We start from the raw sequence: 60,948 nt of genomic DNA on the forward strand, positions 1-60,948 counted from the left end.
AAGATTTTAATTGGAAGTAAAATCACCCACAACAATCCTAATCAAATTTGTGGCCTCTCAAATAATACTTTCAAAGCATCCGTGGTATTATAATCTGATTTAATTATTTATGCCTTGTTTAACCAGAGTTTTTCAGTTGCTATTATAAAAATGAATATGTGACTCTGGATCAGGTTAATGAAACAAATGTAAGCAAATTAAAGTAACAGTTCTATGGAGTTATGTATTTAAGTACCATGCCTTGTATTTTATCACATCATGGTAAAATATATTGATATGTTCTTGTTAGAGCTCTTCAAAATATCAAACCTACATGGTTATTGCAATTGGCTGTAAAGTAAGTACAATGAGAAATAATATTTGTATTTTTATTTGCTATTTGTAGTATTGAACCGTTGTTTTATCACTGATTTTAGTTTTATTGTCTAAATTGGTTTGCTATTTTACTAAATGTTGTTATGAACAATAATTTATTTCATTTAACGATAAAAATACACAGACAGTGAAGCAATGTGAAACTATCAGACAGATATTACTCACGTTCTTTGTTTAAAGGTTATTTTTGACGATGGAAGGATTGTGAAGGAAACAGGATTTTTTCGGACATTTGCCATCGTTCAGTGAAACAAGAAAACAGTAACACTACGTTTCGAGATCTGCAATCTGATCTCTTCTTCAGGTAAAGAACTAACCTAATACATAATTACAAACTAAGTTAAAATAAACAAATCTTACTAAAGCGTTGTGGCACGCCTAAGTCAGGAATCACAACCTACATGTTGTTATCAACTTCACTAACACTAAAGACATGCACTTAATACAAAACTATACAAAACACTAATCATTAAAACTAAACTACGGAATACAGGTCACAATGCGTCTTCACTCGTCTACTAACCACCTACGACTGACCAGAGGGACTAGCCAATGGCAATCGTGACGGCTGGCTAAAACAAGATGGCGGAAATACAAGGGAAGGGGAACAGGAATGGGCCCTTTCGTTATTATTGGTTCATGCGAGATGAACTTCTTAAAACCATATTGTGACTCCGCATTGGTTTATTACAAATATCCGATCCGTTTGATACTTTTGGTTTTCTCTTTAGTTCATTTTTTAGAATTGGCAACCAAAGCGGCCTAATCTCGACTGATGGTTGACTGATTGGTTGGTCTGCCAATTTAATGTATGTTGCCTCAATTAATTTCCTTTTGAAGAAATGTGGTTCCCGATGTATTATGTGGGCTTCATCCCAATTCATATGATGGTCTTCGGACCAACAATGGTGTGCAATTTTTGACTTTTCTGTGAAACAATTTCTCGTGTTTTCTTTGTGTTCTTTTATCCTTACGTTTAGTGGTCTTTTTGTCTCGCCTATGTATTCCCTATTGCAGCTACATTTTATACTGTAAACACAGTTTTTGGAATCCTGTGTGCCATTTTTTGGTTTTGTTTTTACGAGACTTTGTCTAAGAGTGTTGTGTGTTTTAAACGCGGTTCTAATGTTGTACTTTCTACCTACTCTTCTAATTTTCTCCGATAATCCCGGCACATAAGGGATTGACATAAACGCAAATTTATCACAATTCTGTTTTTCTGACTCAGGAATGATTCTTCTGGTTCGTTTGCACTTATTAATTACTAATTGAGGGTATCCATTGCTTCTGAGATCCGATTCAATTTTCTTAAATTCTTCTTTTAGTCCATCTTTATCTGAGCACAAGCTCTTTGCTCTATCAAACAACGAGTAGGCTACTCCTTCTTTGACAGATTTTTGATGGTTGGATTGATAATTTAAATATTTTCCTGTGTGTGTTATCTTTCGAAAAACAGTTGTCTTAAGGACATCCCTATCTCTTAATACACACACATCCAAAAAGGGAAGCTTGTTTTGGACTTCCACTTCCATTGTGAGGCGGATGGAAGGAGAAATACTATTAATGTGATTCAAAAAATTATTTAATTCAATGTCTCCATGAGAAAAAATAACAAAGGTATCATCCACATACCTCCACCAAATCTTCGGTTTGAACTGAGCTGAAGCCAAAGCTTTTCGCTCGAATTCCTCCATAAAGATATTGGCGAAAATAGGAGACAGTGGAGAACCCATTGACATCCCCCCAATTCTTTATGTTTTCTTAAGGTGTTTGCTACTTTGCGTTCAAATGAATCAGTCGGGTCTTTATTTAAAACTGTATATTTGCCAGTATTTAAAGTTTCCGCAATCTTTTCTTTATACGCTACTGAGTCAAGTACCACAGTAGCGTTGCCTTTGTCGGCAGGTAAGATTTTGACCGTGTCGTCTTTCCCAAGGTCTTTAGTGTTAGTGAAGTTGATAACAACATGTAGGTTGTGATTCCTGACTTAGGCGTGCCACAACGCTTTAGTAAGATTTGTTTATTTTAACTTAGTTTGTAATTATGTATTAGGTTAGTTCTTTACCTGAAGAAGAGATCAGATTGCAGATCTCGAAACGTAGTGTTACTGTTTTCTTGTTTCACTGAACGATGGCAAATGTCCGAAAAAATCCTGTTTCCTTCATTACTCACGTCTTGCTCTGTGTATTTTATTCCATATGTTCACTGTATTCATTATTTTGCGTCACTGTCTGTATATTCTTACTCAAAGACTTTGGTGACAATTCATTAAATTACATATAATAAAGCATAGAAATGTATATGATTTATTAATATAATAGTGTATGTAAAGTATTCATAAACATAAATACTCTTTATTTCATTTTGAAAACTGTACTTGTCTTAATACCACAGTTACGTCTAAAATTATTCTAATACATTAATATTGTAAGAGATAGAACTATTCTCAGCATGAAATTATATAAGATATTGTGTTGTTTTACAGATTAGTAAAATAAGACATAGCCATAGTTTTTATAGATTGTACAAAATATATCTCATATGTCAGTTTAATTTTCAATGATTTCTTTGATGCTGATCTATATGTTAGCGATCTGTATACACCTTGTCCATCAGGTCCATACACCTGAGTGTAGTCTGTTTATAAACTTAAAACACTGTCTGTCCAACAAGAGTCTATTAATTATCATTATTTGGAGGAGTTAAGGTGTTATGAGTATGAAAGTTTCTCAAGAATACTAGTCAAACTAGGTATCGTAGTACATGTATTTAATTTTAACTTGTCAAAATTTGATCAAAGAAAAAAGTGTAACTGATTCTCTTTAACAAACCAATTAAAACAGTCAAAACAATAAAAAAAAATGTATTAGTGAGGTCTACAGCTTAGAGTATGTTTAAATTGTAATTTATTTAGGTTATGATGTAGTTTTGAATGTTTGTATGTTAAAGGGTTATTTTCTGCTAAAAATTTGTTCTGCTAATAGTTTTAAAATGGTGGATTTTAAACATTTTAAAGCAAAATTTCATTAAAACTGTCAAGAAGAGAAATAATTGTCAATGCACATTGAAGATAGCTTCTAAAAAGACAAAACTTGGTATACATTATTTATTATGACTGTATGATAAATAATGGAATAAATACATGTATACATCTCTTGTTCAATCTCAATCTGTATACTTATTGACTGAAGTTGAAACGAACAAACCGAAATGTTAGAGGAACTTCTTTGTTTATTTTCACATCTTAAACCATATCCTCAAATATTTCCTCAAATTTTTAATATCTTATATACATATAGGGTGTTTGCAAAGTACCTGGTAAGCTTTTAAGATTTGCTTATCGGATAAAAAATTCAAAAATTATCTGGTGACTGTTGAAATGCCTTATGTAAAGCACCATAATTTATTAATGGTTTGATCCAGAATGTTTAACTATAGCATGCCTTTTTATGGACCTAATGTTGGACAATATGTAAACAAAATGTTTGCTTTTAGTTGTTTTTACATTTTAATAAAGATTTCTATAACTATTAGATATTTATTATTAACAGCATAAAATATTATTGCCAATAATGTTCTAATTGATATTATCTAGTCTACTGTTCCTATTGTGTAGTGTTCTAAAAAGTGATCAACTAATCACTAATATTATTTAATTTTAGAATTACATTTTATTTACAATTTTATGGCTTTTGTTATTTGTTAATTTGTAATTATTGAAAACGTTTTATAATGATTATCTATAAAATAAAGTTTATTGTTCATGAGTTTGAATGTATTATATATTTCTTTCCCACGTCATTATGGTTTTAATGACTCCTGAAGGGTCCAGTTGTTTTCTGGAAATTAATTAGCCATCATTTATAAAGCTAAAAATATTGATTAATTTTGTATGTTCTTTATATCAATCAATCAATATTCTTTATTACATATTCTTGGAGAATAGTACATCTTTAAAATACAAAAACAAGTGCAAACGTAATTTGAGAGTCCATGTTGCTAGATGGGTTGATCCTTCCAGGAACTCCCTCTCTTTGTAGTATGGGTGATTCAGCAGTCATTTTGTGAGAGCTGTCCTGAAGGTCTTGATAGGTTTCTTCTTTAGGTGGTCTGGTAGGTGGTTGTAGAAGAGGGCCCCTTTGTAGGTTGGTTTTTTTTCCGACAGGGTGAGGTGGTGTATCGAAAGGGCAGTCGGCAGCGTTCCTTGTGTTGTGTTCATGCAGGTCTTGATGTCTGGTCTTCTGACTGAGGACGGCATGTGTGAATACTTCTCAGATGTAGAGGGATATTACTGTAAGGATTTTCAGCTCTCTGCTTCCCTACAGCTGTCTTGGAATCCGAGGTTTGCAAGAAATCTCACCGCTCTTTTCTGGTGAATGAGGACTCTTTGAAGGTTATTGTTAAATGATCCTCCCCATACTGCAATACCGTACCTGAGGTGCGATTCAAACAATGCGTAGTATGCCGTTTTTTGCTGTCTTGAGGTTGCTTGCTTGTAGTATTCTTCTTATAACATAAGTGCCAGAGCAGAGCTTCTTGCAGAGCTGGTTGGTGTGCTGCTTCCAGGAGAGTTTTGAGTCCATTGTTTTGTCAAGGTATTTAGTCTCAGTTAGTGTGTCAATTATGTCAATAAGGATATTTATATTCTGTTTTTTGTTCTAAAATTTAATTGGACTGTTTTGGTTTTGTTAAGGGCCAATTGATTGTTTCCACAATATTCCTTGGCTTTGTTTATGGTTGTGTTCGCTTGAATGAGCAGTGTCTCTGCTGACTTATTTGCCAATGTGATGACTGTGTAATACATGATAGTCTGGCAATGGTCACCTAGTAGGAATGGTAGATCATTTGTCAGCAGGAGGAAGAGTACAGGACCAAGTACCGATCCTTGAGGAACGCCTCTTGCTATTTTGGCTGTCTCTGAGAGTATTTTGTTCAGTATGTTATTATTAGTATAGCTTAGCCCAACGATTTGTTGTCTGTCATTGAGGTAGCTGGGGAACCATTTCGCCTCCATTCTGTCAATGCCCAGACCGTGTAGTTTCTTAAGTAGGCGGCTGTGACTAAGGCAGTCAAACGCCTTACTAAAGTCAAGAAAGAAGCTGGTGACTAGGCATCCGTCTTCAAGTTGGTTAATTACGTGTTCTGTAAGTTAAATCAGTGCCGTTGTGGTTGACTTTCTTTTTCGGAAGCCGTGCTGTTGGGAAGTAAGAAGGTGATATTGCTCTAGCTGGGATAGGAGTCTGTTGAGGACAATTTTTTCAAAAACTTTTGAAAACGTTGGTATGAGAGAAATCGGTCTGAAACTACTTGTGTCTGTTATTGGGCCTTTTTTATGTTTTGGGTAGACTTTAGAAAGCTTGAGCAGAGATGGAAAAATTCCTTGGCTTAGTGATTTGTTAATTATACTTTCCAATGGCTTACTCAGTTCTTTTTTACAGAATTTTACAAGTTTAGCTGATATTTCATCAAAGCCTGATGATGTTTTTGGTTTCAACGTATCTATTGCCTTTTCTATCTCTTCTTGTGTAGCATGTTCAAAGTGAAACTTAGCATTTGCAGTTGAGAGGGGTATTTCCTGGTCGCTTGTGTCTGGGTTAATGCCATTGTCTTGAAGAGTTTTTTCAGCAATAGTAACAAAAAAGTTATTGAAGTGATTTGCTATTTTTGTAGGATCTTCCATAGTTCCATTGTTTGTCACAAGCTGCCTGATTGGTGATCAGTTTCATGTTTTGATCTTCTCTCTTTGTTTATGACTTTCCAGAGTGCTTTTGACTTATTGACAGCTCTGCTTATGAAGTAAGATGTTTTCTCTTTTCTTAGGCTTTTTAGCTTTAGGTCGTAGTCCTTCTTTCTAGCTCGTGTTTCAGCTTTAGCTTCTGGTCGACCTGAGCAGAGTTCTTTTTCTAGTGCCTGTGTATACAGATTTTGTAGTCTAGTACATTCGTCATCCCAGCATGGGTTTTGTTTGTCAAGCTTTTTCCTGGTAGTCTAACAGGGCAAGTTTCATTCAGGGTTGTTTGCACAGTTCTATGAAATTGTTCATAAGACGTTTTTGCATTCTCTGCCAAGTACACACTTTCCCAGTTTTGTTTTTTTTGAAGTTTGATTTTAAATTGATTCATTGAGTTGGTGTTAACAATTCTTCTTTTTTCATTTAAGGGCACCTTTTAATTTCAATCTGGCTATTTGTGCTGTGTGGTCTGATAGTCCTGATAAAACCACTGAAGTTTCTATGTGTTGGTTTTCCATGTTCGTATATATCCAGTCTATTGATCTTTGTGTCTGGGGTGTGATTCTAATGGGAGGTAGAGTCAATCTGGTTAGGTTGAAGGAAGTCAGTAGTTCTTCAAGTTTTGTGTTTTCGCTGTCAGCTTCGTCCAAGTTGTTTACGTTAATATCTCCCATTATCACTATTTGTTTTCTTGTACACAGAGTGTCCTTTAGTTAGTCTGACATGATGTCCATTGCCTGGTCTAGCAGTTTCTGCCACTGTCTCTTTTTTGAGTTTTACTTCGAAGAGAGCAGTTTCACAGATTAGCTCATATTTTTCACTGCTTAGTTTTGGGAGTTTTATATGTCTTTCCATGCCTTGTTTGGCAAATCCTGCTACTCCTCCTTTTTTATGTGTTTTCCTTGTGAAACCTTCCACCAGAGAGTAGCCTTCTATGCATGTGTTTTCCAACTCTTCCTGTGTGAGACCATGTTCTGTTACTATGATGAGATCCGGTTGTGATTCATTAAAGAAGTGTGCTAACTTATGGGTCTTTTTTGGCAGTCAGTTTATGTTTTGGTGGGCAAGAGTAAGTTTGACATTTAATTTTTACTTGTATTTTCCTGTTCTCCTTTAAAAAATATTTGTTATTTTTACTTCCTCCTGAAGTGCATTTTATCTTTGTCAGTGGGGAAGTGTTCCCTGATGATTTTTGAGCTTCTTTAATCCGTTTGATGAATTTTTCGTAGAAGTCTAAATAGCTATCTCCGGGGTTAAGTTTGGTTGCAGTTATTGGAGGAGACAGAGTAACTTTGAATTTGTTAGTTCTGTGGTTGGTGTCTGCGTGTTCAGCATTGGTGCTCTGTTGTGGGACTTGTTCGCGCTGAGCTTCAGGTTCTTTCTGCTGTGTTCTTAAGTGTGGCTGGTTTACAGTGTTACAATCATCCCCAAATTTTTGGGCTTGTAGGGATATGCTAAAATAGTTTTTCTTAATTCTGTCTGGTGTCGGGGCTAGTTTTTCCTGGTCATTAGCCGGGTTTTATTTAGAGTCGATATTGTGGTTGTGTTCAAGTTACAGGGGACATACTCTCGTTTGTTCAAATACGTGAGTTGATCATGAAGATTTTTAATAGAGCCGACCATTTGTTCTTGTCTCACTCTCATTTCTGCTAGTTCCTTCAGAATGAGTTTACTGGTTTTATTACTATTTAACATTATTAGGTTATTCTCCGTGATCTGTGTTCCGGTAGTTGTGAGGTCCTTAGTGAGTGTGTCAGTATTTAGATTGTTTTTTATTTTCTTTAGCTGCTCTATTTCATTTAGTAGGTTCTTAATTTTAGCTGTGTCTTTGGCAGTAGCTTCCTCTCGGTCTTGGTCCTATTCCTCGAATATTCTTTCCAATTCGTGTCTCATCTGTTTTTCTTTCACTAATTTGCTTTCCATGTCATGGACTTTGTCTACAAGCACATCATACTTTTTAAGGAACATCATCTTCTCACTTGCTAGCTCTTCCAGTTGTAGTTGGTAGTTGTAGTTGCAGGTTCTTGAAGCTGCAATAATAATTTTGAGTTTTGAGTGCTGAGTTCTACAGTTTACTGTTTTAATTCTCTATTTTCCAGTAGAAGCGCATTTCCAACCTTTGCCGCAAGAGATAATGAGGTTTCAAGGTCGCAATCTCCTGTACTTTGTTCGCTCACAATTTTGTCTTTAATTTCTTCTATGTTTGGGGTTTTGCTCACTTCAGATATGTATTTTTGAGAACAATTTTTACAGATCCATGAATTGATCTCTTCTTTACCAAGTTTTTTCAGTTGTTTTTCCGTCATGTTAATACAGCTTGCATGGTACTGTACCACAAGTTGCATTCTCCAGTACAAAGTATCCCTGAGTATTTAACTCCTATACTACATGTGCCACAGGGGTATTTTGGAGTTTTGGAGCTTGTTAGTGTCATTTTAATAATAATACTGGTATTAGGTGTTAATTACAAAAGTTATATCTATGCACTATAGTCTAGGAGTTAAGAACCAATTTATGTTTTATCAGGACACAGCTTAGTTTTTTATGAAATCTATGGAGGAATTTTCTATAATAAATGAATTAATCATCAGTTCAGTTAATTTTGGTTGTTGACAGATGGGACCAACATTAGAGGGTAGCCAAATGGTTAAAAAAATTACCATATGATACTTTTTTCACAGTTCGAATTTTTAACTGGGCACATTTAAAAACATCCATCAGAAACATAAATAACTATATAAATAGTTGAATTATATAAATAGTTGAACTATATAAATAGTTGAACTATATAAATAGTCAATAATTATTATTATTTAGGTTTATGAAATAGTAAATATTAAGTACAAAGTAGTTCACATACTACCTAGTAGTGTGTATGTCTTGTGTAGCAGTAGTGTTCATAGTAGTTTACATTTATTTTTGTTATTGGTCAAGCTAAAAAAAGTATGACCTGTGAAAATTTATCATTTAAATATCAAATTAGTGTTGCTGATGGATAATTTTTTCTATAAAATGGTATATTGGCTTTCCTCTCCTGGAGTGGAATAATTCCTAGTAATGGATAGAAACTTACATGTCACTCATGTTGTCAACAGATTATCATCTGGTACATATACACTAAGGCAAATTTGTAGTGTACATGATCTAGGAAGTTATAAAATATTATTGATAAAAGAGTAATTTTTCAATTAAAGCAAACAGATTGTGTTAAGAATGTTTTCCCGATCGTAACATTCTAATTGTTTATAGCCAGTATATGTATAGTATGTTAAGGAGTATCAAATTAGATCTGTTATTAATATAAGTTATAATCATTACATCATTAGAAATAACATTAATTTTGATCAACAAAATCAACACATTTGTACAAACAAACAAAAACTAGTTAGGAAATTTAGGTTTGTAATGTTTTAACCATAGATGTTAAGAGTAAAGAAAGCTGTATAAAGTTAAAACAAAATTGAAAATACATATTTAAATTCATTATGTTTTTAATAAACATAGCATTACATGATGTAAAAAATAGTATGCAAATAGTTTTTCATTCAATTAAAATTCAATTAAATGTATGAATTTTACATGTAATGATAAAATAAATCTAAAAAGACATTTCAACTAAATAATTTTAATGTAACATGCAGTTCTATATTTTTTATTGCATGAATTACTTTTATAATAAATATTTATTAGTAGTGGAAAATATTGAGTTGGCAAGCAACCTGTTAAGGATCTGACGCAGATAGGAGAGAGATGTGATATAATTTGTGCAGTTACTAGATTAGAAAATTGCATCAATTTTCCCATTGACAAGTTAAAATAGCGGGGACCATTGAAACTCTGGGACTGGTGGATCTTGCCTGTCATACTGTGCACTGTTTAATCATGAAAATAACATTACTGTACATGTAACTCAAAATACTTTGCAATTATAATAATTTCAGCAAATATTCTTCTAGTAATTGTTTTCAAGAAGGATCACAGCATTTTACTCTTTCAATGTATCTCTATAACCACTTTTAACTTCTTAAAAGACACACTTTTTATCAGTAATGTTCTTGAAACATTACTGATAAGAACAGTCAATCAGTTAAAATATCCTATCATGCTTATACATTCTATTTTGTGAGAAATGTAACCGAGAATTCAGCTAATAAATGAGAAAGAGAATGAGAAAGTTTATTGATCATTAAATACATTAGGTATAACAGATCTTGACAAGAAAATAATGCTTGCAATAAAAACAAAGACTAGTCAGAATGCTTACAAAAGTTATTCCATTTACAAACATTTGTCTTTATTGTAAATGATGATACCTCACAGATATTTTTCTACTCATTTGGAATTTTTCCACAAGCTAAAGTATAGCATAGCGAACCAGTTATTTTTGTTAGTTATTTTCTTTTTATGGTAAGAGATTTAGTTTAAGAGAAGGCTTAACAGCCCTAAATCTGCCTCTTTAAAATAAAAGCATTTTTCATTTGATTTTAGAAAGTTCTGAATAATGTAGAATCTTTTCAAGCAGCTTCTTAAGTTATAAGCAAAATTTGTTTCTGAATGTAGTAGCCGTACAATATATAAAAAGTTAACAAACTAAATTTACGTAATTAATTTTAAGATTTGTAAGTATTTTAAATCGTGAAATCCATTTTATTAAATATTAAATTTTACCTTTGCAATATAAAGATTAAATTGAGGGTTGTAAAAGGCCAAAATGGTTCAGCGAGTTACTGAAGAAACTTAATTTTACATGCTCGTGAACTTTTTTGTATCACTAATTTTGTTACTGATTTGTTTTATTAATTAAAAAAATTACCAATTTACTTTATGATCATGTCAAATTAAAATAATTCTTTCATCAACAGGTGCCACATATTTAATGTACATTTTTTCACTTAGGCTACACAGCTGTAACAAATGTGAATCTTTTAAATTACTGGGAGTGGAAATATCAATAAATTTAACATCAGTATGTAATATGGAATTAGAAAAAAATATTTCAGCAATAACAATGCTCAACCTTCTTGTAGTTGGATTAGTATTTAGTTGTCTGTTTACATTAAACATTAGTTAAGATGGTGCAATCGATTTTGAGTTTAGAAAAATTTATTTATGTTAAATTTGTATAAGTTCTCCAAATACATAAAAAGTAAAACAATCTTTTTGATCATTCCACATGAAGTTACAAGCATTTAAAATAGGAACTAAATAAAAATGTCTAAAGATAAAAATGTGATATTCGTACATGTTCCTGTTATAGCTTCAGCGAGTGGTATGTTTTCTATTCATCTATGACTTGTGGAAATGATATATTTTTAAAATTAAGTACAACTGAAGAAAATTACATGTACTTAAAATTTCTTTCCTAACAAAATAAAAAATGTATTAAGTTTAAATTTTCTTGATTACTTTTATGTAAAATTGTTTCTAATTTTTATATATTGACAAAATTTATCTTAAAAGGCTATGAACTTTACATAAGAAATATTTTCCAAATCCAAAATATTTTGGACCACTTAAAAGTATTAAAAATGTATAACCCGTTAACGTAAAACATATTAACTGTTCACTGAAATATAATACTACAAAAAATAATAAATATTACAGTAATTCTTTTGTTTTTCAAGATATTTAAAATTCTTCTTTTATCTTGGTTTAAACATTATTGAATAAATACTAAATCAATACATTATAAGTATGTATTTAAAATATTAATTTAAAAATATTCAGTAATTCCTAAATGAATGTATCGTGTTATTTCATTTGAACTACACAGCTATAACATTTGAACTATTGTATTTATAGGGAGTAAATCCCTTTATAAACTAAGTGCCAAAGAGGTACCGGTGGACACAACAATCCCTCCGTATTAATGCTCTGAACCAAGCCACAATTGGATCAGGAAGCTGGGTCCTCATCTCACGGATCAGAGGGAGCCAGTCTGTGTGTGTCCAGGGCCGAGAGCAGGTAATTAGGTACGTCAATAACCTTAGTAACATTTGACAGTCAATGTTTGGAACTAAGTATTTGCAATTAAAATTACTTATTTGTAATAATATTATTGAAGTAGGCTCTTAACTAGATGTCAGACTGATTTTTATGGTAAAGTTATTTCTGAAACCGTGTTTAGTTACGATCTTTGGCTAGGGTATAACTGCTTTATGGTTTCCACTCAATTTTCCAAATGTTATGTTTCTCCTTAACCTTTATTAAAGGTAGATGATGTAAAACATTCTGTACTTTCTGATGTAATAAGAGTGCTTTATGAATTACTATATGTTTTAGTATTGAAAGTACACAGCAATTGTAAATAGTAAATATTATATTTTAATACACGTCAAATTTGATTTGTTCATTTGAATTTTATTTAATGAATAAAATCAGTAGTGTATTCATATTGATGCAGTTCAAAAACTTGGATTTCTAATTGTGTTAAGTATTAAGATAAAAACCTTGATAAATTGGAGAATTATAAAGGGGATTTTAGGATCCTGGCTATAACAAATTTTAATCTTATTTAGTCTTTCGAGATATGCGTACAAAAGTCACATCAGTTATCCTGAGTTGTAGTAAGTGGGATTAGTGTATAAACATAAATATCTGCTACTGATAAGATTTAAAAATCTACCCAGCCCAGGAAGAGAGTCATCAATATTAAAATATTCCAGGTTTATCGTTCTTCATATGACACCTCACATAATGGTAGTCATTGATGTAAACAATTTCTGATCACATTTGTGACCGCCATTTTGTATAAACTGATCTTATATTCTGCAATTTTTCTTGGGTTTATGGATTACATTTTGCGTTGCCCTAATTGTTTACAACTGTTTTTTTTATCATTGAAAACTTGTAGACAAAGAGTTTATTTTAAGTCTTGAATAAAAGGGCTTATCATTAACTAAATCAATACTTATTTTATGTTTTTATTTTCTAGACTTATGTTTGATATAATTGTAATAAATATAATGATTTTATTGTAAGAAAGGTTTTAACTTTAATTCTCAAATTAAATTTCATTCAGTCTACTTTGTTATTAGACAGCACCCCTTATGTACAGTATGTATATGATTAATTTCTGCATCTTAAATAAATTTTGTTCTTTAAAATCTTAAAAGTATTAGCTGATTTCTTATATTGTATTGGGATCTTATTAAATTAGATGATTTTTATTTTATTTTGGAATGGCACTTGGTATTAAATTTAAGCACAAGACATTTCTTCATAAGGTTGTTGAGACCCTATGAAACTAAAACAATCAGTTATCCAAGAAATGCTATTAAATTTTAATATTAAAAAGTAGAACAGGTTAAAAATTTGTTTTTGGATTTCAAATAACTAGAAAAATAATTGTATACTAGTTATCTATCTCCTTTATATAACATGCTTTATGGTTTAAAACGCTATTAGAGAAAGGACATCATCAAATGGTATTAGTTTTATTGCTAATCTGTAAGTGGACAATTTCTTAATTGTTTCTTTCTGAAAGACAGAATCAATAGTAAAATATTTTTATTACTTTATGAGGAACTACAGGCATTTAAAATAAATTTAAAACCAGGTTAAAATAAAAATGTCAGAATAAAATTGTGATTTTTTTACAGTATGCAGATGAGTTTAATTTCAGTGCGTGACATGTTATAATAATTTATATTTTTGGGAAATTTAATTTTTGTATAAGTAAGAAACACGACATTCCGTATGTCATAATAAATACGTACTGTACAAATTTCACATCCCTACCTTAAATTGTTTTTACTTAAGCCTGATTATAAGATGCCAATAAATTCTGCTTCAAATGCCTAAAACTTGTGGAAAAATGAAAAAAATGTTCAATTCTTCATGTCTTCAGAAAAAGTATTTGAACCCTTTAGGTGGTAACGTTTGGTTATTCGGATGTATGAATAAATACGGAGAAATACTAATGTCCTTTTTTATGGACATGCCTTTTAAAATTATTAACGTCCAGATATCAGAACGTTCCCCTTGTTAATTGTGTTTACTATATGTAAAATCTATTTTTCCTTTATGCAAACCCTAATTAAGGGTAAAAGGTTTTTACATTACAATCTTAAAAAATTAATTAATACATGCACAACAAGCAAGTTTACATACTATTGCAAGTATAAAAAATGCACATATGTTATAAATTAAAAAAACTAATCCATTACACTATCCCTAGGCTGCTTGGCAGCACCGTCCACCCTTTAGAATAGCAACAGCTCCTTGAAGCTATAATATCTACTATAAATATAAACTATATCGTGAAATAAAATTAAAAAGTCAAACATATACAATTTTTCAAAGTGTCATAAATATTGTATTTTATTGTAAAACCAATAATTTGCATCTGAAATTTTGTAAAGAATGTTATTTCTACTCAAAAAAGGAACAATATAGTTTTATATTTGGTAGATTAATTTTGTATTATCACTTTAAATTTTTAAACTTGTTTTGTAAAAAGGTGCAATGTGTACTGTTACAGAATTTATTTATGTACAAGTTCTTTAAAACAATCTTTAACTTTAACAACAAACAAGAAAGTTACAGGAAAAAATGTAAAACAGCCTAAAAACAGTTTGTTATTCTTCAGTAATCTTTGTGTACATGTTGCCAGTATTTCTCAGGCACAACAAAAAATTTTTGTCTGATACCCAAAGGGTTGGAGGACTGTGATGAAGAATACTTTTAAATAATATTGTTCTTAATTGAAATTGAATGCGTTACCTTGAAGTTTTAGACATAGTCTGTGATACAAAGACCATCTACTTTTGGGATTCTTTTTTAGACAGAGTTTTGATAGTTTTATTGGTATTTTAGATAACATTCTTTCTTCCTTTTTTGTTTTCTCAGGAACAGCCCTATTTCATATCATAGATGTATCAAAAAAGAAGTGTGATTTACACAGTTATTTACCACTCCATGGTTAATAGAATCCCATTATTATTGTCTAAAATTAATTAAGTTTCGAGTCTTCATAAAGGAAGATGATGAAGGTGCCATCACATCTGTACCAAATCTGTAGTTTGAAGGCAGCTTAAATTAGTTAGTATTTAGATTCTTTCAAAAAGACATTCGTAAAAATAGGCAATAAAGGAAAGAAATCCCACAGCCAATCCCTTGTTTGATGGTAATTTGTCTCTTGAATTCAAAGTAATTTCATTGGATGTGTTATAGCAATTTCATAATTACCAATATGGGAAATGTATTACTCTTGTTCAAACATCTTTACATGAAAATGCTATGAATTGAAGTCGATCCGATCCCCTCCCCCTGATCTCCCTTTTAAGCCTTATTCTGTCCGTCCTTATGGGCCACTGGCCTGTGCGAGGATCTTATCAAACAGAATAAGGGGGAGAGTCGATACAGTACAAGGTTGATGGTACTGATAAAAAGTGCAACATCACAGACAGGATTAGAACCTGTGCTATCTCTAACTCAGACCCAAATTCCAACGACTTAGACCGCTCAGTCATCGGCACTCAAGTGTTTTTGGAATTGGAACATTAGTGAATAGATTTTAAATGTAAGTCGTTGTCCACCAGTTTCAATGAATTTCACAGGTTAAGCAATTCTTAAAAGTCTTTTTAGAAAAAATACGAGCTTTTTCTAGAACTAGCATTAAATTAAACAAAAGGATATTACTCAGTTTCCTGCATGGTGAGCCTCAAGCGTTTTTGGCCATAAAGGGATACCAGATTTGTAGTTTTTGGGAATACTATATTTTTGAGATCTTAGAATGATGAGGGTTGAGTTTAGACCTGAATATAAGTGAAAAATGTATTTAGATACTTAGAGTTTATCAATTTGTTTGGTAATTTACATTTGAATGGAGCAATGGTTGTTTATTTAAAACATAGTATATTTGCAAGCATTCAATATTTCCACATTTTCTTTATATGCTACTATCAAGTATAACAGTAGATTTACTTATTCACTGGTAAGATTTTGACTGCTGTTTTCTTAAGTATCAGACCTTCATGTTGAAAGCAAAACAAAGGGGAAGGGAATTAAATTTCAAGTACATTTGGTTTAAGAATGGTGTTGTCAAGATGAGGGAAACAGACACAAGTAAAGTTTTTGACATTAAGAAGTTATCTGACTTGGATAGGATGGGATAACTGGTTAGTTAGGTTCAATTCATTTTTTTGTTGTAATTTTTCTTAATGGACAGAGATGTAACCAATTTAGAAGATCAAATTAATTGTAGAACTTTTGATGATATTATGTGTTTTGAAAAATATTGTGTTGAAGGTAATATGGGTAATGGTTTTTTAACACTTCATGTAAATATAAGGTCTTTTAAAACAAAACTGGGACCAGTTTTTGGGTTATTTTGGAGGTTTTGCTTAATAAATTGGATGTAGTTATTTTAAACAGAAGTTAATATAAAGTATGACCTGATAGAACTGTTCAAGTTGGAAAATTTTGTAAGTTTATGTAGTCTGAGAGAAGCAAGAAAAGGTGGAGGAATAATGTTTATTTGTAAAAGATAATTTAAGCTTTGAACAGGTGAAAATAAATGTGAATATGTTGTGAGGGAATTCTTGTAAATGTGAGGAAAAATGAATTAGAGTTAAATTTAAATATTCTGGCACTATATAGACCCCTACTAAGAATATGTCTGTCTGTACGAGTTTTTTAACTGACCTGGAAAAACGTAATACGTGAAAAAGTAAATGAAAAAAAACTTGTTGGTTATAGGAGATGTCAATATTGGATTTGACAGATCTAGAATTTAAATAGTTCAAAATTATAAAAAATTTAATGGCAGAAAACGGTTTAGTCTCATATATAAAATGGTTTTTACAAGGGAAGAAAGTTTTGGGAAACAGACTAGTTAGATCCTGTCTTGATCACGTTTATCTCAGGGCTGATAAGGTTACAGCAGAGGCTTTCTTACTGAAGTTGAAACTGGCTGACCATTATATACTTGCCTTATCAATGTACAACCGGATAGTGGGTCCTTTCCACATAACAAAAGTCTGTCTACTTATCATAGGATTGATAAAAAAATATTAAAAGAAAGTATTATTTGAGTGCGATTGGACTGTTCCATACGGTAACAGTCATGACACAAATTTTTTATGTAATTACTTAATTAACAATTTTAGCAAAGCATATGAGAAATGTACAGACACACTTGTAAAAACGGGCAAAAATAAGAGACATAAAAAAACATGGATCACAGGAAATATTATTAAAATGATGAGAAATAGGGATAAAATTGCTTTAAAAAATTGAGGCAGGATATCAATAACTTATTTATTAAAAATGAATACAGAAAGATACGCAATTCGATCAATAAAGAATTGTTAAGAAGGAAAAGGCAGTATTATTTTGAAGTTTTAAATAAATGTAAAAAAATATTAAAGATGTATGGACTAAAATTAATTGTATAATGGGAAGACAAAAAAAAAAGTCTGTTGTTGATGATACAATCAATAATTTTTTTATAAATGGAAGAGGCTTAAAGGAGTATGAGGTTTGTCAGGGATTTGTGGACATCTTTACAAAAGAAGTGGATAAAGTAGTTCATGACTGTGATATAATAGTATATTGGACGAGCAGAATGAGAATTGTAGCGTACAAATTTGACATCTTTTTTATATACCAAAGGCAAGTAGTGGAAAAGTTATTAAAATTATAAATGAAATGAAAAAGAAAAAGTCCAGGGAATTGATAATATTAGAATTCAAGACATCATAGAGTGTGAGAGTGTAGCTTCACCCTTAATCACAAAAATGATTAACACGTCAAATTAAAAGTGGAAGATTTCCAGATAAGCTTAAAACTGCAAATAGTAAGGCCGATATACAAGGGGAGATGATCACAAAGAATTTAAGAAACTACCGTCCAATATCGATATTATCTGTATTAGACAAAATAATTGAAAGGTATGTTGGGGATTATTTAACAAAGTATCTGACAGAAAAACAAAATTATAACATTAAGTCAATACGCTTATCAAAGAGGTAAAGGCACCAATGAACTATTAAGTGATTTTTCAGATTTTGCAAATAATACATTAAATGAAAAAAAACACATATCATGACCTTTGTTGATTTTTCGAAAGCGTTCGACTCCCTAAAGCATTGCAAAATACTTAAAGTACTTGAGAAAAATGGAATTAATGGAAATTTGAAAGATTGGTTCAGAAGTTATTTAGAAAATAGGAAATTAGTTGTTAAAATCAATGACACATATAGCAGAAGAGCAATACTAAATTCAGGAGTACCACAGGGAAGTATATTGGGGCCAATACTATATTTACTATATGTGAATGAAATACCAAATTTGATGAAAATATGCAAAAGTATACATGTATGCAGATGACACTGCGCTTGTGGTGGCCCATGAAAATGTATTGGAAGCAGAAAGACAATTACAGCATGACTTTACCAGGTTAACAGTGTGTGTGCCATGATTAATGGATTGGTTATGAATGGGAAAAAATCAAAAAGTCATGCATATTCATTCCCCAAGGGTAAGTAGTGTCCAAGCTAATATAAAACTGCATACATACTCTTGTCTCCACGATTGTTTGTATATTGATAATGTCTGTAGTTTGTGATGTGTTAGAACAGGTTGTGAAACTTTTGTTATTTAGGGAGTAACAATAGACAAACATTTAAAATGGGATTTTCATATTAATAAAATATGTCAACGATTAAGATTATGTCTGGGAAAATTCTACTATTTAAAACAATATTTGCCATATAATACTTTGCACCTAATATATGCATCTTTATGTGAATCAATTATAAGATATGGGATTAGATCATGGGGAAGTGCAGTAGGACACAAGGTTACTACAAGTAGAAGACTTACAGAGAAGGATTTTGAAAATTATACTGCCTGACCATATGAGACATTGCATACGAGAGGAGATCACAGTGTTTCATATTACACAAACTTTGCCAGTCAAAAAATTATTCTTTTTCATTAATTACGTTGATTTTTTATTTTTCTCTTGAATATAAGACTATTAACATCCACAAATATTTTTCGAGGAAAAGATTGTATGTAGTGCCAAGGATTAAACAATGGCTACGGTAAAAGAACCAGGCAGAGAGAGATTAATTCCAACACTTTTTAATAGGTTGCCTGAGGACCTTCAAAATTGTAATACATATAAACAAGTAAAGGTTTAAAATAGGGCAGTTTTTAATGTTAAAAAATATACATGTTTGAAGCTTGAAATTGTTACTGTTGTTGGCACTGTTGTTTGAAATAAGTTACTATTGTATATAAATTATTGTATTGTTGTTTTGATTTGTTACATTGTTAAAAATTTAGAAGTATTGTTAGATGTTATAAATTACAGTTTAAAATTGCTCAGTTCTCGTTGTGTGAAGCTTTATAAATATTTAATTTGTTTGTTATGTTTGTCCTGTTATTCTTTGAAGTTTGTGTTGTTATGGCTTTTTAAAAATGTTGTCGTGTTATTTTTGTACATAATTTATTGTTGTTGCTGATTTGAAGTTTATTATTTTTGTTACATAGTTTTCTTGTTATTAATTTATTATATATTTATTTATACTTATTGTAAGGAATTAACTGTTAATACTGTAAACTGAACAACATTTGGTTATTCAAAAATTAATTAGAGCTGCTCATGAAGATCAACCACATCAAAATAAATAATAATTAGTTTGTATTGACTACAGGCAAACCTTTTTAGGTTTTTGTAGTTTTGTGTAAGCAATGCATGTAACTTGATGTTTTTTTTCGTGAATAAATTGAATTGAATTGAATTGAATTGAATTCATCTGTATTGATTTCTAGATGGATTGGGTTTTATAGGAAGAATTTTGTGGAGTAAAAGACTTGTCTTGTGTTTTTTTTTTTTATATATACATTTGTGCAACAGCCAAATAGGTCCTGGTTTTAAAGTGCAGTACTTTTAAAGATTTCTCATGAAAAAGTACAATATACTGGTATTTTAATGTTATTTAGGGATTTACAAAAATATTTTACAAAATTATTTGCATTTGTTTATCATAGTGCTCATTTATGAACAGGCAAACTTCAATTCATGCCAAATTTTTTGGAGACTATTTTTTATTGGTATTAGAAATATATATATATATATATATATATATATTAGATGCACTATAGAATATCTTTTAATTCATTCCGACTGGGTTTGTCAATTCAATATGTTTGGAATCTACAATAACCTGGAGGGAGCTCTTCCTAATGTACAAGAGAATATAAGAAGACAATTTTATGAACTACCTTACTTTGAAAGGCACTCTGAAAGTTTTATCCTTACATTTGTGTAAAAATGTTAAGTGATCTGCCATAAACTCAATATGATCTGGAAAACAGATAAACATAGAAGTTGGGCTTTGTTTAAAAGATAATAAATATTTAATATAATAAAAGAATAATTGCTACACAAAATATTTATCATATTGCCAACAAAATAAAGCATATGGTTTCTTGGTAAAAAGAGTTTTATTATTGTATAAATATGTATTTAGTAATAAAGAGTTTTATTATAATGTAAACATCTATTTGATTAAAACAGTTGATGGCGTACAGAATACTTCTTCTGTGCCTGTCTGTGGCTGTTGCTGCTGCAAGAGGAGATGTAGTACCCAGGGGCTATCGGCTAGATCTCTATCCGTACCCTGGAGATGGTGTATTTAAGGTGTGTAACATTCTTTCAATCTCTTTATCCATAGTAATTATGTTATTGTAGAACATTTATGGCCCATTTGGAACATTCTTACTGTTAGACTAAAATTCTTTTGTTAAGCTTTTTATTTTAAAACATAGAGGTATTATGTTCATAGTGTTTTATTTCTAACTATATACATTTAAATTTGAATACAAATAATTTTAAGTAAATAATGAGAAGAATCAGCATAGTACCAGAAAATCATTGTTAGTACAATAAATAGATTATGTAAAGTCAAAAACTAAACTTATGCAATTGCCACAGAGACAAGAACCTAGGGGATTTCGTAGAATGTACACACCAACAAAAATAATGTGAGCATCCAATTACACAGTTACATTTCATATGCCAATGTCATGCTTTTGATCAATTTGCCAAGGTCACTAAAAGAATACAGGTTGCATTAAAGAAATGCATTACAACCGTTGCATCTTAGCACTTCTGGATGGATTGCATAGTCCATAATAGGGATAAGGTCTTTGGACAGAAATTCCCTCATCCTTTAGACTCCCTTACTAGTCAGTAAAAGACCTTAAAATCAGTCATTGCCCAAGCTGAAAGAGCACATATGTTCCTGATGCATATTCACTTCTACAAATTCCAAAAGCTTCCAGTTAAATCACAAAGAGAATTTCTTCTGTACAACCTTAATTACTGTATCTCTATAATCCAGGTTTGTATTCCAGATGAGGGGAGCAAAAACTAAATTTGACTTCAGGCACAAAAACTTGTATAACATTGGGCTAGAATTTGGGTTTTGAAAAACCCTAGTGATAGCCATTACAAAACCCAAGTTCATTCTACAATTTTGAGGCAACTCCGTCTATATTCAGAGAACACCAGCTTAGGCTTTATTAGAGTCACAGCATGCCTTTTCTTGATGGCAGCCTATAATGCTATAAACTATAAGAAAGCTTAGTCTTAAGAGTATAACTAACTTCTGATATTTCGCTAATGTTTAAGAGCATGTGATTTACTTCAACCCACAGTGATCAGTAGATCGCCTGCACGATATTCAATATCAGTTGAAAGCCTCTAAGTTTATACATTTTGATTTAAAAGGATACCAATTCAATAATATGTTGAAATTTCATTCATTAGATTATCAAGCCATTTCAAACTGCAGTTGTGAAATTATTGATCAAGTTGAACAAATTAATGTTTAGGAAGAAACGTTTATGAAAGATTAAGCTTGAAACTGCATATAAACAACATTCTAGTAGGTTTAAGAAGAAATATCAGAAGTTTTTATTTTTTAAGAAAGTTTATTGATGATTAATTAATGAGAATATCTTATTTTGCACTAATTCACTCTAAATTAAATTATGATTTAGAAAATTGGGGACAGTTGCTGACAATATAACCATACAACCTTTGAACGTAACACAAAACCACTTCACTAGAATAGTTACAAAAAAAGAAAAGATATGAATCTGAATTGCCTATTTATAAATGATTAAGAAAATTACCACTAATATATTTATTTTTATTCAAAGTATTAAAAAATTTCTTTGAGAAAAGTGGAAATAGGAGTTTACCAAAGAACAAGAGGTGACGTACTAGGGCTTTTCATGAGACTAAAGTTAAATGAGTCAATTTAAAAAAAAGCTTTTTTGGGTCAATGTTTTTTTTAATATTTTGCCTTTTCAAGTGAAAAGTGTAAAAATAATAAAAATTTTGATAAGTTGAAAAATAGGCTTTTCAATTTGGTTAATATTGATAGGTTTTTTCAAATATAGAAATTTGTACAGTTTTACTCTATATGTTTTTAATTTGTAAATTTATAGTTATCACTAATAAAAATGTTATGTTTATAATATTATATAACATGTTAACACTATACAATTAAGTACAACTTTCAGTTGAGCTAGCCACGTGTACTGGATAGTGTAGCTAGTAATTCCTGCAAGTACTGATGTTAACTTTTATTCTTGTATCTGTTCTGTAATAAAGTATATTCTATATTTTATTATATCATTTTAAGGAAGCATATTCCTGAAAGTATCTATTACAATACTAAGAGCTGTGTAAGACATAGCATTAGCAAGTGTTCAATTCAATGCTATATCTTTTTAAGGACAATGATTGTTCAATGTAAGTAAAGATGTTTTATGTTAATAAAGTGGTCTATTATTATTGTTATGTTATGTCTAAACTATTTATTGTATTCTGTTTTTCAATTAAATTTGATTTCCCTTGTTCTGTGTTGCAGGGGCGAGTACGTATCGATGTGGTGTGGACTGGGACAGGAGATGGAGAGGGCCCTAAGCAAGTGAATCTTCATGCTGACCCTTCTCTCAATGTGTTGGACAGAGAGGTGACCATCTCAAGGCTGGCTGACACCGAGTCTTCTGAGGAGGATGAGACTGAGGGGGAGCAAGTGTCAGTAGTCATCTCTACTTTTGGTTTTTATTTAATTTTTTACACTTTTCACTTACCACAAAATCAGTTCTTTGTTTACAGATGCAATATTTGAACCTACCACAGTCCTCCTTTATACTTAATCCATACACTTTAAAATAGTAGTTCCTTTAAGTTCTAATAAAGGTTTACAACAAGTCAATTGAACACTTTGGTCTTAAACTTCATTAAGAGGAGAAGGCAGTATTCACTAGGATACACAGATAAACTATTGTTAAAAGATTTTTAAAACACACAAGCCTTTAATAAAAACTACTACTATATAATGTTATGAAAAAATAACGCCACAATCACATTTATGTACAAGGACTGCTTTTTTTCAACCTCTGATCTCACACTTATGGTCAGACACATGGCAGATCTGCAGTGTGGGCAGTAGTCGATTGCGCATATTCCCTGCTAGAACATTTGTCACTGCCTAGTTCATGTAGCTAGTTTGCTCTGAGCTGCAGTTGTATAAACATGGCTGCCCTCTATTAATTCTCCTGCCAATTGTGAATTAAGGAGTTTTATTCGTTTCCTGCGAGCAGAAGGGAATAGTGCAGCAGAACTTCATCGAAAAATGTGTCGTATTTATGGAGAAAACATTATGAGTGATGGTATTGTACGTGAGTGGTGTAGAAAACCAAAGATGTTGAGTGACACCCACAGAAATCGCCGAATAGCTTCAGCTTTGACATTTCTCAAATTGAACCTTGAATACATCTTTAAACATTTGATGTGATCCACGCACAACACTATCACTCATAATGTTTTCTCTATATGCACGGCACATTCTCCAATGGATTTTTGCTGCACTATTTCCTTCTGCTTGCAGGAAAGGAATAATAATCATTAATTTTTCTCTTGGTTGAAGAATTAAATTAAATAGTCAATAGTCAATAGTCAATAGTCAAAAATTCTTTATTTACATCAGCATAAAGAAGTGTAATGGCGTCAAAATTTACAATGAATTAAAATCCAGGTCTCTTGCTTTACAATGTACTGTTTACAGAGTCAAAAAATTCTGTCATGGTGTAAAAGGGTCTTTCCATGAGCCAGTCTTGAAGGCTTTTCTTCATCTCATTCCCTCCAAGATTTTTCAGGTTGAGAGGTAGGGTGTTGAAGATTTTTCTTCCCATGTAGGATGGTTTCCTGCTGTACCGTGTAGTATGGTGTCCAGGAAGGAGGTAGTCAGTTGCTCTCCGGGTGTTGTGGGAGTGAGTATCCTTAGCTCTTGGTAACTCCATTTCAACTGTCTGGACAACTACAGAGTAGATGTACAGTGCTATGACAGTCATGAGTTTTAAAGTCTTAAAAGCTTCTCTGCAGCTTTCAAGTGGTCCCAGATCTGCCAGTGTCCTTATTGCCTTTTTTTGGAGGAGTAAGATCTTGCTAAGATTATGGGCAGATGTTCCTCCCCATACTGATATACCATACCTTATATGGGATTCAAAAACAGCATGGTAAGTTGTCTTTGCCGCTTGCAGTCCTCCTATCCACTTAATTCTTCTTACTGCGTAGATTCCAGATCCAAGCTTTTTGGTCAAACTGTTAATATGATCAGTCCAGGTAAGATCACCATCAATCACTATGCCTAATAGTTTTGATTGTTTTTCTATTGTGATGTTTTGGACGTTAGGCACTTGATCTTGTCTTCTGCTAAAATTAATTTGGGTGGTCTTTGTTGGGTTAATTGCCAGGTCATTTTTCAGGCAGTACTGCAGAGTTTTGTTTGTTGATGTGACAATGTCTGCATGCAGGCCCAGTGTGGAGTCATTTTTTATAAGAAGGGTTGTATCATCTGCATACATAATAGTTTTTACATTGTCAGTGTTGATATAATGTGAAAAATCATTAGTAAAAAGTACAAACAAAAATGGACCCAATACTGAGCCCTGTGGGACTCCTCTATTCACTGGAGCTGTTTTGGATCTGTAAGTACAGCTTTGTCCATTTGCAGTTTTCTTTACTTCAACAATATGCTTGCGTCCCTCGAGATAGCTAGCCACCCAGTCATTTGCTCTGCCTTGAATTCCTAGTGCAGACAGTTTCTTAAGAATCAGCTCATGCCCCAAGCAGTCAAAAGCCTTACTGTAGTCTAATAGGACTGCTGATACATAATTATTGTCTTCAAGTTGGTCGATGACGTATTCAGTAAGGCTTGTGATGGCACTGATTGTAGATTTTCCTCTGAGGAAGCCGTGCTGACTTTTTGTTATTAGGTCATAGTGTTCAAGGTGGACCAGCATTCTTGAAAGTGCAATCTTCTCTATGATCTTTGAAAAGGTGGAGATCAGTGAAATTGGGCGATAGTTTTCTGCTTTGGTTGTGGAGCCTTTTTTGTGTTTAGGGTAAATTTTGGAGAGTTTCAAACCAGATGGAAATTGGCCAAGATTAAATGATTTATTTATTATGCTTACAAGTGGGGCTGCTAAATGTGTTGCACAGTGTTTTACTACTTTCGATGGAATTTCATCAACACCACAAGAAAGTTTGAATTTCAGTGACTGAATAACTCTTAGTACTTCACTGGATTCAGTAGGAGTTAGATTTAGTGGTTCACCTTGATATAAGGTGAAGGCATTTCCAGTTAGGGGGAGTATGTTATTGTTTTGAATCTCGTTACAGGATTTTTCAAGTGTTTTGTCTGCAATCTGTGAGAAGTAGAGGTTTAGATGTTCGGCTATAAGATATGGATTGTTTTCTATCTTGCCATCTATTTCTAAACTCGATAAAGAACTGCATGCTAGTTTGTTTTGTTTTTCTGAATTGATAATCTCCCAAAGAGCTTTGGACTTGTTGTTTGATTGAGCTATATGTTCAGCGGCACTGTTGCGTTTAAGGGTTCTAAGTTTAATGTCATACGCTTTCTTTTTTGAAATCATTGTTATCCTGTCGCTTTCATTCCCCGTCATTTCATACTTATAGTGTGCTCTAAGGAAGTCATCTTTCATCATCATAACTTCTTCATCATAGTAGATCTTAAGCTTAGATTTACGTTTTGTTCTAGTTCTTTTCTTTGGGCAAGCATGATCCAGTGTTCTAGCCATTATGCTTTGAAATGATTTGAAGGCTTCTTCTGCATCAAGGGCATTGTGAACGGAATCCCAGTTTTCTAATGCAAGTGTAGCTTTCAAGTTTTCAAGGTTTCTCCTACTGTAGATTCTTTTGAATGAGCTTCTATTTTCATGAGTACGTTTTAATCCTAGATGGAAGCTACATGATTGTCCTAAATGGTCAGATATTCCTGTTTCAGTAATTGAAAAGCTTACTTTATCCTCTGATAGGTTTGTACATATACAGTCAATGGATGATCTTGAGTTGTGAGTTATTCGAGTTGCCGGCAGTAGAAGACGTCGGATTCCGTAAGTCAGTAAATCCTCTTCAAACAGTGTGTTGTCAGTATTTTCAGTAAGTCTGTCAAAGTTAACATCACCCATTAAGACTAGGGATTTATTTTCAGCTTGAATGGATGAGAGAACAGAAGAGATGGTGTTCATTGCCAATCTTGCTTGCCCTCCTGGTGGTCGGTAGATTCCAAGCACATATATTGTGTGTGATTTAATAATAAATTTTGCTAATGCAGCTTCACATACAAGTTCTAGACAGTGTTCTGATATGTTAATCTCTTCTGCCTCAATGTTTGCTGTATCTTTAATGTAAATGGCCGCTCCACCTAATTTGTGATCTTCCCGACAAAACTTTGTAACCAATGAATAACCATCAAATTTTGTTAGTAACAGGTTGTTAGTATTTAATCCATGTTCAGTTATTATTAATATGGTTGGGTTATCAGTATTTAAAATGTGGTTAAGCCTATCTACTTTCTTAGATAGTCCTCTTACATTTTGATGGTAAATTATGAAGTCGTTTTGTACTGTTTTTTTAGTAGGTTGGAGTTCAGAAAAATTCGGGGATTGTGCCTGGTCTGGTTTATTTTCTTCTTGGTGTGAGTGTTGTCTAAAAAAAGAGAGGGATGTTTGGTTTGATGGCTGTAGATATTTCTAACGAAAAACTGTTCATAAGTTTCATTTTCTCCTAGCTTTTGGGATGTCACTGGTGGGCACCTCTTCACTTTTAAATAAGAACCAGTAATGGGGCTAGTTTTCTCTGGCGGTGTTTCAATCAGTTTTTCTGTCGGGGTTTGGCTGATTCCCCCAGTTAATCCAATTGCCTGAGAAGTTGTCGGATGGCTGGAATCCTCTGTCAGTGTCGGATGGCTGGATTCCTCTGTCAGTGTCGGATGGCTGGATTCCTCTGTCAGCGTTGTTGTAGACAGTTTTTCTTTCGGGGTTTCACTGATTCCCCCAGTCAATCCAGTTGTCAAGTGGTAGAGATCCTCTGTCAATGGTCTTGGTTTACTTTTTGCTACCTGTTGGGAAACATTAAACAAATTTTCTTTTTTACCAAAATGTTTAGGTTTTTTAATGCTAGTATAAGATTGGCTCTTTGGTTTTTGCTTGTCTTTATTTGTTCTACTGCAGACAGTGCAAGGGACCATTTTAATCTTATGCTGTTCCGGGTTGGGATTTTTTTTGAGCTTATCAGCTAGTTCCCTTACTGTGTGCTCCATTTCTTCTTGCCTCTTTCTTAGCTGTGCTACTTCCAAGAGGAGTGGTGTGGTCAAAGTAGTAGTAAGATATCCATCGAATGTTTGAGTTTCCGAAGTGTCATAGCATTTTGGTGTTGGGGTCTCATTAGCTATTTCTTGTAGATGATGTTTTTCATCGTTCAGTTTTAAAAGGGATTTCTCCAAAATGCTTATCTTTTCTGAGTACTGTAAAATAAGGTGGCCTTGAGTTTGATCGTGTTCTTCAAAGATGTTTTGTAGTTCTACTTGTTGCAGTTTACTTTTTTCCAGTTGTAGAAGAGTGTTCTGCAGTTTTACCTGGAGAGCCTCGATTTTATTGATATATTTTTCCTCATTAGCTAGCAGATCTTCCAATTTAGCTTCCATACTAGCCAGGTTTGCTTTTAGGATAGAGTTATGGGATTGTATGTTCTGGTAGTCTTGCTTAAGTTGGTAATTTTCCAGCAACAGAGCATTTCCAGCCTCTGCAGCTAAAGTCAATGACGTTTCCAGGTCACGTTCTTGCGTTTCGTGTTCTTTTAATTTTGATTTCACCTCCTCAAGCTCTCAAATGTGGCCATATTTATGTGACTGTAGCTCACCCCAACTTGAACTCGACAGTGACAAATGTTGTAATGGGGAACATGCACGATCAACTACTGCCCACACCATGGACCTACCATGTATCTGGCTGCTGTGGCGTGTCTCGGAGGTTGAAAAAATAACAACCCTTTTATTACTGTTATATATTCGTGTTAACATCAAGTAAATTTATTAAAGAAAAACAAATATGAACATGTGATTTTTTTGTATTATGTACATAGTAGGAAAATCAACTGCTCATATATTGAGAGAACTTGCAGTTAACAGAGCAACATGACTTTAAAGAGAATCTGAGATTTAACTCCCAAAAAATTCTGTAACAAAATGGATAGGGATTCAGAAAATTATCCGTATTTACATAATTTATAAGATTTTGTAGATAAAACAGTGTTCTATATGAAAGCAAAACTTGTTTATCACTTTGAAAAATGGCTCATGATAACAAAGAATAATGTATTAAATAGAAGAAGATTTAATGGTTTACTGGACATTATTATTTTACAAAGTTGAAGTTTGATACAACAAAATATCCATAATTTATGGATTTGTACATGTTTACCTAGGTAACAAGGAAGAAAGCAAGATGATTGAAGGATAAATTTATATAACTATTTTGCTATAGTTCATTAAATGTAATAGTGTATTTCAGCTGAATCCATGAGACTCCCTGAATCCTGTCTAATGGTAAATAATATTAATAGTGGTTCTTTTTTTTACAATATTTGTATTTTTACTTTCATATACAGTGTCTGGAGTTAAACCAACTTTAAGGCTATAGTGGTTTTTCTCAATAACCTCATCAATTTTGAGCTATTTTATCATCTGCAAAGGTTATTTATTTTGAAATTTAAAGAATGCTAAAATATTAGATAAAACTACCTTTTTGAGAACATTTTATTTGGTTTCTTTGACAATTTTTTTTAATCATAGTATATTTTTTAGCATGTAAATGTTTAGAATCTTTCCACATGTTTACTTGGTTTCATATAAAATAGACTTACTGCAAGAGTAGTGTAATAAAAGCCAGTTCTGGAAAGCTGTTTATTGTCTGCAGGAGCCTTAGTGTTGCCAAGGTGGAAAGACAGAACCAGACTTTCTCAATACACCTGTCTCAGCCACTACAGAGAGATGCTACATATCAGTTGGACTTACAGTTTGATGGTACCTTGGGTGCTGATCCTTCCCATGCTTTCTTCCAGAACAGCTACACTGATCAAGCTTCAGGGGATAAGAGGTAACTGCTTCAAACATTACTTTTCACAACATAGACTCTTAGGGGCAGAAGTGTTAAATTTTTAAATGTACTAGAAAAGAGGTATAAGACAAGATTTATTTTATAGAATAAAGCAATAATAACAATAACTATCATGTAATTGATATACTAGCTAATGAGATGTTCAATAAATTGTAAACCAATTGTATGTTAAAAATAAAAATGTTATGAAGTTTTATATATACTAAGACAAATATTTTGTGAGCTAACCCAAAACCTGTCATGTAGGGACCATTGTATTCATACTGGGAAGCTGGCTATGTAATTGTCAGGGCGAGAGGATAAAGCAAATTTTGCCTGCCACTTTTTTTTGAGAAGTTTAATATTTGGTTCTCTTAGGACAAGAAGCTTATAAATTGCACTTAGTCCTGTAAGAACTTTAGCGCTGCTTCCAGAATGACAGGATATTCAGGATGGGTAAGGTTATGGGGTAGGGGCTGCCTCCTATCGAGATCCATGAGGAAGAATTAGGGCACTAATCTCAGTCATGTCCCTCCGGAAGAAGGGGAGGCCAGCTCTGAACCAGCCTCTTCAATCAAAGCAGGCAGGGAGTGGCACACCCTTGTTGAGGCTAGCAAGAACCTCTGATACTTAGGGAACGAATCACACCGAATCCAACAGAGATCTCCCACAGTAGACTAAACCTGTCGAATTACCGTTGCACCCGAGAATCTCGACATTTGCTGTTAGTGGTGTGCCGCTCCTGGACATCCATTAGGTTGCCCAGATTTAAGTGACACATCGGTTTTTGCTGTGCCCAGTGGTAGGTTCAACTGGAAGATATAAACCAGCTAGAAGTGATCCCTGCTGGGTTAAGTTTAATATTTAGCAGCTGTGTTTACTTCTCTTATAATTGCTATTGTATACCACATGTGGGAGAATCATGAACCGGACCATAGTACAGGACTGAGAAGGCAAAGAAGTTGGAGTGGTCCACACCCTACTGAAAACCATCAAATAGTTAGGGGTTTTTTGAGGGGGAAATAACTGGGGATCTGGCAGTCCTGGTGAGGGTGAGACTGACCCAAAAAGGAAAAAGTCAAACTAAAAGGATTATCAGCTTTAAAATTTGTACTTCCCAACCATCTCACAACTGAGAGCTTCTTAGCCTCTAAATGCTCCAGCCCATGATGTTCCTACTTGTCATTTTGATGGGAAAGGTGAAATCAGGTTGACAGTTCTTACCTCTTTCTGTCATCCTTGAACTTTATCACATGTTTTTAAGCTGTACATTTTGGAATTCTTGATAAAGGAATGGCTTTATTTAGTGATGGAATAATTGGCCATGTTTGAAATTAGAAACAAAAAACAGAGCTACAATAAGCTCCCTCTTAACCGTCCTCGGATCAATCACTAGTTGGATTAACTGATCCTTTCTATAAAATTGTGATTAGATTAGAACAAAGTTAACTACATATAGTTAGACAGAATTAAATGCTTTTTTACCTTTCTGAGTTTGATTTTCGGTTTAATCAACTTTAGGTTATCTGATCAATGACTGGTTCCTGTCATGGTCGGTTGAGAAGGAGGTTACTGTATTGCTACCAAGTTGTATAAAATGGTAACCTACTAAGATTAATTTTATTGTGCACAGAACTGGTAAAACAGTTGTTTGACTGTAAAATTGCTCCACCAAAGAAAACCTTATTATGGGATGTAGTATTGTGTTTAAAATTATATCAAATAGAGCACAAATAGAATTAGTCTGTTTTGATCTTAAATCTTGTACTACCTAATGGAACTCTGGAGATGATGAAATCAGCACTTAACAATTCATTCTCTTTCAAATGCTTTATGTGGTAATAATTGTTAATACCTTTTTTTAAATATATTCAACTTTTTGTTTGATTTTTAAAGCTTTTAAAACTATTGATCGACACTAAATTATAACTATTTTAACTGTAAGAATATTTGTGTAACCTTATTTAGCCTTATTGATTCCTCCTGCAGATGGTTTGTGGCGCTCAACCTGAAGCCCTACAGAGTGCGCCATGTGTTCCCTTGCTTTGACATCCCAGAACTCAAGACCTGGATAGAACTCAGTGTGGCTCATAAATCAGAGTTTCACATATTATCTTCTATGCCTGTCACTGATACCACTAATGTGTAAGTTATTTTTAATTTAGTAGTTTAATTAGTAATAGAACTCGTTGCTTTCATTTGTATACAAAAATGCAAGGTCTTGTTAAACAGAGCCGTTTTCTATTCTTTAAAGGTGACTATACTAATCATAACTTTATGATGTCTTTAAAAAATCATTAAAAAGTGTTATATAGTTTTAACATTATGCAATATTTTTTGAGTCATCATTAGGTATCATGTTGTTTTGTATTTATTTATAATTAATGTTTTGACTGCTAATTTGAATCCAGGATACTTTATTTTTGAAATAAAATGAAAATTATCTTTACTCATTAGCTGCACATACTTATAAAGAATGTGTCAGCATTAAATTTACTTAATCTAATTAAACCAATAGCTGTGTCCTGTAATTTATTTCTGTTTGGAAATTAAAAAGTTCATAACAATATACAAAGTTTAATAATATATATAAAGTTAAAATATACAAAGCAGTAAAAATAGGTAAAACCACTTACTTACATTTCTCAAATTAATAAGTAGTCTATTACAACACTTAATAGCCATATACAAGGGAGTAACCAAAGTTCCCGGAATAGCTCTGCTGTGGGCGGGGCTTGTGCTGTACAGACTTCTGCCACTAATTGTCAGTAGCACAACTCATTTTGAAAAACAATTTCATCGGCATTTCTACTGAGCAGGAAACAAAGTATCCCAGCTGCATGCTGTTTACTCATACTTGCCATCATAAAAAAGGCAAATAACACAAAACAACAACAGCAAAAACTGTTACTACAGAAGAACAGAACAAGCCAGGTCGACGATCCAGGCAGGAACGAAATGGTTATGAGGTGCTAACAACACCTAGTGGTAGAAGTTTGTACTGCAGATGCCCCCTGCCCACAGCAGAGGTGTTCCGGGAACTTTTGGGTACCCTCTTGTAAATTGCCTCTTTTCACACAGTGTTAACCTATGAGCAGGTTTATCCGAGTTACCTCTGTTTCTGGTTGAGTATTGATGGTAATCATTCATCAGTGAGACAGCACATAACCAACTCGAGTTTAATTTACTATCTACAGTATAGTCCCAACCTAATTGGGACCGAGCCCTATTCGGATTATGTGATTGTTCGGATTAGCCAGAATTACAGAAAAATACGGTTTGAAACTTGAGATGGGTCTATTTTGTTATAGAATTATCAATATTGTTTATTAAAACATGTTTTCTGACTGTTGCATTGTATTTCTTGACAAATAAACGTGTTTGCGAATACTAAGCACATTTACCGTATTTAGTGTGACAGTTCTATTGTTAAGCAATGTGAGGATATTGTACAGGTCCACGTGTTCAATAGTTGTACGAAACTACGTGTCATCCAATAGACTCTCTTTAATGCGACAGAAGACAATAACTGAATTTATGTCTTTTAACAATTAATATTGTACTCAATAATAATATCAGTACTGTACGTCCAATATTTGTTTGATTTCACTTCTTAATACAGTAATTTAACTCATACTTAACCTATAAGTTTCAATTTGGTACTGTATTTAACTTCATTATTTTTGTACTGTACCGTACACAATTTGTCTTAATAAAATACTGTATGTCTATTTAATTAAAGTTTTCTTTGTTTATGTACGAAATGATGCACCCATTTTCATTTTTTATGTAATTAGTTCCTATAACTGTTCATTATCGTTATAAATAATTCCTCCTGGACCCGTTCGGATTAACCGACGTTCGGATTACACGTGTTCGGATTAGCGGGACTCCACTGTATATGTAATCCAAGGAACTTGGTATTGTCAATTCTCTCAAAATCAACTTCCTAGAGGTGCACTTCAGGAAGATCCACATGTATCTTAAATTTTCTTCTAAAATACATCAAGCTAGTTATTTTAGAGTTAGAATTTTTCTAAGAAACTGAATATAATGATGATTAAAACAGGCCCAAGGCATCACTGACATAATTTTTTATATATCAAAATTTTAACTATAGTAATTCATAGTTACTTAAAATATTCATGCTTGACTTCAGGTATCTAGACCAATTAAAACTCAGTTTTGATCTTCTAAATTAAAATATGCTATAGAGAGTTAAAGTCAATGTTGTTATTCAATTTTAGTTTTGTTTTTTATTTTAAGTTGTAATAGTTTTATCCCTGAAGATGCGTAATGTCTCAACGTTTAATATTTTTTAAACATAATATAATGTTCTCAATTTATAATTTTAAAGCAAAGAAGTTGATATGATCTAATTTTAAGTCATAAAAATATATAATAAGTAACGTCATTTCTGGCTATATTCTGAGTTTTAACAGAATTAATGATGTGTAAAACCTATACAAAGATAGTTATTATTATAAAGTATGGTCTCCTTGAGAACTTAATGGAGTTTAAAGAAAGTAAGGAATTATTTAAAAAATAATTGTTTACTGGCTTTCAGCACCACTGAAGGAGTGTGGGTGAGAGAACATTTCTCTAGAACTCCTCCGATGTCTGTGAACTCCTTGGCTCTCTTTATTTCCGACTTCCCTCAGCCTATCTCCAACAACTATTTACAGACAGGTATTGATAGTAGTAGTATTAATACTACTTAATATTTGATTTTGAATCACTAATGTTATTTCTTATAACAACATAAGTGAAAACAGGAGAGTTGCTATATTATCAAGATTATTTTTGGGTATAAAAGTAGTTCAAAGAATTGTGACCACGTATAAATGAACAGTATTACAAACAAGCAACTAAGGTAAAAGCTGAAATCAACTGTTAAATATATGAGTGTTAAAAGCTTTATGTGTATATTAATTTATTACTGGGGTTTTGTTTGAAACTAGACTGTCAAATTGAAAAAAAAAAAATTAATTTATTTAGGAAAAGTTAGGCTTACAGAAATACAAAATAGTAAACTGTTAACAATATGCTGACATCAAAAAATAACAAAATAAGTATTGACAGTATAAAAAATTGAAATACCAACATGAGTAATTTGGAGATTTTCACATAATATAAATTTACATATTTATAAAATGATTAGAGATGTCTTATTTTAATGATATGGTTAATATCATATTAAGGCCTTTTAGTTTTTTTTCAATATTTGTATTGGTTATTCATTAAAAAATCTAACTTTTTATACTTCACTGCTTAAATATTCAAGAAGTATAACTTTACAAGAAAAAATAAAAAGCGTTTGGATGCACATTAAACATACCTTTAAAATGAAACAGTACTCATCATTCTGCAACCACAAATAAGATCGTATAGGTGTTTGAAATTTAACATTATTTTTATGAGGTAAAACTCAAGATCATTCTACTATAGCTAGTTCCTAAATATTAGTCCTTTGCTGTAAATTTTATATGGTGTACCATTAGGATCAGCCCTTGGATCAATTTTGTTAATTACTTATATTATCAGAGGTCCCAAGTTTGAATCTCCATATGTTCAAATATAAACCTATGATACATGTCCATTGTTTCAAAGCTGTAGACCAAAAATCATTCTTGTGAAATCTTTTTCAAAATTGTTTTACTGTTTCAAAATAGCGGACCAGAACAAAGTTGGGGTTTATAAAAAACCGGTATTTTCTGCACATTTAACAATAAAATGGTAAAACCAGGAAATTCAATTAAGTTTGTAATGACTTTCCCTTATAATGACATGTCACATGAATGTTGAATATAATGTAGAAAATTAAAAAGTATTCCATATTATTACTATGGATTTCTAGTTGTATTTTCAAAAATAAATTTTTGTACAAGGTACATAGTTTGAAAAATCCTATAAAAAATCATGTTGATAAAACATTTTTCAATAAATGTTTAACTGTTTCAAAATGGTTTACCACAGCGTAACAAATTTGTGGGTTTGTTCAAATGGTATCAGAGTGGCAGTGCATTGAATGTGCTATATAAAGTTATCAGATAGGTTAGAATGAATACTCACAAAGAACTTTTGTATCAGACGGTATCAGGGTGGCAGTGTGGGGTCGTACGGATTTTGTAACAGCTCTGTCCAAAGCCCAGCAGCTTCTCCCAACAGTGATGGTGTCTCTGGAGATCTACCTTTCTCGGCCCTATCCTCTACCTCAGCTCAATCTCGTAGCGCTACCTGGTTTCACAGATGACAACCCTGTCAACGCTTGGGGCCTCCAGCTCTTTAAGTAACTACACTTCTTATCACTATTATTATAACCTTACTGAACTTCGTTACTGTACTATACAGTATGTTAGGGGATCATTATGATGTGATTTCTTACAGTCTTTAATTTTTAAATTTCTTAAAAGGAAGATAAATAAATAGATAACGATACCTTTTTCTGTGTTTCAGAGAAAGTGACTTGATGAATGGAAACACATTCTGGCTGTCTCACAGACTAGCCAAGGCAGCAGCCATGCAGTGGTTGAACCACCTGACCACCCCCACCAGTAACTCTTGTGTCACCCCTGGTCTAGCCAACTACCTAGCTACTATTGTGGCTAAGCAGGTATAATATTTGTTCTTGGATGTAAGAATACAAGAATATATGTTTTAGTTACATAGTTATGATAAATCCACTCACCAGTAATGCTTTTGTCGTCACCCAGTGTCCAGTCACACAGTTCAAAACACAAATTAAAACGTTTGTTTTAAAACCTATTTTATTTTTACATGAGGAAGGTTCCCTTAAATATTTTTTTAACTTTTCCATTAATGAGAAGTAATTTATTTTAGCTGATGACAAACTTATCTAAACTTTCCTCAAATATATATATCTCTATATTGATAACATAACTCCACATTGTTTTTCTTGTTGTTTTCAGTGTTAAAACATTATTAATCAGGTTCACACATTATGGAAATAAACAAATGGTAGTAAGGCAGTGTGAGGTTCGGGCTGTGTGACAGATGAATGAATCCTCCAAGCTGAAATTCTGAAGTAATATTTGAGAGTTACCGTCAGTATAGAGCTAAGCATAATTGTTATTGAGCAATGCTGCTCTCTGACTGAGCATTCCTCATTTTATGTTTGTCTAGGTTCACATCATTCTATCTTCATAACATTTTCACCATCTCTCATGTCTGATGATGAATTCAAGCTTCCTAAGATTGTAAATCCAGATAATAGAAAAAATATTTCAATTGTTAGGTTCATAAATTTCTTTGCACGAGAGAGAGAAAGAGATCAGCTGTTACGATATCAGCTGCCATGTGCTGCTGTTGACAATGAAGGAAAAAAACTAGTGTGATCAGTGATGACTGTGGTAGTAGTAGAACATAACAATAATTACTTTCCAGAAATGCTTCATAAACAATATCTGTTAAGGAAAGTAGTTTATCACATTTTTATATTTAGATTAGCAGTGTCTATTCTATGGATTTTTAATTTTATTTTATTTTTGCTTTCAATTACTGAGTATGTTGTATTATTAAGATGTCTTTACAAACATAAGGCCTTGTTAAGATATATGAAGGTTATTCCAAAAGTAAGGTCCAGTTAAGAAACAAAAAATAAAAAATTTCCAATCCAAAATCAAAATTTTTCAAAAATAAATTTTTTTTACATTTTGTACATTTTCCTCTATTTATGTGAAAAACCCATGTCTCATCCCCTGTGACAATATGGTCTAAAAGATTGTCATCTTTCTTATGATATCGCTCCAAAAAAGCAAGAGCAGAAGCCATTCTTTTCATTCATTGGGACTCAGTAAGCAGCCCGGGAACCCAATTTTCAAAAATTCAAATTTTCAGACAAAATTCTTTACAAAGTTGTTTTACTCACATTCGGGAAATTTATTTATAAATCTGAAATAGTGAATCGTTGATCTTCACAAATTCTTTCATCAACCACATTGACCAAATCGTCTGAAATTACTGATGGTCGGCCAGAGCGTGGTTCATCATGCATATTTTCTCGCCCTTCATTAAAAAATAGCACCAACTTGTGAACTTTACTGTCACTCATTATGTTATACTGTCACACTTAAATGTTTCTTGCAGACAAAAACCGTATCTCTGCCCTTACTTCACAACGCTAATGGCGGCACTCAACGCATCAGGCATGCTCGGAGTCAATTTACTTTCATTGGATCAGGTTACTTACCCTTGAAAAACTTCATAAATAATGAATATTATAACCGATTACTGCGGTATTATCGACCAACTTTATGTCTTTAAAAACTGTTTTCATCAGCTCTTAGTAATTTAAAAGGTTTTTAGTACAGAACCACATTTTGTATTGCCCATTATTTACACCTAAACAAATTTATTATTGAAACTTGAATTTAATGTATTCTATCACTTGAATTATGTGTAACTAAAACTATACATATCTTGAAGTATCGTGGTATTCTCTTCATATCCAATTTGTTCAAAGTTGAATGTGTATGAAAATAAACTACAGTTGAAGTCCAATTAACCAAGCTAAAGTGGAATAGGACTACCTTGGATACGGAAAAAAACTTAGATTTTGCGGAGATTGCAATGAAATATGCTGATTTACAGAAAAAAATATAAATATTCATGAATGAAAATTGTCTATTCAAACAGTAAATTAAGTGACATACATGATTTACGTTGGATAATTGGACTTCTTTTGTAGTATTTGTATTTTGTTGTGTTAGTATAATGTTATATAGGTAAGCATTAATCAATAATATATTTTTATACAGCTAGAACAACAAAACATCTACCATTGGCATTTGACTGGACTTCATAGTCTTTATTTGGAGTATGGAAAACCCAAAAGTAGTTACATGAATCCTAACCAGAAAGAAGCTCTGTGTTCTTCTAAAGGTAAGTGTCTTCATTTTTATTTATAGCTAAGGATAAGAAATATTAATTTTTTAAATACATGTTTTATATTATCTTAACTCTGGGTTGCAAATCCTTCCTTCAAAATGTGATGAACTAAGGCCGTATGGCTCACTTATCCCTTTTTACATTTCAGGAACATTTACAGCATTCTAACTCTATTTAAAAGGAGGTGAATTGATTAGGTTTGTGCTCACTTAAACTCCTTGTCTGGATATGCTTTTCTAAAACAATCATGCTTTACCCTTGTCAAGGTACCTCAGACTTATATATAAATATTTGATATTGTACTGTAAATCCATAAACATATCGAATTCCTGAAGACATATTTGAAATATAATAGTGAAAGTCATATTTATAACACTATATATAGAGAAAATATATGTCCATAGACCTTTATAGACTAAATAAAACAATTAACAGTCAAGCAGTAATCTCTTGGAAGGTCTACAACTCTTATTTATTTGTTAAATTCCTGTTATTGATTTATTTTAAATTTTAAATAATATTTACTGATGAGCAACAGGATACCTGGTGGGAGGGATTTGGTGATTGCGTTCATTGATGGTCTGTTTTTTGCTGCATGAGTTTATCCTGGGGTTCTTCAGGGCTAGGTGATGTCAACTGAAATTAGCTATTTGTAGCTTGGAATATGCAGGTTTCTGGGTTGAGAGGAGATCAGCTTGGACTCAGAGAACAAGAGGTGTGAAGTGTCAGGAGATTTATTGTTTGTGGAGATGGAAGGTTGAATTTCACATTGAAGAGCGTATAAGTAATTTAGTAGTGGGAGGTTCAGACTTGTAACCAAAACTGTCTATCTTGTCAACACGATAAAAGAGAGGAACCTGAAAGTGAAAGTATGAGTTGGACAAGATTTTAAAATCTTTGATAGTAAGGATATTGATCTACTACTTCTTGATAAGCTCAATGCTGTGTCCGAATGATTTGGTGTTGATGTAATTGGTTGAGCTTTAGCAAAGCCTATCACTCGTGGGGCTGGAAAATTTTTATTTCGGTCTGTCTATCATGAGGCTTCATTTATATATGAAGAACACTAAGTTAGATGATGGTGCATGTCACTCTATGGGATTTGGCTGAACATTAGCAAATATTTTAGAATTGGTATTATAATGACAACGAGAAAATAGCAAAATAAATACATTTATAAACAACCTCAATACACCTATAAGAGATTCAAACATTTATTATACTAACACATGTAGCGTAACTATCTCAGCACATACATCATTTTAAAGTAACTTGGTGTGCAGACTTATATTATTTAAACACTGATATGACACCCAATTAATGAAAAAAAGTGAATCTATTATGTGGCAAGATATCTCAAGAAATATTTCATATGTAGACATTAAATTTTGTATGAAACTTCATTTCTACAAGAATTAGTTTTATGATGCACCATTTTTGTGTCAACTTCTTTTTTGTTCTGTTCGCAGGACATCTCCAGAATGAAATGAGCTATAGATTTGAAATTTTTTTATGAAACCTCATCGAAGCCTGTTAAGACACGTGGAGTGGCATACTTCTATCTTGTGTATATATGCAGCGGGAGGAGTGTTTATTTTAGTACACTAACACGTCAGTTTTTTCTTTGTTTTGACATAGAATAAATAGTGCTCCGTTCCAACAGTATGGTAGATTATCCTCATGTGAAACAGATCTGTCTATACAACCCCTTACGATCTTGTGATGGAATATTAAAAGGAGGACTGTCGGGAGGGCATCAAAGGATCGTTTTGAATGTCCTCACAATGGTTAATAGTGAGGACATAATACCACCTACCTGAGTAGATAATTGAAGGCCTTGAGAGTGCCATACTGGATGGGAGTGTGTGAAAGGTGAGTTGGGGAAAGGGCCTCAGTGAAGTCAAATGTAGATGATGAAGACATCAAAGGTGGTGAAGACCAAAATCATGGACTGGATTTTGAATGAGTAAGAATTTTTGGGAGTGGCCATTGTAAATTTGTGGGGAAGATTCAGGATCCCCAGGATATGGAAGGGATTGTTTTCCTGGCTATATAGTTCTTGATGAGAACTTTATCAAATGGGATGAGGTTTTTTATGCATGAGGATTGGCGGGCCTGGTTGTGTTTTCAGTGAATGGCAGGCTTTGGACCATGTAGCAGAGAGGGGGAGAGTTAATACAAGTACCAGAGTTGCCTTGTCATAGGTAAACTTTTGGGATTTGAAGTAGGGAACAGACAGGGACGTGAATGAGTGTCAGATCAAGGAAGAGAGCACTGGAACAAGATTATAAGCAAGAGAAATGAGTGGAATGACTATGACTGGAGTGAGTGTAGAAAGAGAATTTTGAGTTCTTTAATTCTGTAAACTTTTTTATGATACAATTTTTTATTAAAAAATTAAAAAAATTTAATTGACAATCAATAATATATAAAACTACAAGTATTTGTATGTGTATAAATAATACTTTATAATGAAACTCCTTATGGACACAAAATATATGACCAACAAATATGAAATAAAATACAGTTATTTTTTTAGGCAGAGTTAAGGAAAATAAAATACAGGAATGTATTGGTTCAAAGTGTATTATTGTTTATATGAGACAAAATTCAAGATATTCAAGTACACACTTGACAAAGGGATAAAGTTTATTGCTTATAATTTATTATAATTATTCTCTGTACTTTGTTCTGTTTTGATATTGAACTGTAGCAGTTCCAGATAATTCATCAGAAGAAATGTACTACCTTCAGAACCATAAAGACATTTTCTGGAATTTGATTTAATAAAGGAATCTGGAGCCTTTCTATTTAAAGAAACAGTTTATGAACATTCTAAACAATTTTGTCATTTTAATAAAATAATATTTTTATTATACATAAGTTTTGTTTATGAAGAGTATATTATGTAATGGAATAAAAAGGTTGCGTTTTTGTCTTGGCTATTTCTCTTGCTAGTGTGAGTTACATCGTCATTAATGTTTCAGTGCAGATTTTCCTGTCTATGCTGGACCAGGTTTTAACATCTCATACCTTCAAGACTGGGATACAAAATTTCTTGTCCAAAAAGTAAGTGGCCTGTCAGTAGTCGATAGTTTCATCATTCAATGAACAAACATGTAACCCTTGCTTGGTATACTTTTTATACAGGACGAATGGGTTATAAACTTATGAGGTTTTTTATGCATGAGGATTGGCGGGCCTGGTTGTGTTTTCAGTGAATGGCAGGCTTTGACCCATGTACTTTCTTGGTTTTCACCTATTGGATTGCTTTCAACTTACCAATATGTATTCCCATAACTCTGAACTTACTTGCTCTAATGCGTGTCTGAATGATGTTTTCTTAAATATCTCATTTGAAAACTATTTCTCTTGTGTGAACAGTTCTCATATTCGGACTACAGCTTACTAGTGTTCAAGTTCTATGTTATCAGTAATTCTACACCAAACATCTATAAGGAGTCAACCGGTGAAGAAGCGAGTTTACTCCCTGGGGGAGACCTCTCAACTAGGAAAGGAACTCTTAAGGATTAACTGGCAGCATATGTTAGATTTTAGTTTTTTGTATTTTAATGATGCTGACACTTTTTAACAGCTTATTTAGGATATTTATGTCTAATATTTTGACATTTTTTTTTCTTAATGAATTTAATACACGCCTAAAAATAAAATGTAAAACAGGGGTATCTAGTTTAATGATGGCTTGATAAATTTTGTGGCTTGACTACTGAAATGTGTTCCAAGCTTTCCGACCTAGATAGTTTTAAGTAGAATCAAATGGCAGTACCCAATGTTATACGTATATTAAGTCTGTTATAAGCCAAATGAAAAAAAAAACACAGTAAAGACAGTAAGGATTTCTATGGCCTATGGCTTTACCTCCTTCTCTCTTCTCTTTATCAACACTACTCAGCAAGTTTTCCAACTATATACACTGTCGCTCATCAGTTTCATTTATTGCTTAGTAGTTCATTTATTTCACAACAATATCAATAATAATAATTGTATAAATAAAATGTTTGATCACTTAGTGTGAAAATTATGACAGCTAGTTTTACATATTGGGGTGCATCGCATAAAAGTGACTGCAAAAACTGAAAAGTATTGAGGTATGTGTTGTGAAAATGACCACATTGCACAAAAAGCAATCCTCACTTGGCAAATACCGGATTTGTACTTGATGACAAGCAGTGTGCACTTTTACAAAATGATGGGGATGGATGTGCATAAGGGAAGAGAGCCTTTAACTGGTAGCATCGAAGTAGATTCTAATTTTGTAAATTGTGTTGACATTTTTACACCACACGCCCCATCCAGAGTTGGGGGGAAGGGAGTAAGCAACTTGATCAAGTTAGATGGACAGTTCCTTTAGGATTACCTAATTTCTTGTCTTGCTCTCAAACAATACAGTTACAGATAAAACTGAACAAATTAGCAATATACTAGGGATAGTGTATAGATATACTAGGGATAGACGTACTGATTTGCCAAAACATTTCCAAATTCCCAAACTCTTATGACTTATATACTGTTGAAAAGTGCGTCTTTCCAGCATTATGTGAACGTTTGGCGTCTTTAGAGCAGATTAAAAGTCTAACACCTTAGAACATGTAGCCAGCAGCTCTCTCCAGTTCTTTGCAAAGATTTAATAGGATCATAATAAAAATACCAGAAAAATTATTTTTGATTTTGCACCATATTAGTGTTGCCTAGCTTTACATGTTTTTCATTTAATCAATTACAAGTTATTGTTTGATTTATATTATTTCTTTGCTAGAAGGAACTAATAACACTCACATACTTTTCAATACTGTCTACAATAATTAAAAAATCTATGAGATTGGTTTTTACATGTCTGCAAAACGTAAGTTTAGACGTGAGAAACATATACTTTTGTACCTCACCATAACATGCTATTATACTTTTTTACACTATCCTCACTTCTTCCGCTGAGCTTCTTCCTTTAGTTAAAAGGTGACTCTGGAGACGTTTGGGGGTTTATAGACTTATTTATTTATTTTTTAATTTAGGTATGAAAATTTTTAATCAGGAGTTTTCAAAGAAATGCCAGTCTTCTTATTAGTATTGGTTCTATCTGTATGGGCAGGATTTTAGGGCTGAAGCAATGTGAACCTATACATTATGCACAACTTGGTTGGACATTTCATCCAACTTAGTTTGATGTTTAAGTGTTTTGGGTGTGGATGGATAGATTGTGGAGGTAGTTAGACAAATCACACTAAGTTAGTTGGACCTCCAGTTTGCTGTAATGCTCAAAACATTTTCCCAATGGAAACCTGACTAAAGTCTAGAAAATATATTTACCATAACGAATCCCAACTTTACTTATTCCAAAACCCATAGGTACCAAATTTGGACTTTGTACAGCTGACCAGTTGAAAAGTGAATGAGCTCCTTAAGCTACATGTTGTCCAGAAAAGGTTTTATGCCTTCAACAATTCAGCTACAGTATCTCAATTTTCCTTTATATTCACAATGTTTCTGCTATGTATTTTAAAATAATTTAAATTACATTTTTATGCAATTTTTCATATTACCAAGTAAAATGAACTTTTGCTATGATGCAGGGTTGGTTCTGGATTCACAAAGTGTGGTTTAAAGTGGCTCATTTGTTAAAAAAATATTGTATATATAGTGATAGATATATGTTATAGATAAATATATTGATCCATGTTAAACTACTGTGAAAATTTCTACGTGCAGGGAGTTCAAGATGTACGAGGACAAAGAACTTTGGTCTGCCCTGAGTGATCAGGCCCACCAAGATGAGACTCTTGCTAAGACTGTGACAGTAAGCGAGATAGCACAATCCTGGCTGGACAGGGAAAGACTTCCTCTCCTCACAGTAACTAGGAATTATGACAAGGACACAATAATTGTCTTGCAGGTGAGCTTCCTTTAATATCTTGGATAAATTATTGATCTTATCAAGATATTTAGATATAAAAGATTAAGAGACCCTCCATAACAAAAGATATGTTTACAAAAAACAGCACAAGCAGAATATTATTTTTAAAACTCTTTAAAGCTGAGTTTAAAGTTGTATCTATAATATATTAGAAGCCAATCTTGTATGGATATTGACGAATCTCTTCAAGGTGAGTTATCCCTCTGCTTTGGAAGTAAACATCAAGCTGATATATTTTACATATAATCTTTATGCACTATGTTGTACAGTATATTCATATTACGGTGGATCTTTTAACGTGAGTCACCGCTCTGCTTTTGAAGTAAACATTAAACTGATATCTTTCACATCTCATGTTATATGCATTCTGCTATACAGTAACCAGGGAGAGTTCAGTGTCAAGCTAATGGATAAGAATATGACATCCCTATCTCAGATTAAATTTGCTCTAAGTTGTGTAATGGTGAATGAACCCAAAATATTGGCCGTTCCAAACAGCATTAAATGGCAAAAAATTAATGTTTCCCCACCCAGAACGCTTCAAATGTTCACTCAGTACAGATTAGATATTGAACAGAAAACTCACTTTCATCTTTTTAAAACTACATTTCACTGTTAAAGATATATTATTTCAAGTGAATATAATAGAGCAGCGTATTTTGAGCTTTTTGAGTTGCATTTGGGCTATGGTTTGCTTTTGTGGAGACATTTATCTTTAGAAACTGTTAGTTTATTGATTCAAAAGAAAGTAATTCTAATTGTATTAGCTTGGCTTTGTCACCCAAGGATTCACTCAATATTACTGTGGTAAATTTGTAAAAATTTAGTTCCTAGATATACATAGAAACGAATTGAAATGAATGTGTTATTAGATGAAATATATATAGTCATAATATACATGGGAAATTAAAATTGAGAGATGCACAAACTAACAAATACCAACTAAACAAAAATGTGTTATAAACGTTTTTAAAGTTAATGACCAATGTGCTTAATGACTTGTAATGCTAAATGTGTTTCTAGTTTGAGGAAAACCCATTTTATTAATGAATTACTGACTCTGATATTACTGTAGGGTTTTAATACGGCTACTATAGTTGTAGCATAGTTCTGTATTGAAATTCATAGACAAAACTTATTTCACTATTGATTATGAATGGTTGATAAAGATTCTTTGAACGGAATCTTGCAGTAATTGTAGGTGAGAAAAATACCTGATATGTTACTACTGAATGGTAAATTAAAACACTGATTGAGGTCAGATTTGATATTTTAGCTGGACAAAACTTTTAACTTTTCATTTCAAGAATATGTATAATTATTTAGTAAGAAAATACATCTATTTGTGATATTTTTAATAAGTGTAAATATAATATCCTACTGTTTCACTATTCAGACATTATATATAAAAAAGTTAATTGTATCCAAATTTTAGGAACCATTTATCAACCACCTGGAGTCACGATGGACACCAGCCAAAGTGGTGAAGAAGCCCTCCCCTCCGGAACAGTTCTGGTGGCTGCCTTTGGTGGTTTTGAAGGAGCCTGACTCGGAAGAGTCTCTAGGGAATATTTCCACAACTCCCACTACGTGGCTTAGGCCTGATCTACATGAGCTTACGCTAGAACAGTTCAGTGATGATCTTAAATACATTGTCGTCAATCCTGGCAGCATTGGTAAGCACTTCAAAAATACATGTCTAAATTTTTTAAAACAACCAGTTTAAAAATGTATTAAAAAGAAACTGGAAAAGTTTTCTTTACGTGTCTTTCTTCAAGCTTCTTTTATAAGTGGAACTGTGCATGTACCAAGGGACACAATTTAGGCAGGTGAAAACTACTTTAAAGTAAACATGAAAAGTAACCTTCTCTAATCTTCAAAAGACCAAATGAGTCCCTGACTATTTATCACTGTTTTATGCTAGACTATCTTCACACACTATCGCTGTCTATCTAACCATTTTACATTTTTGTCATCTATCCATATCTTATCAACATGATGATCTGCTGCAGCAAGTATCCTACAAAAATTAAACTGAACAAGGAGATGATGCTAGATGATAGACACACTATCGGCACATGAAAAACTACACTAGTATTGTTTAGTAGAAAGAGGAAACTAAATTTGTGAATCGTTCAGTATGATGGAGAAGTCATTGGAGTGGGAATCAGAATTAAAATACATATGATCAGTTTTGACGAGGAACTTATGTGGAACAGACATGTTGAGGAAGTAACTAAGGAAGCTCCCTCATTCTTCTTTGCCATTGTTAATGTTAAAAAAAATAAAACACTGTTTCAAGGACTAGAATATATCCTTTTCACTAGGTGTCAGACAACCTTAAGGCTTAAAGTTAAGCATACACAAAAATATAGTAAATATATAGCGATGAACTCACTAAAGTCATGGATAACAACTGAAAAAGTTGTCAAAAAACTCAAGCATATACCTGAAGGTCCGAGGTGATTGGAATGCATGCCAATCGTGTTACTGCATGGAATAAGTGCACTGAATAAAACTTCCGTAAATAACATGTAGTGGTGAAAGACTGAGGAAAAATCAATATGGGAATTTACTTCAGCAGTGCGGCAGGTCATCTGAAACAAAAAGAGGGAACAGGATGGCAACTGCTCAGAAATGGAGGATAAAAGGAAGACTCCCAACTTATTCTTAATCAATCAAGTGGAGGGAGTTAGCTAGTCTCTACTGTAGACAAATAAAGGTTATTGTTTTTAGTACTGTTTCATAGAGAACTGTATTGTTCTCCATGACACTATAGAATTAAGGAACATTTTAAAAGATAAATCCAATTTAGTTATTTTTGGATCCATTCTACTTAATATTGTGTAATAATTCTCCTATATGACCTGTTGTGACATTCTACTAAAATCAATGGAGATAATTTAGTTACAATATACTTTTATTTCCATTAGGGCCATTCCTGGTTAACTATGATGAGGAGAACTGGCACCTACTATCAAACAAAGTGTCAACACTGCCAGATAGTGTGAGGACTCAACTGCTTCATGATGCTCTGACGCTAGCTCTTTCTGGCCAGCTTCCCACAACCACTGCCCTCAACATGACTGTATTCCTGCGCAGGGAGCAATCAGCCGTTGTCTGGAAGACTTTCTACCCATTGGCTGATCGGCTGCGTAAGCAGTTCCAGGGTACAGCTGCAGCCAAACCACTAGATGTGAGTGTTTCGTTCAATAGAATAAAAGAATATCTATAGACATATAATGTAGGTAAATCTGTACAAACCAAGACACATTTTAACGTAAATGTATCTCTTCCTCAGAAAAACGAACAAACATTAGGGTAAACAAATTATAGTCCGGTCAATTTAGCCCAAAAATAGGGGTAACTTTGCATTAATTCCCAGAAAGCTGAAAATTTGCATAGATGTTAAGGACACCATTGTTATGAAACTGTGAAAAGTCCCCATCGATCCCATGTCTGCAAAATTTTCTCATTAATGGTTATTGTTATGAAAAAAAGCATAAGGAGCTTTTTTGTGGATAATTGCGTGATCTACAACTTTTGTCTGACATATTTTTTCATAAAACTAACCGTTTCACTAAAAAATTCAAAAAACCTATTTTTGTGAAATTTGACCTTGAATAAAAAATGTTTGCAGTCATGGGATCGATGGAGACTTTTCACAATTTCATAGCAATGGTGTCCCTAACATCTATGCAAATTTTCAGCTTTCTGGGAATTTTTACAAGTCAATGTCAAAATTGACCAGACACATTGATGTGGTACACACAATTCAGAAGTGATTCAGACACTTTTACTATGTAAATTTGATATACGTCACCACTTGGAACAAACAAACAAACATATGATGAGGTAAACTCATCTAAACCCCAAATCAAAATGACATAATCCTTATGTTCAATTCAGAGCGCAGTTTAAATGCAGTTGCATAATACAGAAATATAGCAACTTATAGTATTGGTTATTGACTAGTGGTTTCTAATAGAACTAAAGTCACTTATCTTAAATGTGGCTGCTGTGGGTGACCGCAGAGTGATCTAATCCTTGCAAGCAGCCTGGCCGCCCGGTGATTGGTGGTAGTTTGGAAGTGACCTTTAAGTTGTGTTCCCAGGTTAAGTATCAGAAAAGGCTTCTTAGCCCTAACTTCACCTGGTGAAATAAGACAATCTACTTTGTTATATTGCTCTCTCAGGTCTTATATAATTTATGATTTTATTAAAAGAGAGGGAAGGTTTGAGACTAAGAGAAGGTAACAAAAAGGTTCCTTACAAAAGGATCATGATATACATAGTATTATATGATTTTGTAGGTAAAATCCTGTAGAGATTTGAATGCTGATTAAAAACGTATGCTTTAGTGCAGTGACTGAACTACAAGTGTAGTTTATACATTAATAAACATTCTACTTACACATTAAACATTGAATAATTGTAAATGTTTTACATTTAGAAACTATGAAATAACTCTTCAAGTTCTAAATATAGTATTAATAAATTTTCAAATAAAGTTACATTCTATATTGTAGTCAAACAGTAATAGAACTGATTAAAATTGCTGCAGGAGTATATCCAAGCCCTGGTGACTCCCGTATTGGAGGCTCTAGGAGAGGAAACGGACAAGAGTCCGATCTGGCGCACAGACTTCCGTACCAAGACCCGTCACTTGTTGTGTGCAGCTGGCCATCCTGCATGTGTGGAGCATGCACAAACACACTATGCGCGCTGGTTATCCAGCCCTACACCTGATAGCGGCATGCCGTATGTATACAATTAGCCATATATAAAATTTATTTTGAAAGAGCTGCTCATCATATTTTGTGGTGCATGGAATGCGTTATTTTTTTTCTTTTGTTAATACTTTGATTATAGAGAAGTCTTAATTTTAAAGTCCTCATCAAATATAATGTGGTTTTAAGTTAATTAATTAATTTTAACAGTTCAACAGAATTAATTAATTAAATTTAATTCAAACAAATAATTAATTTAGTACTTAGTTCTGACATGATGCACTCTTATAATGCATTAGATTGTTTTTTATTTTTTTGTATTCGTTATCCCTATTAATCTCTGTTATAAATTCAGTTATGAACTTGTAGATTATAACTTAAGTTTTATTGTACCTACCTTTGTTAGTTTAACCTTTCGTACTATTTTTGTCCTGTTATGTATTATGTTATTTATTGTAATGTTATATTTTGGTTGGATTGTTATTCCATTTTTAATTTTTATTATAAATTGTTTTACATTTATTGTTCAGTTTATTTACTATCAGACGTAAGTCTGTCTAAATTATTATGGTGTAAAAAGGTAATGTATATGGTTTTTTTTAAAGTATGTTCTCTATTTTGACACTACAAAAAATATGGCATAATGCATAATTCAATGTGTTATTTATATATTATGAATTTTGGAAAAATCTATTGCACGTATGCTTAATGATGAAAAAAGATGTTTGATTGATAGAGACAGGATTGAAAATTTAATTAAGTTTATCCAATTAATTGTCTAACTACTGAAAACATAAAATTTGTTGTAGCCTGGCAGGTAGCCTGCTATGTTCTGTGTTTTCCCATGGGACGGCAGAGGAGTGGGAATTTGGAATGCAGCGTCTGCTCCACTTCCCATCCAATCGGTCATCGGTTGAACGCACCTTCCTGCTCAAGACTCTGGCGGGTTGCTCACGGGAGCCAGAACAGTACCAGCGGTCAGTCTTCATATTCTCCTTCTTGTAGCATGATTACTGAAAGTTCTTCTACTAAAAAATAGTAATCTGCAAGAAGTGTTTAATTGTTGATTGGATCCTTCGGTTTTTGAAAGAAGGACCAGACCGAGAGTCAATTAAAAACATTGGTTTTAATGAGCTGTTGTACAATGTGCTTTTGCTGAGTTGGAGTTGCATCGTGGTCAGTTACAAATTGACTTCCTCGGAATATTAGGCCTGATGATCTGTGTGGTTCCCTCCAAAACCTTCACGTACACAACAATTGTTTTAAGAATGAATATAAAATCTTTTTGTAACAATAGTTCATTACGTTTCAAATGATAAAAAGAAGAGACTAGACTCATCGCTCTGCTGCTATAAAATTCAGTAGACACGAAGGCTTAATATTGAATGGTAAGCAAATTAGATAGTAAATATGGTAGTTTGTATTGAAATGCAAAGCATTTGTTGGTGTTTATTTGCTTCCAGAGGGTTAGGTGATGATCGTTAGGTCATTTGAGCTTCCAAAGCTATATCAATGGAAGGTAAACAGATCGATTGTTTGTTGATTGGTGATCAAATCTTCTTCTTCCTGATCCACATGCTCTTAAAAATCCCAAATAGTAGGGTTTGAATGTTTGGCCATCAGAGATTCTTCATTAAAATTAATAGATAAAGTAGTACAAAGATCCTTCTTCAATTTCATTGATCTCACCTATCGTAATCATAAATGTAATAAGTATTTCATGTCAGTTTTTTTTATGAACTTTTAGCTGTACGTAAATCACTTACCTGTTATTCACCGAATTGATTTTTCTCTTGCTATTATTGTTTAAAAAATAAGAATAGATTAAACTAATAAATCGATTTAATTCATTGAAGATAGAGAGAAAATCTGTATACATTGAGCAGGTATAAAAACTATAACTTAAGAAGGATAGTTCCTCATAGTCACAGAATCAATCAGATAAATTGGTCATTTTGGTTAGGATAAGGAATTATACATTTTTGTTGAATCTTTAAATAATGCATAGTATTAAGCTCTGCCCTGTCGATTAAAAAATGAATAAAAACCATACAATTGTTGCAGTATTCTGAACATCACTCTGCTTGGAGACATCACTAATGAGACATTCTCAGAGGCTGACAAGTTTGCTGCCTTGACTGCTATGTCTGGTGATGTGACGGGCTGCACTGCTCTCTTCAACTTCCTCTCAGAGAATTGGAAACCTTTAAAAAAGAGGTTAGTTACTAGTTTTCTGATGGTGATCAATTTTATTATTTTTTAATTTATTTATTAGTTATTTTAGTTTACATTATGATAAGCTTAAGCATAGGTAGACATATAACTCGTCGGTTTATGTTATATAAATTATACTAATCTACCTTAAACTCAATTATAGTTCAAATGAATACATATAATTTACAATATAAAATCATGAATCCATGTAATGAGAAAACCAAAATAATTTACATTTTGTTAAAAAATTCAGAAACACTGAAATATCCTTAGACAATGAGATGCTGTTTTAGAGCACTTCTGAATTTGGTGATGGGTTCTCACAACTTTAAATGAACAGGAATTTTATTATATTATCTTAGCGAAGAGTACAATGCTTCCCGCCTCTACAGTGTTAGATATGGTGGATTGGATAGTTTAAGTTCACATGTCTTAGCCTCTTATTGATGAGTGACTTGCTCACCGTGAATAGTACTACTAATATTTGACCTGTGAAATGATAAAAGTTTTGTAATTGGATGCAGTGTTAAAATTAAATATTTTATGAAGATTTGTTTGTAACATATATTGTACTGTAACTGAAACATAATTCTAATTATTATTTTTGGAGTTTTAAAAATTGAGTGTGAGTGTACAGAGTTACTCCAAAACATCACCCCATATATCAGATGGGAGTACACATATGCATAGTAGACAGTCTTTAGTGTATTAAAGTTAACAACTGGACTTAAAACGGCAAAACAAGCGGAGCTTAGTTTACCTGCCAAAAAAGTAATATGAGTCTTCCAGTCATATGGCTGTCTACTACAACACCCAAAAACATTGTAGAAGACACCACTTCTATATCTTTGCATTTAAAATTTTCCTCAGAGTTGGATTGTGTACAAAAATTAATAATTTGACTTTTTTCCTTGTTTAATTTGAGCCCATTTGAATCAAACCAAAAGTTTGCTTCATCTGTAGGTAGAGGCAATAAATTTTTGAGCCTGTCTTATTTTGGATTTTTGTCTATTAGTTTGGTGTCATCAGCGAAGAGAATGGATGACACTTTCAACAAGGCATGTGGGAGGTTGTACATGTATAATAGAAATAAAACTGGTCCCCAATAGTGATCCATGTGGAACTCCTTAAGTTACTAGTTCCCATGACGATCGGACTGAGATGTCACCATCAGGGCAAATGACTCGCTGCTTCCTGAATGTCAATTATCATTAACCGTCTTTAATTTTACCCCAATTCCATAATAATGTAACTTAGATAAGAGTAAATTATGGCTAACACAGACGAATGCCTTTAAGAGATCACTAGCAAGGATATGACGTGATATACTCTGTCTAGTGGCTGTAACACAGATTCAATTAATGTATAAACTGCATGGATTGTTGAAAATTTTGCTTTAAAAGCAAACTGGTATTTATCTAAAATCACATGTTTTTCTTATAAAATATTGTAGTCTTGTTAAAAATATTTTTTTCAATGATTTTTGACCAAACTGGCAAGATTGCTAACAAACGATAATTGGACATATTTTCTTTATAAAAAAGTATGGTTTAGGTATATTTTAAAATATCAGGGAATAATCTGGATTTAAATGAATCATGAATAAATGTTGCCAGCGGTTTAGAAATCAAATCTGCAGAAGCCTTCACCACAGATGTAGGAACACCATCCTACCCGACTGACTTGATGTTCTTTAAAGCCTTTGAAGTTTTGCTTACTTTGTCTGAAGTAGTTGGAAACAAAAACAGGGAAGCTTGGTTAACATTAATGAAGAAATCATTGAACTCACTTGCAAATTCTTTAAATTCTGTATTGAGTCCCATATCAGGGATATTTGTTCATGGATCCTCTGTCTCCCCAACTTTCCCGTTTCTTTATAAACCACCTCCCACATGGCCCTTGATTTATTACTCGCACACGAGATAAAGACATCATTTACCAATATTTTTGCTGCCTTTATGACTTTCTTTAAAACTTTACAGTATCTTTTATAATTATCAGCCATTAAAGGACAATTCAAGCTACGCTGGGCCTCATACAGAATTTGCTTGTGTCCACAAGAGTTCCTGATGCCAGATATCAGTCAAGATGTAAGAGCAGATTGGGATCTTGCTCTAAAAGGAAAATGTGGGAATGATTAGAAAAAAGTTGGTAAAATTGTATTTAAAATGCAAGAATTATAGTAGTTCCTATAATTTTAGTACAATCAATAGAGCTCAAATCTAATTTTGTTTCGTTAATATAAAAACAGCAATACTTTGTTTACTAAATTTTCTTTTTAACACTGCTGGCTCAACAAGTTTTAGATTATTTATGACATGAAAAATTAAATTCAATCACAAGTAATCTGTGATCCGATAGGCTAGGTTCAAATGAGAACACAAATTTAGGAGAAATACTAATGAAAATATTATTAATACATGATGAAAGTTTAGCAATTCTTGTTGGTTCTTTAAAGCAGGCTTGTAGTCCAGCAGAAGTGTTCACAAGTGTGTCAATATTAAAGTAACCAGTGAGGACTACATGCTTTAATTTTGTGGTGACACGGTATATGAGGTTTTAAAATTGTCCTAAAAATTCTTTAATTTTGTTGCCTGGATTTCTATAACAGATAATACAAAAAAAGTGATGTGGTGTTTTTGCACTTCAGTGGCAGAACATTAAAAAAAACAAATAGAGCTGTGAGGGAAATGGTTCACCCATTTTAAGAGATTATTAAAAAAAAAAAAACAAAAACAGCAGTCACACTCTATTATGTTTCGTTGTACCGACGATATATCCGGGAAAGGTATGAAGTTGTGCTTAACTTTTTTCATTAGTCCATATTGTAGCATATGACATCGATGAGTGGTAAGCGAAAAAAAAAAAAAAAAAAACAGTAAAATCTAAAAGCTTATTATGAATACTCAGTACATTATATAATATAACTGACAATAATATTTTTTTGCTCCATCCGAGAAATGCTTCTGAGGCCGAGTGCAGCTCTTTATCCCTCCCTGCGAGCTACATACGCCTCCAGTTCCTGACTCAGAGACATATTGTTTCTTTTCATTTCTAAATAAATATTTTCTATTTCTTCAGCTGTCAATTAAAAAATGTTACTGATTAGTGTATTATCAATGCATTCAGGAACACTAAAGCTTTCTTCTGTTTCTGTCACTGATTGAGCTGGCTGCCTCAACACAGTGATCGTACACAGCTTTATGTACTTGGCTAGAGATACACATACTTTCATTTTACCAAATTTGTCATTTGCTAAAGTCAAACCAGCTCTCATGTAGTGTTTCCTAGTTAACATAGCATTTATGTAAAAGATTGAAATATCAGTTTGATTGATTATATCAACTATGTCTTTACTAAATAATTCAATATTATGATTAAGCAGTGCACGGTCATAACGCTGAGGCAATGTACTCAGAAATATAGCATTTTCAAACTATGTGACAAAATCTTACTAATACTACATACAGCATCTTTTCCCACATCATTTCTACCAGCCAGCACAATGACTACATCCTCTTCACTGTATTCTGCAGCTAGGTCACCAATGTCTTCTACCATACTCCACAGGGGCTCCAGGCCTCATGAAAACCGTGACGCTTAAATCTGTTCTCAATGACCTCTCAAACATCCCGCTTAGGTGTCTACCGTGACTATCAGCCACAATAAAAACCTTCTTCCTTTTAACAGTCTGCTACTCACAAGTGATTTTGGTAGGAATCTTGAAGGCATGTGTGGATACTTGGGACAGTCACTTTAACATTTTGCTGTTTAGACTGGTGTGGTTTGGTGTTGAAGGGCCTAACAGATATAGGAGTAGAAGTTGATCATTGGGTAGTTGATGTAACACCATATACCTATTTTGAGTCTCTAAAGAAACAGAGCAAGTGAGAAAGTTTTATTATCACAACTACTTCAGATTGTGGATGTGAAGGTGTGATCGGCAATGATGCCACATGATGAGGACATGTCATTTGACAACAAGATCAATGTTCTCGGATGAGTCATTTTTAAATTTACTTATCTCTATTTATTCAAAGCTTTTAAAAATAACACAACCATTCATCACTAGTGTCCAGTAAACAAAAATAGTTAAGTGATTCCTAAAAGTTGAATTTTGGTACAAAATATTAGGAGCAATAAATTGTCTCTTACCTGTGTAGATCAAGCCTACCAACTCAATATTCAATATTTTTCGGTTTTAAAACTCTGTCTTTCATATAGAGTAGGAGGAACATGTATGATGCTGCATGTTTTACAGTCTCGTCATTGTTGTTTCTTTGCTGTGTCTGTAGTTTGTTTATGTAAATTGGTTTTAAAACCTTTATAAATAGATTTTTTAAACAATGAGGATTACGTATTAACCATGCTGGAGTGTTTAGTTTATCAATGCAGTTTTATTTATACAAAATAAAAACAATATTTAAACATAGCTTTTTATTTTGTCGATGCAAAATTTGTCATATAAATAAATTGGAGCTATCTGAATTTATACATTGGGAAAAATCAAAACCCCACAAACAATGTTCACTATACATTTCAGTAATTCTGTAACGGTAGATAGTATAATAATTTTATATACTGAGAGAAAAATTGAACTAAAATATTATCTATTACACTGCAAAATAAAAACTACCATACACTGGTTTGTGACACAATTTTTAGTTAAGTAAATATATATCTATCTTACAGAAAAATATGTACAGTGTAACACAAGTAAAAGAACTGATGTCTCAGTTCAATTATAAAAAAAGATATTAAATTAATTTTAGTGTACTAGAAATATTCTATAGTTTCTAAATAAGAGCTTTAGTTACTTTAATCTGTGTCTTAAAGTTTATTAATTTAAAGAGCCCAGTTTTGAAAAAATACTTTGTTTTGACCATGAAACAATTTGATCATGTAAGCACATATTGGCATAAGCAATTGTAAAACCTTCAGGATGTACTTATGTTTATTTGTGTCTAGATTGCATGTTCTGGAGTTAATCAGTTATATCCTGTAGGAAAATCATTGTATTATCTCTAAAATGGGTTGGGAATCGGTTACTGCATTAGAAATACGATATTCCTGTACACCAGTTCAAAAACAACATAAACCCATTGTTCACCATTTTTTATTCACAATTATGTGTTTTGACAATAGAATTATTGTCAAGAATGAATGCAATTATGTAACAAGCTTGTGCCGGGTTTAAACAAATTATTAACTTAAAATTTTTCCTTTAGGATGTCAGCTAACCTGTGGGAGTATTTCATTCAAGTCTCTCTGGGACGGTTCCGTACTGAAGAAGGTTTAACCATGGTAAGTTAAGATATAAATGTGAATTACTCAATTTACAACTAGGCTTTAAAAAAAGTAAAATAGAGCAAAGGAGGAAAACCAGGTTTTAGCAAAAATGTTTTGACAGGGTAAGTGAAGGCTAGTCCTGTTCTTCATGATAAGAGAATTAAATTAAATACAATTATAATGTTTCGTGCCTACTGGTTATTTTGATAACAACAAAGACAGATTTAGTAGTTTTTAATTTTGAAGTCTCCTGTGTCGCCAAATTGAAAAAAGGAGGTTGCTTTTTGTTGATGTCTATTTTATGCACTATATTATTTAAACACAAAATACTATATTTACACAGACTATGCAGTTCATATTTTTAGTTAATAGTCTAGTTCAACTTATAAGTAGGGCTTTTGTGATGAAACAGTTATTGAAGGAGGTGATATTTTGGATGGCTGAGTGTTGCGTAACAGGTTTGTACATGTATTTGTTTTTTTACGTTTGTGCGATTCATAGACATTTTTTGTTAGGTCTGTGGACTGAGCAGGGCATTTCTGTTAGATAAAAGGAATTCTTAGTCGAGAAAACATTTTAAGGCCATTTTCAGATGACTCACAGTTATTTAGTAGAAGGTAGTAGAATATGAAACAATTTTAGAAGTATATACGAGGGGGTACCCAAAAAAAACCGGAATTGTATTGCTGGCAGCCGGCAGCGTGTAGTACACATTCCTGCCGCTAGGCGTGTGTCGCGCAACCCATTGCGAGCTCAGTGACCCCAGTTCCGTTGTCCTAGTGCATTCTGTTCGTTCGTAGTGACTGTTTTCGCTAACCCTGTTTTGTTCTTGTTTCGTTTTTTGTCATGGCAAGTTTAAGTGAACAACGTGCAGCTGTGAAATTTTGTTTTTTACTTGGTAAAAATGCTGCAGAAACTATTTTAATGTTGAATACAGCTTACAAAGAAGATGCTATGTGGAAAACTCAGGTCTACGAGTGGTTCGCTCGGTTTAAAAATGGCGACATGTCGATTGAAGACAAACCTCGTTCTGAAATGTCCATCAACCTCTCGAACGGACGAAAATGTTGAGAAAATTCGTGAACTTGTGCTCACCGACCGTCGACAGACAATTGAGGAACTATCAGAGAGTAGTGGGTTAACTTGGAGCTCGGTTCAGCGAAAAGTTCGCCAGAAAAGACCCGATTTGTGGCAGACTGGAGACTGGTTCTTCCACCACGACAACGCACCGGCACACACAGCCATCTCAGTTAGGCAGTTTTTAGCCAAAAACGGCATGGTTCCGCTACACCACGCACCTTACTCGCCTGACCTCGCTCCATGCGACTTTTTTTATTTCCACACATGAAAAGAGGCTTGAAAGGTCAACAATTTGACAGCGTTGAAGAGGTTAAGAAAAAAACGAAGCTCGAGCTTGCAGCCATTTCTAAAGATGACTACAAAAAATGTTTTGATCAATGGAAATACCGTTGGGACAAGTGTATTAGTTGTAATGGAGATTATTTTGAAGGAGATAAGGTTGTATTGTAAAAAATTTGATAATATATAATTTTTATAAAATAATTCCGGTTTTTTTTGGGTACCCCCTCGTATAGTTTTCCACTTTGAGCGATAAACCACAATAAAAATACAATAGTAAGTCAACAAAGTTAATCTTTATGGGATTTGATGTTTTGTTTGACTTATAAAAGATGTTCACTAAAAATAAACTGCTTTCTCAAGTGCACAATCACATGGGGTGTGTGATTGTTATTTTAAGTTGTTTTGAAGTTGTTAATAAGAATATTGTATTGATAATCTTTATGCAAATATATGTTTTTACAGTAAAATATATGAAGCTGTCAAAATAGTTTTTAGGTATTCACGATCATGTGGCTGTGATACAGCAGGTGTGTCCATTGAAGGCTAAAACCACTATGGTATTGGTGTAGGTGACGGAGCTAGTTGCAGAGAAAAAGGGCCAGTTTGGTCTGGCGGAGAAGACAGCAGAGGAGTCTGTTGAGACTGTGCAGGCTCAGGTGGCCTGGGCGGAGGCTAACAGTGGGCCTGTAGAGGCTTGGCTGCGTGATGCTCTGGACAAGCCTTGGCCACCACACCGCTTCAAGTTCCAAGACATCCTGGTACTTGCTCGCACCCGCAAATTCGGCTAGACCATTGATCATTGTAAAGAGCCGTGAATCGGACTGATTAGCAGGTATTAAGGTGAACAGGATACACACATGAAATCAGTCTATAACACAGACCATTGCGATGCAAGAAAAATATCCCTCTATTAGTCATAAAACTAAACCTCACAATATTTTATTATTTTGTCACTGTATTGCTTGCCTTGGACCAAAAACTTTATATTTGATTGGTTCACTTTCACAATAATAACAAAAATAATTTTGAACAATATTTAGAAGTTCTTGTTAAAATATGAATAAAAAAATTTACAACACAGACAACTAATTCAAGTCAGGCATGTTAACTATGAAAGTATGAAATAAATCAAACAAGCTTTTCAGTAAATAATATTGAATTATTTTTCTATTTGAATATTATTTTATTAAATTAGTTCACCTTTTTACCATTGTTAAGTCTGTTTAGATTTAAGCTCTTTCAGTCTACGCCATTGATATATAAAAAATGCCAAAGTGATATTAACCTATTTTTATTTTCGTTTAAACTAAACAAGATACCCTTTTAAATAATTTGGTTGTTTACTTGATGTGTGCTCAAGGTCTTAAAATTTAACTTTACTGTTACTATCTGATTCATTTGAATTAAGTGTTATCTAGTTCCATAGTATAAATAAGAATAACTGTACTTTTGCTCTAATAGTGTCTTAATTTTGAATTTATTTTTACCTTAATGTACACATTTTCCTTGTATAAAGTAAGAGAGTAGGTTTTATAATACATACATAATACTGTATTTTATGATGTAAATAAAGCCATTTGATTCTTGAAACTGTTTTCTTAAGGTCTGACACTTATTACCTTTGACTATAATTATCCTACAGTCCATTAATAAATGGTGAACACCAACAGACGCCTTCCTTGACTTAGCAAAACAAAAATAGTGGCGTTCTCTTTCTATTGTTTTGTGTTAGAGTTAAGAAGGTTGCAAAGAGTTTGATACATGTGTATAGCATTTCATTTGTGCTGAAGAGATTGAGCATTGTTTCAAAAGTGGATATGAGCGACACTCCCCTTCCCCACATTTTGGAGATATAATTTGTATTCAGTTTTTAGACAACCAAGTAGCAAGACAAAGGGACAGGCAAAGGGCAGAAGAACCAGATCATTGAAGTATAATTGAAGTAAGTTGAAGTGTAATTTACTTATTTACTGTGAACATTTGTCAGTCTCGCTCAGTTTCTGTCTAGTGCATTTTACTGTTGAAATGCAGTTAAATACTAAATTACACTTCATTATGAAACATTCTTATTTCATGAAGAGAAGCTGCACCACTGCTTCTCTAAGTTATGTCTTGTGTTTATTTGTTGTCATTGTTTCTGCTTCATCAATTTAATATCATCTTAAAATGCTATACATTATGTACAAGAAATAAATGTTTTTAAGAAAAACTGAGTAGTACAGTAAAAGTTTTGTTAATAGAAAATTATCAAGTGAAGTGTCATGTAGGAAAATTGTAAACTTAAATTTAAAACTGAATAACTATTTTTAGAGCATTCACAAAGTGATGTTACTAATCTTAATTAATCTGTAATACAATATGTTAATATTAGCCACTGTTATTTAAGATTGAACAACCTGCATTAATGACCATAGAATCTTTAGTTAACACATATAAAACACAGCTTTCATGATTTATGAGTACAAATTTTAAGTTGGACTATTAACTATGAGATCTTTTTAATATTTTTGAGAAATATTAAAACTATTATTTAAAGTATGTAACTACAGAGAACAAACTTTTGGTGACAAGACTATATTTTTGGCTAACAAAAATTTAGCTTAATGCCTAAAGCAGTTTGGAAAGGTATCACACATTGATTTACAAGTCAATCAGTTATTGTACTTTTGTAACTGGATTGATAATAATTTTAGATGTTGAAAGGCATTCACTATTTTTATCAGGAAGATGTTGGTTTACTGCAGTACACATTAATATTTTACAAAAAAGTATGAAAAGCCTTGGATTTTAAAACGAGATACCAAATGTTCTAACTAGCCGAGTAGTTTGGTATCTCTTTTGGCTGTTTCCCATTAGTGTGACTGTTTTTAGAAATTTTACGAATTTTCAAAGAAAAACATACATGGACATGCAGAC

General features: G+C 32.8%; 2 protein-coding genes across 2 annotated transcripts in view; both read left to right on the forward strand.

The window, feature by feature from the left end:
- LOC124368972 (zinc finger protein 501-like) overlaps window positions 1-625 on the forward strand; it is a 25,721-nt gene extending 25,096 nt beyond the window's left edge. The window contains exon 5 of the mRNA XM_046826553.1: window positions 1-625. This exon is cut by the window's left edge and continues 3,331 nt beyond it. The gene's annotated coding sequence lies outside the window, so the exon portion shown is untranslated.
- An 11,331-nt stretch (window positions 626-11,956) lies between these two features.
- On the forward strand, window positions 11,957-59,622 carry LOC124368973 (aminopeptidase N-like). The gene is made up of 18 exons (XM_046826554.1): window positions 11,957-12,078; window positions 20,640-20,762; window positions 23,005-23,174; window positions 29,423-29,602; window positions 31,592-31,747; window positions 34,170-34,291; window positions 35,693-35,891; window positions 36,059-36,215; window positions 38,380-38,503; window positions 41,497-41,578; window positions 44,234-44,417; window positions 45,874-46,114; window positions 47,372-47,634; window positions 49,002-49,198; window positions 49,977-50,144; window positions 51,232-51,384; window positions 56,610-56,685; window positions 58,602-59,622. Exons 2-18 carry the CDS (start codon window positions 20,643-20,645, stop codon window positions 58,818-58,820), a joined length of 2,811 nt encoding a protein of 936 aa, XP_046682510.1. The 5' UTR covers window positions 11,957-12,078; window positions 20,640-20,642; the 3' UTR covers window positions 58,821-59,622.
- Window positions 59,623-60,948: the final 1,326 nt, after the last annotated feature.

This window comes from Homalodisca vitripennis, chromosome X (assembly GCF_021130785.1).
Source record: "Homalodisca vitripennis isolate AUS2020 chromosome X, UT_GWSS_2.1, whole genome shotgun sequence".
Lineage (NCBI taxonomy): Eukaryota > Metazoa > Arthropoda > Insecta > Hemiptera > Cicadellidae > Homalodisca > Homalodisca vitripennis.

Coding starts and splice junctions, on each gene's coding strand:
- LOC124368973 (XM_046826554.1), top strand. CDS start 20,643: ATGGCGTACAGAATACTTCTTCTGTGCCTGTCTGTGGCTGTTGCTGCT. Junction 36,216..38,379: donor CTACTATTGTGGCTAAGCAG/GTATAATATTTG, acceptor ATTTTTATACAG/CTAGAACAACAAAACATCTA. Junction 44,418..45,873: donor ACACAATAATTGTCTTGCAG/GTGAGCTTCCTT, acceptor TCCAAATTTTAG/GAACCATTTATCAACCACCT.